Source organism: Mya arenaria, chromosome 3, assembly GCF_026914265.1.
Source record: "Mya arenaria isolate MELC-2E11 chromosome 3, ASM2691426v1".
Classification (NCBI taxonomy): Eukaryota; Metazoa; Mollusca; class Bivalvia; order Myida; family Myidae; genus Mya; species Mya arenaria.
This window is the reverse complement of record NC_069124.1, coordinates 46,434,650-46,506,738: the sequence shown is the minus strand read 5'-3', so window position 1 is coordinate 46,506,738 and position 72,089 is coordinate 46,434,650. Positions and strand designations below refer to the sequence as shown.

Here is a 72,089-nt window from a genome sequence, read left to right as displayed (position 1 = left end):
CCCAAACGACACACAACGAGAGGCGCAAACGTACAAACATAACAAACAGACCACACAAGCATGAAAAGTTGAAGTGCCAATGAGTGGAAAATTGACGAAAGCGGTATGATCGCCTAGATTTATTTTTGAGAGAACTATACGAGTACAATTTAAACAAGATTGGGGTGAAGGGATTGAACGGAGGGTCACCTCAGGAACTTCTCTGAGAAATTATTTTAAAATCGGGCCAATAGTTACTAAAGAGAAGTTTTCCATAAAGATATAAAGTAGCACCGCCGCTGGAAGACATGTTGATGTTTAAAAAAAAATGAAAGAAGGTAACATAGTCATAAAGAACATATCTGTGAACACTTTTTTTAATGGGCATTAGGAGAAAATTTTCAAACTAATCCACATAGTCAAAGTAGCCCCGCCCCCTTGCAGATATATTTATTTACGAATCAGCGCAATTTTCTTGTGTGCATCATACAGTCAGCAGGACTCGCACATTTTAATTAGTACACAATTGTGATTCTAGCTCTGCTGAATGGCTGGAATCGCAAGTTCTATGAGTCCTGCTGACAGTGTGATGTATGAACGACAATTGCGACTCACTGTATGGCTTGAATCACACGTTTGTCTATATATCCTGCCGACAGTGTGATGTATGAACGACAATCGCGACCCACTGTATGGCTTGAATCACACGTTTGTCTATGAATCCTGCTGACAGTGTGATGTATGAACGACAATCGCGACACACTGTATGGCTTGAATCACACGTTTGTCTATGAATCCTGCTGACAGTGTGATGTATGAACGACAATTGTGACTCACTGTATGGCTAGAATCACACGTTTGTCTATGCGTCCTGCTGACAGTGTAATGTATGAACGACAATTGTGACTCACTGTATGGCTAGAATCACACGTTTGTCTATGAGTCCTGCTGACAGTGTGATGTATGAACGACAATTGTGACTCACTGTATGGCTAGAATCACACGTTTGTCTATGAGTCCTGCTGACAGTGTGATGTATGAACGACAATCGCGACTCACTGTATGGCTAGTATCACACGTTTGTCTATGAGTCCTGCTGACAGTGTGATGTATGAACGACAGTCGCGACTCACTGTATGGCTTGAATCACACGTTTGTCTATGAATCCTGCTGACAGTGTGATGTATGAACGACAATCGCGACTCACTGTATGGCTAGTATCACACGTTTGTCTATGTATCCTGCTGACAGTGTGATGTATGAACGACAATTGCGACTCACTGTATGGCTAGTATTACACGTTTGTTTATGTATTCTGCTGACAGTGTGTTGTATGTACAACAATTTCGACCCACTGTATGGCTATTATCACACGTTTGTCTATGAGCCCTGCTGACAGTGTGATGTACGAACGACAATTGTGACTCACTGTATGGCTAGAATCACACGTTTGTCTATGAGTCCTGCTGACAGTGTGATGTATGAACGACAATCGCGACTGTATGGCTTGAATCACACGTCGCCTTGAGTCGCATTTACTATAAACGCATAAGACATCTTATGATCACATCATTTTTAACCCCTTAGATTGAGAGACATCAGGTGTTCTTGGCATTTATAGTATAATGTGTATTGTTGGCTATCAATGGAGTATGAAGAAAACTAATGTATTCCATGTACCGTTATTAAAAAATGCCTCCTTGGTGAGCCTTGACATTTCAAGTCTGAGAGCATTTTTTATCTACGGACGGAGGCGGAACCTTCGTCTGTCCATCACACCCTTGTTCGAAAAATACCTTATAAAACAGTTGATTTGTTTTTGATGAAACTTGAAGCATATACATAGGGCAATTTGCACTAGTGCAGTGCGTAAGAACCACAATCTTCGCTTTGAAAATTGCTGAAGTATGTCATTCTTTCGCTATGATAGTATGTATTAATATGAGAGCTGATTGTCCGGGCCATTACTCAAAAAGATATCAAGGGACTTAAATGAATTTTGAAATGTAGATAGAAATGAAACTGAATTATCTCCCATCTTTAGGTTTTTGCGATATTGACTTTAAACGTCATGAACATATTTTACTAGGGAGGAATACGATGCGCAGGAACCATAACACTGTTTTGAAGGCATTTATTGCCCTTTGTTCGCATAACTCCAAAGTGTTTGGGGTATTGACTTCAATCTTCCTATACAGATACATATCATTTTGAGGAGAAATGCAGTGCATATTGTAATAGTATGGTTTGTCATTTGTCCGAAATGCATGTCCGAAATTTATGTAACTCATAAATCAATATACCTGTTTGAAGTAAGTAGATGGTATTTCCACTGCTGCATCACATTATTATAATCCTTAGTAATTGTATGAAATGTCTAGGAAATGCTTTCTCCATAACTCTACCAGATTAACTCGTAGTTTTGAGTGCCAGCATTGAGTCAACGCTGTGCACTTGTCAAACTTGTCCGCCATTTGCATTTTGTAGGTTACAGCGTAGTAAATTATTCAAATCAGTAAATCGAGTCATTTCTAACATTTAAATGTGATGTTATATTGTATTTATGTATGATTTATTGTATTGTTTTAAATTCATATTAATATGTTGTGTGTTATTTAAGGTATCACCCCAGATCTCTAATGCTGGGGAGCACTATTTTACTATTGTTCTTGCGGAATGCTGGTGTAATGCTGGGCTCACTTATCTTATAAGCATCACTGTTTTACTTCAAAGAAGTTATTGCTGCATTATATTGTTAAAGAGTATATGTTAATTTCTCTACTTCAAGACCTTATATTCACTTTTTAAGTGAATATTATACTATTTATGTTTCATACAAAATATGAGCCGCATTACTCAGCCAGCGTTGCTGGTGAAAATACCCAATTCTGATTGGTTACCAGCAACGCCAGCATCAGCAACCACTATATAAGGCGATGAATTTTTGCGATGGAGTCAGTTGTCAGTAGTCACTCGTCTGTAGTCAGTCATCAGAGTAACCTACACTTAACTAAACCAGCCATGAAAAAGAGCTTTGCTGGTAATTTCTACATTATATAAAATTCTAACTATATTTAATACCTTAATTAACTACATATATACCTACAAAAATACTACTAGCATACTTAAACAATTAAAATACAAAACTGACTACTGGTTCCATTGCTGACTCATGTAATAAGTAATTGACTAAAGAACGTGAATAAATTAATAGAAATCCTGACAAATCTTGAGTTTCAATCTTGAATGATTATAAATTTGAACCGCCCGGCTTACAATTTTGGTGTCAGAAGTGCAGATAATTTTATCTGAGCGATACGAGCTTTTCCTAGGAAATATATATTACGAACAAGTTTATTATGCACAAAAATCAACAACAAATAACATATATAACAAATTAATTAGAAAACATAACAGTTAATAACCATGAGTTCCCCTGACCCAGAGGTGTCTTTCAATTCCATTCATGATGACGATGACAGTGAATCCCTCCACACTATTGACCAAGTAGATGCTGACCAGTCCAACACCAATTCTGATGACACACGAAACATCAATGTTGTTCATAATCCTTCCGTACCATTTAGATCCCATAGTCAACAAAACAGAACAAACAACAATAACCCATTTTATAACTCCAGATCAACGGATCATTCCAGTTCAAATAATCATGATAATGGTGACATTTCTCGCCCCCCTACACTTGATTACAGGGTACCAGTCCAAACCTCTTTCATAAAACCAGATGCCTATGATGGGTCTGGTATGTTCGACCAGCATATGTCGCACTTCGAGGACTGTGCAGAACTGTCCCGATGGGATGAAAAAACCAAAGTCCTTGTCCTTGCGTCCAGCCTTAAGGGTACTGCCAGAAGTTTTTATATGTCCTTGACTGAAGATGAAAGAAGAGACTATAGGCTCCTCGTCTCTCGGTTGTCAGACCGGTTTGGTGGAAGTAGACTCCAAAACCTTTGGCTAGCCAAGTTTGAGGGCCGACGTCGCACACGTGGTGAGAGTATTTCCACTTTTGGATATGACCTACGCCACTTGGCTCAACTAGCTTACTCGGATCTTGATAGGTTTGCACAGGAACGCCTTGCCCTCAACCAGCTGTATAAACACATTCCAGCAGATATGCAGTGCAGGTGTATTGACAAGCAATGCAGAACTATTGTTGAAGCTATTCATGTTATCGAACAGTATGAGGCTGTTCTTGGCTCCATGCCTCCAGCAAACATCAGGGCTGTTGATGTTGCATCGCCTCAGTCCTCTGCTACGTTGGATGATACTGTTAAGCAGATCATGTCGCGCCTTGACAAGCTTGAAAAATCACACAGTATGACCCCTCGCCATTCAAAGGGCAACGCCCAAACGCCACGCTTATGTTTTGGCTGTAAATCCCCCGAACATTTCTGGGCAGAGTGTCCACAGAATGTTACCCGTAGTGGTTTGCCTTCTTTCATGCAACCCCGTGAATACAATAGGTCTTTTGGGAGAGGTAGAAGTTCACAACCACCGCCACTTCTGCCTACAGTTCAACCAAATGCTCCTGTAAATTCCAGGTCAAGGCAGACCCAGGAAAACTAGTAAGCGCTGGCTCTGATGGCCAAGAGTCAGCAAGCTATGAGAGGCCTACAAAATCACAAGATGCTTATGTTCACTCAGCTCGGTCAGGTCATAGTTTCAATAAACTTGACAACGGCTTTTATGTCACTTGCAAGGTTGGCTCCCAGTCCATTAACTTCCTTATAGACTGTGGTGCAACCACTTCACTTCTTTCACACAAATATCTTCATGAACTTGACCATAAATTTCTGTTTCAACTACAACCTACTACAAAATTTCTCAAAACAGTAAATGGGGAAAATATCACCACCAGTGGCAATGTTGATTTAGTTCTTGGAATGGGCCATGAGAAGTTTGATGTTCCATTTGTTGTTTGCGCTATGGATAGTGATGGCATTTTGGGCCAAGACTTTTTACGCAAACATGTGGATAGCATAAACTATAAGCGCTCATGTCTCCTGATTGGTTCAAATGAAGTTCCCTTGTGGACTGGAGGAAAAGCAAATCAAATATGTCGGGTAGAACTACATGAAACTGTTCGCCTTCCACCTAACACCAGAAAAAATGTTTCTGTCAAAATTCCTCAACGAGAACAATCTTGCACAATGTGGTTTCGTAGAGCCTTCCATTGAAGTGATGGCTATAGAGGAAGTCTGTCTTTTGGGTGGTATAATTGACACTACTTCAGAATCCTTGCATTTGAATTTGATGAACTATGGTAGCACTGAAAAAGTCATTTTCAAAAACACAAACATGGGTACATGTGAATCTTTCTATGCAAACACCACAGAAATCAACCACATTGCAGCCGTTAAAGACGTTGAATCTCCTACTTCTCCCGATGAAATTGTCCTACCGGAACACCTCACTGATCTATACTCTCGTAGTTCAGAGCACTTAAATGACATTCAAAAATATGACTTAGCTAAACTCCTTTTCAAATACCAATCCACCTTTTCCAAAAGCGCTGAAGATATCGGTCACACTGATATCGTGAAGCATTCAATAAATACAAGAGATGCAGAGCCAATACGCCAGCCTCCACGTCGGTTGCCCTTCGCAAAGCGACAAGTTGAACGCGAGGAAGTTGAGAAAATGTTGAAGCGAGGTGTTATAGAGCCGTCTGCCAGCGCCTGGTCTTCGCCGGTTGTCCTCGTCACAAAGAAGGATGGGACGCCAAGGTTTTGCGTTGACTATTGTAAGCTGAACGATGTCACCGTAAAAGACGCTTACCCCCTCCCCAACATCAATGACTGCATCGACGCTTTGTCAGGTGCTAAGTTTTTTAGCTCCATGGACCTCAACTCTGGATTTTGGCAGGTGGGCATGAAGCCTGAAGACACGGAAAAGACTGCTTTTGCAACAACTATGGGATTGTACCATTTTACGGTTATGAGTTTCGGACTTTCAAATGCTCCTAGTACGTTTGAAAGGCTGGTCGAAAATGTTTTCCGTGGTCTCCAGTGGGTCGAGTGCTTACTCTATATGGACGACATCATTGTTCCAAGCAAAACAGTGACTGAGGGCCTCGAACGTCTTGAACGTATCTTTATACGACTTCAGCAGGCGTGTCTAAAGTGCAAACCTTCTAAATGCATTTTCTTCCAAAAGAAAGTAAAGTTTCTTGGACATATAGTATCTGAAGATGGTGTCTCAACAGATCCTGAGAAAATATCAGCTGTCAAAAACTGGGCAACACCCACAAACGCAAAACAATTAAAGTCCTTTCTTGGTCTATGTTCCTACTACAGACGCTTTGTTGAAAATTTTGCAAAGATAGCCAAACCACTTCACAAGTTAACTGAAAAGAGTAGCAAATTCATCTGGTCTGATGACTGTTGCCGGGCATTTACCAAGTTAAAACAAGCTCTTATTTCAGCGCCCATTCTCGGTTATCCTATTCCTGATACCAGGTTCATACTTGACACAGACGCTAGCAATTTTGCAACTGGTGCTGTTCTTTCTCAAGTCCATGGTGGAAGAGAGACCGTGATTGCTTATTTCAGCAAAAGCATGAACAAACATGAACATAGTTACTGTGTCACTCGTAAAGAACTTCTTGCAGTTGTTAATGCACTAAAGTCCTTTCATCACTATTTGTATGGTCAGCCAATCTTATTACGAACAGACAATGCAGCGGTGTCCTGGATGCGGTCATTGAAGAATCCAACAGGTCAAGTCGCTAGGTGGTTGGAGACTTTGGGCACTTATGATATCACAGTTGTCCATCGGCCAGGACTTCAGCATCGTAATGCTGATGCCCTTTCACGGTCACCTTGTACAAAGTGTTCTAAGCAGCAAAGTAACCAAGATGAGACTGAAGAAGTATGTCATGCTGACCACGATGAAGTGTTGACACACGATACTAATTCCATGAGTGCTGTAGCAAACCTCGCTCGAGTAGTAACTAGAAGCCAAACTGACCCTTTATCAGCCTTTAAGCTAACCACATTTTCAATCCATGGCTGGTCACTAGACAATATCAAATCCCAACAGCGGTCTGATTCTTCACTTCAGATTATTATTCAGTCACTTGAACGGTCAAGCACGAGACCCTCTTGGCAAGCCATATCTTCCAAATCAAATATTGTCAAAAGTCTATGGCGAATGTGGGAACGCCTTGTCTTAGAAGATGGCTGTCTAATGTGAACATGGTTTGACACTGAGAAAAAGAATCACAAACAAATTATTGTACCACAGCAGCGACAAGCAGACCTTTTAAAGTATATGCATGATATTCCCTCATCAGCACATTTAAGCACAGATAAAATGCTTGAAAAAATACGTCAGACGTTCTATTGGCCTGGTATGTCCAGTGATGTTGAAAAGTATTGTGCACAGTGCCACCAGTGTGGTTCTCAGAAACCTTCAAAGCCAAAGAAGTCTCCACTTGGTTCTGTTCCTGTACTTCAGCCTATGGAACGTGTTGCCCTTGATATTTTTGGACCGTTACCAAGAACTGACCAGGGGAACCAATTTGTCCTAGTTATTTCAGACCTGTTCACTCATTGGACCGAGGCTATTCCGCTGCCAGACCAACAATCTGAAACAGTAGCAAATGCATTTGTGAATAACTTTGTTTCTAGATTTGGTGTTCCTTTACAAATACACACAGACAGAGGTACAAATTTTGTCTCTAACCTATTTGAAGACATGTGCAATTTATTACAAATTCATCATACCCGTTCGACACCATTACACCCTCAATCAAACGCTTCGGTTGAGCGGTTTAATAGAACCTTACGTGCCATGTTGAGCATGTATTGCTCAGAAAATCAGAGAAAATGGGATGAGTTTCTCCCTCAAGTAATGATGGCATACAGATCTTCCATTCATGCTAGTACAGGGCAAAGCCCAAACAAAATGGTATTTGGACATGAAATTGTCTTACCCCTGCAGGCTTTTGTTGGACTCCCACCATTGGGTGTGGTCACACAGGATACCTTGTCACCCCAGAAGTATGTGCAGGAACTCCGCAATGAGCTGGAAGCCATCCATGAAACAGCCCGTGTGTTCCTGAAGAAAAAAAAAAGAATATCAAAAGAGACACTATGACCTTACAGCCAGAAAGAGATCTTTCAAAAGTGGTGATATTGTCTGGGTGCACGACACTTCTCGTCGGCCTGGTGTCTGCACTAAGCTATCTGTAAACTGGAAAGGGCCATTCATTGTTACCAAAAAGATAGATGATCTTGTTTATCTGGTGAAGGGATCGGCAACAAGCCCTGCAAAATCAATTCATATTGACCGCCTAACAGAATACAAATGTTCATCCTTGCCAGCATGGCTGGTTACCATGAAAAGCAGTTTCAAATAGTTAATTCACCTAGTTCAGAAGTCCATGGGGAATAGTTATAGCCCACAAATATTCTTACCCATAAACATCCATATACACATAATCACAGAAGACAGTCTGCACAATCAAGAATTTGATAAAAATATAGTAAAGCTGGATATTTCCATTGCGATATAGTTGCAGTAAGGTTAAACTGTAAATTCTTTATTTTGGAGTTAAAAACGTGCACGTACTTGTTTTGGAGCGCTCCACCTCGGCAATGAGGGAGGATTGATCACCCACCCGCGATTTGTCGTTTAAGTTGTACCGTTGAAGCCCACTTGTGTTGTGACGTAGTCCACAGTGCGGCAGTCTGAAATATTGCAATGTTATTATTCACCAAACTCAGCAGTGGAACCATATTTATGTTATAATCAAATATTGTTAATGTATGTAATAAGAAACAACATTTATTTGCAGGCAATAAAGCCTGTCATCAGTGCCTGTCATGCCCAGCCATTTATACCAATAGACGGGACTTGGTCCACCATATTATTAAGGAACACCAGTCATGCCAACTTGTTTGCCCATGGTGTACAAAACACGAGAAATCCTACCGTTACACACAGGATCTTCATCGCCAATGTCAGATCCCAACATCCCACCATCTACGTGACACTTCCTCCCAGAGCCCTTTCTACATCCAACTGCTTCTTCTTTTCACGATGCCCGCAGCCTTTCATCAACATCCATGAAACTGTATCAGATTTCAACTCCCCAGAGGCCCAGTTTGCGATGGACTGTATGGCACGTTGGTGCACAGGCCGCACCCCTGGAGTAACCCACTGGATGGAGGGTTGGAAGTTAAGCAAGCCTACAGCTACCACCAAGTCCATCCTCAAACGCCCAGCCCCTGAGTTTACACTTAATTCGGTAGAATTTTCCAATGACGATGCTAGAATTTACCTTTCGTCCACAGATGACCTCTACAAAGTCCGAATACTGCACAAATCCCGCTCCGACCCAAAGGTGATTTCACGGCTCGCCATTCTCTCTTCAACCCTACTTGAGAAATTCATCTCTCCTCCTCCCGCGCAATTCCATCCCTGCTCCGACCCAGAGGTGATGAGAGAAAATATAGGGTCATTTTTGGACATAAACCCCTGCCATCTGTCTGGCGTCTGGAGGCATCCATACCAGTTCAAACGACTCCCACTGCCCCCTACAGTACCAGAATTCCGCGCCCAAAGGATTGATCTTCAAGCAACAGCATCCATCGACCAATGCCCACCATTCACCATCCCTTCCACTACGTCATCTACATCTAGCAAGACATCATCCCCGCCTCAAACAGCCACAAATTCCATCAACCAGTCGCCCGCCACTGATCCATCAATATTGGAGAGCACTCTTCTAAAGAAGTCTAGATCGCCATCCACAAATGTGCCATGTTCACCAATTCCCTCACTTAGTGACCTGAGGACACCTTCCCCACTGTCCATTGGGTCTCCTTCTAGACAAGATGATGAAGTTACCCGTCTTTCATCATTAAACCTTCCAACAACAACAACAACTGCATCATCATCATCCATATTGTCTAACTCAGTAGTAGTACCAACATCAACCGCTTTATCATCACCAACAACACCAGCATATGTCCCGTCTACTATAGGATTCAGACCCATCTCAACGCCCCTTCCAATGCCGCCAATAACCCCAGAGCCACTCGTCCCTTCCAGCAACTCATCAGCCCACCAAATTCAAGAATCTTCAACCAGGCAATGTGATGGAATACCGCAAATCGCCCAAAACCTACTACTAATTGGAAACATGCCGTTACTACCTCCCGGCAGACGCGAATGGAGTCACGTCCCAGAAGAAAGTGTCATGCTAACTCCCTCCATCCATTGGCCCCCAACAGGCTGGAAAGACTACAGTCCTGAAGAAAAGGCAGTGGCCATTGAATTTGCTGCAGCATCAATAGAAATGAAAGACGGGATTCACCCAATAAGCCGGCAAGTGCTTTTATATACATACAATCATCTTGTTCTTCCCGGAACCAACCTCCCTGCCGGGGACACTTCCACGAAAATGATGTATTATAACCATGACACAGTCAGAAACATTGCACTAGGCATCAGCCCCTTCCCTTCAGCACTCAAGCGGAAAATCTTAACTTCTCTTTCACCCCCATCTCCCGTCGACATGTCTGCCTTCTCTGCTGTACCCCTCCGACTCAGGAGTTCTTCAACGTAGATGTTTCCTGATGTTCGCCCCTTGGACCGATGTCCCTCTTCGCCTGCCCCGAAACCGTTCGCCTCCCGGAATCTGATGTCTCTCTTCACCTTCCCGAATCCCGATGGAACCCTCTTCCCTTTGATCGACGTCGCCACCGCTCCCCATGGACCTGAAAGAAAACCTTCAACTATAAAACTTTTAATAAGTGATAAATAGTAAAAATAACAGTGTTTAAAAACTATTAAAGTACTCAGGAAACATAAAGGACTATTGGCACCTATTTAAGGTGTAAGAGTAAGTTATTTTCAAGGACTAGAATACTAATCAGTTTTCATTGTATTTTTAAATTGTATTATGATATAGAGTTTGCATAATATATATATAATGAACCAACAAATACTTAAGATGTGTGTAATTCTTCTCTTTTGTTTGGTGCTTATTGGACTTTTTCTGAAAATCAAAGCACTGAAAGTCTTTAAAAGGTGTGTACCTGAAATAGATAAAAAGGTGTTATTATGATAACCTGCATTGTATGATTGTTTATTGCTATTTGTTGTTAAAAATTAATTCATACTTATTCATATTGAATGCACCCCTTTTAACAACTTCAGGAGAAGTTTAATCTTTTAAGGAGGGGGAAGTGTAATAGTATGGTTTGTCATTTGTCCGAAATGCATGTCCGAAATTTATGTAACTCATAAATCAATATACCTGTTTGAAGTAAGTAGATGGAATTTCCACTGCTGCATCACATTATTATAATCCTTAGTAATTGTATGAAATGTCTAGGAAATGCTTTCTCCATAACTCTACCAGATTAACTCGTAGTTTTGAGTGCCAGCATTGAGTCAACGCTGTGCACTTGTCAAACTTGTCCGCCATTTGCATTTTGTAGGTTACAGCGTAGTAAATTATTCAAATCAGTAAATCGAGTCATTTCTAACATTTAAATGTGATGTTATATTGTATTTATGTATGATTTATTGTATTGTTTTAAATTCATATTAATATGTTGTGTGTTATTTAAGGTATCACCCCAGATCTCTAATGCTGGGGAGCACTATTTTACTATTGTTCTTGCGGAATGCTGGTGTAATGCTGGGCTCACTTATCTTATAAGCATCACTGTTTTACTTCAAAGAAGTTATTGCTGCATTATATTATTAAAGAGTATATGTTAATTTCTCTACTTCAAGACCTTATATTCACTTTTTAAGTGAATATTATACTATTTATGTTTCATACAAAATATGAGCCGCATTACTCAGCCAGCGTTGCTGGTGAAAATACCCAATTCTGATTGGTTACCAGCAACGCCAGCATCAGCAACCACTATATAAGGCGATGAATTTTTGCGATGGAGTCAGTTGTCAGTAGTCACTCGTCTGTAGTCAGTCATCAGAGTAACCTACACTTAACTAAACCAGCCATGAAAAAGAGCTTTGCTGGTAATTTCTACATTATATAAAATTCTAACTATATTTAATACCTTAATTAACTACATATATACCTACAAAAATACTACTAGCATACTTAAACAATTAAAATACAAAACTGACTACTGGTTCCATTGCTGACTCATGTAATAAGTAATTGACTAAAGAACGTGAATAAATTAATAGAAATCCTGACAAATCTTGAGTTTCAATCTTGAATGATTATAAATTTGAACCGCCCGGCTTACAATATGAACCATACTTTGTCTTTTGTATTTTTAAGTATAAGCCATTTGTTCATTTTTATACTACCGTCACTGCTCATCCCGCCTCTATTCAACAAGAATGCAATTTGATACGATTACCACGTCTAATGCAAACAAAATAATTAATAAGAGGTTTAATCTTCATTCAAAGAACACGAATCAATTGCCATACAACCAAAATAAACAAAAATGTAATAGTTATTGGCAAATGCAACGATTCATTTACGAGATAATGTGGTTTTAAATGGGTCCGTACTTTTTTTATCTAATTTCGTTCGTTACACTAATGTTCCGTTTTGTTAAAAAATATTTTGGAACAGTCTTCAAAACTCTTACTCTATATTAAGACGTTTTTTAAGCTTGTTTAAGCAGACTGAACATATTCAAATAAAACTTTTTTGTGTTTGTAGTGTTCGTACATTCGCAGCCATTGAATTGTTCTTAAACAGAAGTATAGAATTATAAACAGGAAGTAAATAAATTTCGATATCGAGTTACAATAGAGGGAAAATTATAGGTTTTGATAAATGGCATTTTCTGCACTCTGAAATATTACTTTATTTTGGCACCATAAAGAGGAAGTGTAGACTGTGTCGGAAAGTGTAGAGACTGGATGATGGGACAGGTACTACTTTTAATGCTCTACCTTCTGTATCTGGAATCGACGGATGCTATACGATTTCCCCACATCAACACCGTGTCACAGCAAGGTACGTGTTGTGTCTACAGTAGTAGACTTATTAACAGTGTTATTAAAAGAATATCGCAGTATAAAAATAGTATATTTTTTTCGACACCGTCTTATTATATTCCTTTTGTTTATTATGTTATTTACAATATCGAAAACAGCAATATGGGAATATGCAATTCTAGTGGAGTGGATCTAGTGTCCTCTATATACCACTACCGGTCTTCTGGGGTCACATTTTCTCCATCCGGCCGATCGGACCATTCAAAGTCTGTAATAGATATGTTTCAAAGACCGGAAAATACATATCAGACAATTTCGTTTCCTGCGTTAAATTTGAAATGTTCATAAATGTGGAACAGTAATAACATACTAGTAGTTTCGTTTTTAGAGTAAAAAATCTTTCCACCAGTGAACATTTCTACTTTTTAGTTCTACCAGAAAAAAAACTAACTACTTAATTGAACGACTATCCCTACCACGGTCATGCATACCCATACCCCACATCGGTCAGACACACCACTACCAAACCACGATCATACATACCCATTCCACACCACGGCCACACACAAACAAACCTTTCCTTCCACTCTCACACACACCTTTTCCCCATCACTGTCAAGCATACTCCTTCTCCCACCACATACATTACCACCCTTTCTGCACCTCAGTCAAACCCACCCCTTCCCCACCATAGTCAATATTCCCCTTCCCAACTAGGTTCAAACACACCTTTATTCCTACCACGATAATGCACACCACTTTCAACCGCATTCACACAAATCATACACACCCCTTACCCCAGCACAAAATCATATACACCCCTTACCCCAGCACAAAATCATAAACACTCCTCCCCCCAACAATTATACACACCCCTTCCCCCACAACAAGCATACACACCCCTTCCCTCACCACGGTCGTACATACCCCGTCCGCAATCACGGTCAAACACACCCCTTCCCCCACCATAATCATAGACACTCTTTCCCTCACCGCGGTCATACACATCCATTACTTCACCACAATCATACACAAACCTTCCCTTACCTCGGTCATACACAATCATTACCTCACCACAATAATACACACCCCTTCCCTACCACAGTCATACACACCCCTTCTCCCACCACACTCATACACAACCCTTCCCCCACAATAATAATAGACACTCTTTCCCTTACCGCGGTCATACACATCCATTACCTCACCACAACCATACACAACCCTTCCCCCACAACAATCATAGACACTCTTTCACTTACCGCGGTCATACACATCCATTACCTCACCACAACCATACACAACCCTTCCCCCACAACAATCATAGACACTCTTTCCCTTACCGCGGTCATACACATCCATTTCCTTACCACAATCATACACACCCCTTTCATTAGTAGTAGTAGTAGTAGTAGTAGTAGTAGTAGTAGTAGTAGTAGTAGTAGTAGTAGTAGTAGTAGTAGTAGTAGTAGTAGTAGTAGTAGTAGTAGTAGTAGTATACTAGTAGTAGTAGTAGTAGTAGTAGTAGTAGTAGTAGTAGTAGTAGTAGTAGTAGTAGTAGTATACTAGTAGTAGTAGTAGTAGTAGTAGTAGTAGTAGTAGTAGTAGTAGTAGTAGTAGTAGTAGTAGTAGTAGTAGTAGTAGTAGTAGTAGTAGTAGTAGTAGTAGTAGCAGCAGCAGCAGCAGCAGCAGCAGCAGCAGCAGCAGCAGCAGCAGCAGCAGTCGTAGTAGTTGTAGTAGTCGTAGTAGTTGTAGTAGTCGTAGTAGTAGTAAGGTTGTCGATAAACACGTCAAATAACAAAATGTATATACTTATGGATCATTTAAATCACGCAAATTCGATATTTGCTTAAAGCAATTGGCTTTATACATCAAACTGCGATATATTTAGCTTTGTATTATCAATGTCACTTGCGTATAGTAAAGCTTAATAATCCAGGGAATATTATTCTATTTTTTGACGTATGGATTACATGCAATAGAAATAACATAATGCATTTAAACCAAATTACAATCACTTCAGTAATTATTAATATGAAATACAAATGCAGAAATGCACTTAAATTAAAAGAAAATAACCAAAGTGTTAAAATATCTGAATTATATTCAGGGTCTGTAATTCAATTTATACTTGGTCGAATATAACAATTTATATCGTCAACATTGTAAAAAAAACATTCTATTTGGCAAATGGAATTTCCATTTTAAACAGCATCAGAATTAAGTTTGCATCCGGAATTTTGGCAAACTTAATATTTATCTTTTTCATCCAGTGTGTTTATTTTGTTATTTTTGTACCACTGGAATTGGTTCGGTAATAGAAATAAAAAATATTTTTGGAATCCTGATTTATTTAATAACTATTATAAGTTTGTATCCAAAGCACATGTCCCAGTGGGAAAATTGCCTTCCCATTAGAAGTTGGCTTTTCCAACTGGAAAATCAGCCCCCATGTTGTTGAAATTACTCCCATATTAAAAAGAGACAAATAAGTAAACTGCACTATTATTATCACCAAGCTAACTGAGAAAAATGCGTTCAGAGTATTACTTAACATTTCCTAAAGATAATACCTTTAAGTACTTTTTCCGATTTGAATTGTCTTACTCTTCAACTTGGGAAAAATCAGGAAATTTGAAAACTCCATATTAGAATATTGTCCAATTAAATCTTCCAATTGGAAAAATTGACACTTTTTCAGTGGGAAAATGTTCCTCCTTTGGCAGTGAGACAACTTGATCTGTAAACAAATATTTATCTTTTTTTAGTTTACCTGTGTCAAGATAGTGTTTCCTTTCCATTCCTCGCTAACACTTCTGTGCCGTTTTCTCAGCGATATATCGAAAGTTACATGAATTTTTTTAACTCAACCAGTGACAAAAATTCCATGACAACCTATTGGATTGTTTTTCCCTATCAGACGCCATTCTTGACGAACCGATTAACACGTGGTTACAAACAAATAATGAAAGAGTAATTGATAAAGGGTGTAAAGATTAGAAGTTGAGTTTACAAAATTTCAATAAATAAATTTGTACGAGTAAGCTCGCTTGTGTTGTATAAATCACTTTTTACGTACTATTGTACGCGTCATTCTTGTACAATAAATCATACCTGGATGTTTTTTTTTGAAGTTGTACAAGCACCAAAACTGCAAACAAGTACATATTATACATGCACAAGTAATGGGTTAGCGTCATCTCTTATGCATTTCCCACACAAACACTTCTAATTTAAGGTATTAGCCGCGTAATACACACTTTTTTAAAAGCTTTAACCGACAACATAGTTATAATCACAGTACACTATGGGACTTTTATCCAAATTTTGAAGATTTTTTACCGTGAATTAAAAAAGTTATTTATGTTTCATTACACCCACCCCCAAACTCCAAGGGCTGCAAAGAGCGACAAGTAAATATTTTGTTTATATTTGATTTTTTTCGCATTATCAGAGATTATGAAATAAGCACAACAGTTTCTGGTAAAATAAACATCAGTTAACAGAAAACTAAAGTTAAAACGAACACATTATTGATACACATGGAAAAAAATAATTTTGATTGATCTTATGATTCTTCGGAAAAGAGCAGTTTTTCGATGTTTGAAAATATATAGCAGTTTTATAAAATTCATAAAAATAGTTAACTATAAGGCAATCTGCTGAAATCATTTTAGATATTATCTATGATGTCTATTGAACAATTTAAAAGACAATTTATGATAGTTTACCGTCCAGTTTTGAAGAAAATATACATAATGTCATGTTACCATACATTTTTATAGCTAATAAAATGCTTAAAAATCAACCTTTTTCTTGTAAAAAATTATAAAGCTTAATTGGACTTATTCATAAAATGTACTCTTTCAAATAAATGAATTTTACTTATGATACTATACTTATGATACAGAGTTTAAAACAAATGAGTGTACTTTTAAACTAAAATATGTGAAGAAAGAAGAACACTAAGTGGGCTTGCCCCTCCAAAAATATCAGAGTGAAAGTTTTCAACGAATGTTTTTTTTTAATATTATAACATGTAAACAATCTCTGTGGGTAATTTGATGTATATCTGTTTTAATTTGTCATTGGTATTCTAACAATTAGTTTTTTTCACAATAATTCTTCACTCTTCAACATTTGAAGTTTGGTCTGTTCCCATGCTTTGTACTTGTAGTGTGTGCACAGATGATAACTCAATCCTGAGTCAATGCTGATTTGGTTTTCATGCACCTTCAGGTACTTTACCCATCAAGAATGTTTAGTGCTGTAAAGGGAAAAAGTTGTACTTTAAAGCCTTTCTAACTAATTAGTATAGATAATTATACTGCCATACATATACAAAATAAAATATAAACAGTTTAATATTTCTCAACATTATTTTGAAAAAACAACAACAAGCTGATACATACATCATCATCACCACCACCACCACCACCACCACCACCACCACCACCACCACCACCACTTGACCACCATCACCACCACCACCACCACCACTTGATTATTGAATACAGTAGGTTTATAAAAAACAAAAACCAAGTCAAATATGTTTTATATGAAATACTCACATCATCTCGATCAGATGCGACTGCCTTGTGGATGGACGTGGCTGTCAAATCCGCTCTCAAGGATCCAACATAGTATTTAATGCAGGCTGGAATTCTTCATAACCCAGTGTTGTTGACTAAGTAATATTCAGACATTTTCCTGCCTGGAAGAAATTAGACTTCTGATTATCAACCAGCAGAAACTACCACCGTAAAATACAAATGCACAAGTATTATACATTCTGCACTAAAATCTGTTTTAGCTAAGAGTAAGGGTTGGTAGGCACAAATGTGTAGTTGTTGTGCATATGGTTGATAATGATTCACAACAGTATGGGGTTTTAACGAGACCTACACCAAGCCAATGGATGTCAATAGTGTCCTAGCAGATGCGGCTTCAAGCCCCAAACCACATACAACTTTTTTCACACTCAGGTTAATTTTGAAAATATGCACTTTGTAAACAAATAACAGGTATGTACATGTATTGTGGTATGTTAGAAATAGGTCACGTACCAAAACACATCATTTTAAAACAAAATTTAAAGTTTAATATTTTTCTAAGATAAAACAATCAATTAAAAGATTACATACTCATATTATATCTTAAACATAAGTTATGTGCATAAGTACATATAAAAATATGTAACATGTACATAAGTACATGTAAAATATGAACATGCTGTCTAAACATTTAGCTAATAAAAATGATTTAAGAATTCCAAAGATAAATTAAAAAACAAACGTTTTTGAACACAAACGTACAAAACTGCTCAAGGATACTTACATTCAGAGCTCTTTGAAACGAATATCCCAGTTCCATGCCGATTGTTGACAGTTCGTTTTTTCCAGAGAAAATCTTCTCTTACGCGTATATTTCACTTATAATCCATGTTTAACTGTAATGACTCAAATTGTTAGATGTATCGTAATCAACTGTCCGCGTGTACTTGTAGTGTTTATTTATTTTAAACGTATATTCATGAGAAAAACCTCACAATGTTTCCAAATCCTTCGATGTAGAAATTCCATTATTGACCTAAGAATAGCCGGGAAATACCTTCTGTTTCTAAAAATAGCAACATCCGGTACAAGCCGAATACGCCCGATGTTCGTCGCGATCTGTTACGGCGAGTGGCGATATATGTCGATGATACCCGATGTTTCCCGAGTTGTATTACATGGCTAATAGCTTAACTATGAAGTCAATTTTTCACTGAGTTTATGAAGGACATGCATTGACTGCAATATGGCTTGACCCGCCTGTGCCATCACGAATATTTTATACTACAATATTTGAAAACTAAATATAGCACGCCGTATTGAAAAATCCGTATCACCATTTTTAGAATTATAATGCAATCTAGTTCTAATAAGATCAAACCCAGAACTTCTAGGAGTTTCCAGTTTATAGGTGTTTTCCCCTTTTACTATTCTTTTCTGTAAATATACTCAAAATATATGGCTCTTTTACTCTTAACTGTAATATGAAGCTATTTGTAAATCTCTCTAGCTCAAGACTTTTGTAATTTACCACACAAATCAACTGAGTCCATGTGGAGTTGAAAATCATAATAGAATGTACCAGATGTCAATGAAAATCAGTTTGTGAAACATGCCTAGCATAATGTTTGATTTACAAAAAAACTCTTATGTTAAATTAAAAGTAAAAAAGCATTATATTTTACGTATATTAACAGAAAACACACGTATAAACACGGATATGAAAAGAAAAACCTCATATAAACTAGAAACTCCTTGCAGTTCGGGATTTGATCTCATTAGAACTAGAATGCATTATAATTCTAAAGAATGTGATACGGTATTTTCACTGTTGGATGTAAAAAAGGAAATTTATAGGCATATAACAAGTTATGTATATCCTTAAAATATGGACATGTTTTTGTAGTTGTGCCAAATTGATTTATTCATAATTTTAAAGGTTATTATTGGAATTGTCACCATTGTGAATTAACGTTATTGTCATTTTACAACATCGTTATGTCTTATTTTATTTTATTTATTACCAAGCAATTAATGAATAATCTCTATGAAAGAGTTCATTTTCATCTACATGTATTTGAATTTCTTTACTTCTAACAGAGGATGTGGATGTTAACATATCAACAATTTCCAAGCGAAGAATACGTTCTGCAAATGGCTTTCCGCTAGATCTTGACGTCAGATTTACGTCAAATAACCTACGTTCAGATTTAAAACTGAGCATAAATGACGTCAGCGATGATGTACCAGTGGTTTTACAGAGAGCTGGGAAAATGGTGTCTTACCGGGTCTCCTCAGAGGTGAGCTGTGAGGATCATGATCACAGTTTCTTGAGGTGGGTTGTAAGGATTATGATCAGAGTTGTTTGGCTTTGATCAGACGAGTTATCTCGTTTCCGAGATGATCTCTTGGTGTCTAGAAGTCAGAAATGGTATCAAATGTGTATAATAGTACAAATTGAATTTAAGATAATTTGTGTTTGTGTTAATAATGAGATGCAAATAGGGAGTCTTTTTTATTCAAGTTATAGTAATCGTATGGTTATATAGGCAAGCCAAGCCAATAATTCATGGGGGGGAGGGGGGCAACGGTGAATGCCAAACGTCAAGTAACTGTGAATCAGTTGTTTAAGAGCTACATGTAAATCATCGTCTATAAGATAAAGTAAACAAAACATTAGATATGCTGAATAAAAAATTGCAATTATTTCATGAATACAGACTCATTAAATGAGCCAAAACACAATCATAAATAACTGAAATGTGCTATCAAAACTGTATATGAATTAAAGCAAACTTATTTACATTTTATAACTTGTCTCTCAAATATTCGATCATGATTCTGTGCTATCTTGTGTTTCTAGTTTTGCACCTTGGGTTTATATTACCGAACTGATGTATACAATTTCATGACTTCATTTCTTAAATAAATATTGTGTATTTTTGCAGGCCGCCGCATTCTACATGGACGTTTCAAACAAGGCGGCATTTATCGTATGGCGGGCTGACGATCCTGAAACGGAAAACTTTCTTTTTGTATAAGGGTGTTTCCTTTTTGTATGAGGGTGCCAATAGAGTAATCATCAGTATCATCATCATCATCATCATCATCATCATCATCATCTCACTTTTTACATTATTATTATTATTATTATTATTATTATTATTATTATGTGTAATCAACTTGACAGTAACTAAAAATTGAAGGAGTCATCGTGAGGTCTACTCAGTACTCAACACCAATGACTTTAAATATTTTATGGTGAAATAAAAAAGAGCACTTTATAGAGATTTAACATATCTCATTATTTATGTTCATCTTTATTATCCTGTTTATCTTAAGTTTGTTTCGTAAAGTTTGGAACGTAATTCAAAACAAAACAACAAAAACACGAATATAAAGTTACCACTGTGTAGAAGTAAGGCCCGTCTTTCCCCTCCCAAAGTTCAGGAAATACCAGGCTGGCGTACTGGAGCTGCTCGTAGAGCCACCAACGTTAATATTGCCTTTATGGAAGCGGTTGGGGGGGGGGGGGGGGGGTGCAACGTGGCACAGTGTACCATATCCTATATCATATATTGTATAACATCTATTATATATTTATAAAACCATTGCTTTATAACAAAATGTATAATGCGTTTTTTTAAACGGAGGGCTTATAGCAAAAGTTGTTATAACTTTTGCCCCGACCCAACTGTATATATTCATCATACATGTGTGATATGAACTTGTTACTGGTTACTTCATACAATTATCAGTTCGGGACGTACCAGTCTGGCGATCGAGAGCTGCTCGTGCAGCCACCAACTTTCGTCAACGCCGGCCACTCCGTGACGGAAATTGAAGATACCAGCCCGACTGACACTGACTTCCTGGTAAACCCCGATTTCAGTGAGTTCACACATAATTCTACCATGTTTGATCACTTGAAAAAATGAGTAAAAGTTAAGGCAATTATAAAAGTAATGGGTGGTAAAAAGTACATAAAACTATATTAAAGCTATATTTAAATAATTTCGAAATGTATACTTTTTTCGGTTCGTATACATTTTTACTACAGAGCAATTTTAAGAGTATAATAACTTTTAGTACTCTCTATGATTTCTTTAGCCTAAATACGCACCAGTTCTGGTATAATAAGAAATCAAGTACAGATGTATAAGTATAAACATGCTCATTCCTGTAAGCTGTATAAGTAATTTAAAGATATAAAAAACTCGAAGCATGATGATTGTTTGCCTTGTTGTTTCAAGCGTGGATTTAAATATTATTAACAAGGAAAGTTGAATAAGATTGGGCATATTCATACAATATACAATGCATTTGAATTAGACACCACAGCAGTTTTTTATATTTTGTGTTAACGATCATTATTGGTTCTGTGAATAACTGATCATTAATTGCTAGCATTTGTCTGTATAGATGCAAGCAGAGCTGAACAGATAGTAGCATCAAATTACAAGAACTCCGACCGAGTGAAAAGACAGGCAACAGATTATGAAGTTGAAATCTTCTTTGTTATCGACTACAGTCTTTATTCCTTGTATGTCTTTGCAGATATCTTCGTAATGTAAAACCTTTAGTTCTCCAAAATCAAGCTGCACCACTACTTTTTTTATCTAAATATATTGTGAGAACAAAACAGATCAGTATTTTACTACCGTTGATTTTATAATATCGTGTGATAATTAAAGTAAATATACATAGACAATTACACACTATAACATCTAAAAACAAATTATATCAGTACTTATTTGTCACTACGCTGTTTCTGTACCAAAAGCATGTTTTATTTTCTAGCTGGTATAGGCATATGACGGGCACCGATTTAGAAAAGCAAACATCGGCGATTTCAGCCATTAAACAATTCTACGCTTTTGTTTTAAATGCGGTAAATATCATTTTACACATTATTAGTTTGTTACCATAAGACAAATCAGCAATCAATCCTTACGTCTTAATACGCATCGTTCCTTATTCTCCTCCTTTTAGTACCGGTGTGCACAGGCAATATGAACGCTCAAGATATAGCGTCCCAAACTTCCGAGAAGCGTTACTGCACGCATGCATGAACTCAAGTATTATAGGAAGAGGATCAAACTTCCGAGAAGCGTTACTGCAAGCATGCGTGAACTCAAGTATTATAGGAAGAAGAATAAACTTCCGAGAAGCGTTACTGCACGCATGCATGAACTCAAGTATTATAGGAAGAGGATAAGACTTCCGAGAAGCTTTACTGCACGCATACATGAACTCAAGTATTATAGGAAGAGGATAAGACTTCCGAGAAGCTTTACTGCACGCATACATGAACTCAAGTATTATAGGAAGAAGATAAGAGTTTTTACTATTTGTGATACTTAAAAAAATGAATTTATACAGTCGCAAATGGTCAAATTAAGTAAGGTATATGTGTTCGATGTTTATCATCCGCTCAAAGGAAGAGCCAGGCTCAATTTCATATGTTGTTAAGTAATTGCTGACTTACGTCTTGATTGTTCAGTCAGAGAGCCCAAGAAGTCCGATTATTGCATTTGCTGTGCAGGTGGTGACATTAAAACGTTGAATTTCTGTTGAAAAAAGCTTGGCAATATAAAAAAGTTTTCTATATGCCATACATTGTGCCTCAGACTATGACAAAAGGCCCGAATCAGCACAAAGATCCATAGTAGCATGATTGGTTTACTGCAACAGTGCCGCTCGTGTCACTGAAAATCGACAATTGTGCTTGAGTACCATTCGGAACTCCTCAGACATTTTATTGAAAACAACCTCGGATGTGTGTAGACGGTAAGAAATCGGTATACTTTAACTACGCCCCAAGTAGTAATTTCAACTTAGCAGTTAAACTTAATGACTTAACTCTTAGAAATCTTAATTATGTTTGCAATAATACACTTCATTGGCAATCAATTTAAACTTAGATCTACAAATACAAGCTAAAACACTACATTTAATTAATACTGTAATTCAAAATTTTACGATCTTCTTCTACTGATGTACCGGCATACACCAGAGGTTACGATATAAATGAACGAGGTTTCCGAATAGCTCTAGAAAGGGCCGGCCCGCTTAGGCTGAAAGGGCACTTACGGCGTAACAATACTTATATAACGAAAATTAACGTTGTCTACATTAGATTCTCGACTTTTGTGATTTTTGCGAGCGCCAGCGGGAACCCTGCACAACTGACATAATAATGACCATAGGGAACTATCAATGGAATGTCTCATTTCAGGTTGTTCTTGTTACAAACACTCCTTAAAACTAAGCAGCATCATTTAATTTTATACAGATATGTTCTAGGTCACTAAGGCATATAGCTTACTTTTATAAGTTGTTAATTTCAATTTAGTGACCTGTGGAGGAAAGGTAAGCAGGTGCGATATTTGTTGGACAATCAAAACATTACGACCGCCAAATGGCGTGCCCGTCGTGCGTTTCAATAATTTCTTTTAGGGTAAACAAATCGTGGGGCAAATTTAACCTGATTTTGAAGGATTTTTAATTGTATTGGAGTGTACAGATTCTAAAATGTGAACACTAATCTTGTTGATTTTATTTCAAAAGAACTACATTTGGAAAAGGTCAAATTTTCAAGATATATGCCTTATATGTTTACAGATGAGCGTTCGCTACAGCTCAGTGACGGGTTCAGGCTACACCATTTCCCTCGTTTACGCGGGAATATCCATTGCAACGGTAAGAAGCACTGAAATAAAATTCATTGGTTGCCTAGTTGTGTCTGTTTGCTTTACAGGACAATAAGTATCCGTATTAGTATATCAGGGCGGATATCAATCGTAATTTATCTGTTCTGTTGATAGTTCTTTAAACAGATTTTTCCCCAATCGAGGATCTGAGACGGTTGTTGTTAAAAATAGTGACTTAATATAACAGCAAATCCTGTCCATATTGTAGAGTTCTACAGACGCACCGTACGTCGAGAATAATCTACAATCATTCGATGTAAATGGCCGTCGAGCGTTCCTGGCCGAACTCGTATTGCCTGCCTTTAAGGACTGGGGAAATACCAACCTTAAGCAGAATTACAACTTTGACGTCGCTATGATGTTTACAGGGTAATTTCGCCACAACCGTTCTAAAAGACGTATTGTATAAGTTAACCGTAATTTAGGGTACGTTGAAAAACTGTTGAGTTCCACCAACGTCGTGCAAAATAAATTGAATTTGATAGAAATAGTCATTTTTAAACACACCCTAGTTCACTGTTCTATAGATTTCGAAAGATGTTATGATATTTGTCATTGCAGCGTTGTTGTTGTCGCCATCGTGTAAAAAAAATTGACAATTACTTGAAACCGTTAAAGATATTTTCACAAACCGTACATGTTTAACAACGACACTCTTTATATGTGAAGCAATACTATGCTCTAGCGTACATTTGGTCAAGTAATGCTCTTTATCAACGAGCAGTGGCATCTGTCCCAGTTTTCTAGTTTGCATTAATTACTGAAACATTATTTTTATAGCAAGAGGTCCACGTGGCCCTACATCTCTCATCTGAGTACATTGGTTTCCAAAAATGACATTGGTTGCAAAGACAAAAAGGAAGTTGTGGAGAAAGTTAATTGTTTCTAAGGAGCTCCATGGTTGCTTAGGAATGTGATAGTTATAAAGCGAAGCAAGTCAGTGAAGAGATAGTAATTGTTGCTGAGTAAATTGTAGTTGCTAAGGAATGTGATAGTTGTTATTGGAAGAGATAATTCCAGCAAACTGCTGCCGAAAAGGTCATCGATCATTTAGAAAAAATATTTGTGGTTTCTATGGAGCCTGAAGGTTGCTAATGATTGGTGATCGGAAATTTGACGATTTTAACATAGTTAGACAAGGACCACTAGACAAATCTACATAGTAAACATCTCAGCTCTGAGCACTGCATTTTCGAGTAAAACAAAACATTGTAACAAAGTAAAACAAGGGTTGGACCAACATTAACCCGAGGAACACGATTTGAAAACAAAATGATGATATCCACTAGGCAATGCTATATGCCAATTAGATAAGCTCTAGACCTTTTGGTTTTTGTTTTCCTTATATAAGTGTACATAAAACTGACCAAATTCTTGGCGACTATTTTATTTTAAACAAACTTACATCACATAAGATACATTTTACGGTTTTCTTTTATTATCATGTTAGTGTCTCCGCCTCTGGTGGCCATTGTTTTCTACGAATCATCATTGCTTGAAGGAATATGAAAGAGGGTCACCTTATGTACATTTCAGTGACATTATTTTGAAATCTCATGTGCAGTTTTGTTGAAATTGGCCAAATGATTATGGATAAGATTTTGTTTCAAGGAAAATGTTGACAATGAACGGATGACGTACAGTGACCTATAACAATAGTTTACCCTTGATCACTTTGTGCTCGGGTGAGCCAAAAGAAACTTACTGAAATAGTGAAGGCCTTATCTAGTATCCTCAAAGTGTTAAGACGTATAAACATACATAAACACAAACAAAAGTTAAAAGTCGAAATTAAACATTGGCATACAAATGCAGGAATGAAATTTCAACAATTATTGTTTTGTTTTATATTTTAGTTATGAAATGGGCAGATTTGTCAACAACGAGTTTTATTCCGCTACTGCAGGTAACAAAACGTTTTTTTTATTATGACAACATGGCATAGAATTTTATAAGTTTTCGGAAATTTCTGAATAACTTGCATTCTAGTTATTCTATGGTAGATCGTTGCTAGGAGTGACCTCTTATGTTATGCTAAAGGAATAGGTTGGAGCACGTGTCACTTAATTTTATAGGTCAAGGAAATAGCAGGAGTGCATTCCCTCACGTGAGTGTGAAAAGAGAACGGATGGTTTGATTTTTCTCAAGGCATATTATTGAACATATGAGTTATCAAAACGATACAAAAAACAACAACAAATATATATAGGAGTTGCCACGAGTCATCATATATTACACAATTTTATTCAACGAGTGCAGGAAAAAAATATTTCATTTTTCCTGGACAAGTTGAAAATAATTTTATTGTATGATGAGTATGACGATTGACAGATTCTCATTATAACATCATTTTTTTTACGGTAAAAAGGTAACAAAAAATTAAATATGTGTCACCTGCAATGATAATTTGCTGAATACCACAAACTGACAAATCAATGTCATTTCCCGCGCTACACGCATTGCAATAATGTAGTTTCGAAAATATTTACATCAAGTAAGAAACACAACATAAACATTAAACTGTGAACGAAAATTTGCTGTTTTTTTAAATGGTGACTTGACAGCCGGTTTATATGACGCCATATTTGTAATATGTTCATTATGTTATGTCTTGTTTATGTACAGGTTTTAAAGGGCATTGAGACCAGATGGTCCAACATCAGCAAATACATTATTTTCACAAGACAAACCCAGAACTGTCAATACGAGCTTATCATGAATATTTTGTCGCTGTCTCAGCTGAGTTTTCCCATTTGAAAAGTCAAAGTCAAAGTCAAGAAATTTATTAAGTAATCAAAGGCCACCGGCCCAAAATACGTGACATACATAATAAAACAAATAATATACGAGTTGTGTCAAGAAAAGGAATTTAAGCATATATCCAAACATGAGTATATCCTTTTAATTTTTAATTTCTAAAAGAAGATGATATACATAGAAAGACAACTTACTTAGAATCTCATAATTAGTTGTTTTCATAAGGCTATAAAAGTCATTCAAATCTACCCCAGCAGAGTACCAATTAAACAAATATTGTCTTCTTATATTGTCATACTTTCTACAGACAAAAAATGCATGATATTCACAAACTAAGACAGATAAATGTTCGTTATCATAACAAAAAGTACATATACGATCATCTTTTGGTATGTTTGATGCCTACCAGTTTCTATTCTCAATTTATGGTTTGAACATCGAAATTTTGAAAGTGCTATCTTGTGCTTAAATGGTATAGCTACTGATAGGTATCTTTTAACATTCAGCAGTGTTTTAAAGTCTTTGTAATGAGAACAGCGACCAGAATTATTTACAGATTCAAACCAGTTTTGGTTATAGCAATCAATAATTCTCTGTTTAAAGATTGTTAAAAAAACGTTAACACTTCCAACGTCTTGAGTTATCCAAATATATCCAAATCCATATGTAAACAACATGTTTTTAATATTTGTTACCCAGCAAGTTCGTCCAACTTCATCAAGAGATTTAAGCATTAAATAACATTGTTTCGGATATCTAGTATAGGTCATTCTTAATAATGTACAAAAATATCTCATACAATTAGAAAAAATATGATGTACACAATGGTAATCTACCACACTCTCCAAGAACCATGCAGGTGTTCGTAGTCTTATTTACCCAAAGGTGCTTCCTGCACAAGTCATTATATACAGACTCAATACTTGGACTAAACTCATATCCCCAAATTTGAGAACCGTAACATAAAATAGGGTTAATCATGGTATCAAATATCAAAGTTCTTTGGTTGGGAAATAACCGAAGGGCTTTTGATAATGTTTAATTGCAAATATAGATTTTTGTGCCTGAGCCGACAACTTTTCTTTAGCTGATGTCCATGACAATTGTGGGGTAAAAAGAAGTCCCATATACTTATAAACTGAAGTAGTTTTAACGTTTAGTTCACGAAACTGCCATTTTTCATAGCTCCTTAAAAGTCCACCATTTCTAAATACAATAATTTCTGTTTTCTCAAGGTTCACCTCCATACCGGAATTAAGACAAAATTCATCTATCGTATTGAGCTGCTGCTGTAGTTTTAATGTTGTTTCGGCGCAATTTGCAATGTCATCTGCGAACATTAAACATATTATATCTGGTATATCGTTGGTGATGAAAATGCCAGACCCACATTTCTCTCTTAAAAGAGCAGATAACTCAATTATAAAGAGGATAAAGATTGTCGAACATGATTTATCTCCTTGCCTCGTACCGATATTACAGGGAAACGAATTAGTTACCCCACCATTTGTTCTAACACATGAATTAAGGTTAAAGTACATAGATTTCAAGACTCTTAAAAAATTACCATAAACACCTAACTTTTGAAGTGATTGAAATAGTTTTACGTGGTTAATTTTATCAAAAGCTTTACGGAAGTCAACATATAAACAGTAAAAGCGTCCTCTTTTTTTGAAAGGTATGGTTCTTAACCATAGCTTGTAAACAAAATATATTATCAACCGTGGAATAATTTCGACGAAACCCAGCTTGACATTCATCAATCTTATTATTTTGCTCAGCCATATTATAAAGTCTTTTATTTACAACACCAGAAAAAATCTTATACATGGTATTTGTAATTGATATACCACGGTAGTTTCCTGGTACAGTATTTGATCCAGATTTATGAACAGGGCATATTATACTTTGTCCCCAAGATTGTGGAAACACTCCTGTTGACAAAATCTTATTAAATAATAACAAGAAAAAAGGTCCTATATCAGAACACGTATATTTATAAAATTCAGACGGAATTCCATATAACCCACAACTTTTATTATTTAATAGTTTGGAAATAGATGATTCTTCCTCCGATAAAGTAAAAGTATCATTAAGGGTGCTAGCACTTTCGTCTATAAAATCATGAACATTTTCACTATTCGGATCAACCAATACTGCATTTTCATCATAGAGAAGGCTTCTGAAATAATCGTGCCAGTCATTGGCAGCAATACTAGACACAGCTTTCGATTTCTTTGTACCAAGTTTCAATTGTTTCCAAAATGATGTTGGGTTTGCACTGTTTACTAATTTAAATCTATTCTTACATTGATAATCGTATTGCTTCACACAGCAACAGTTTTTAAACGCGTTACGCTTATCTTTATATATTTTAAGGTCATTGCTACTATTAGAATGACGAAATGCACGTAGGGCAGTGTTTTTTAATTGTTTAAGTTGATAGCATTCTTCGTCCCACCATGGAGGTTGGTCTGACACATATTTAATTTTGCTTTTCATACAATTTCCAGCATCATAGTATATTTTTGTCAATGCATTGATTTATACCATCGTTCATTGATTGTAAAATAAGAGCATTACGAGCATGCAATAAGTTACGTATGTTTTCTATAAAGGTATCACACAAATTATTTTGCAACTTGTATCTATCATTAGTCGCATTTATGCTATCAGTCATAACCGTAGTTTGCGATAATTCCTTAGAGTTCAGGTTTAACATACATGAGATTGGAAAATGATCAGAATCATCTGCATTTAACACTTTAAAATCTCTAATATATTGAAAAAGGTCAGAGGAAGCTATCATATAATCGACTGTACTGACACCATCATTTGAAAAACATGTAAATTCTCCGTTTAAGTCGCTCGGGAATCTACCATTTAGAATATGAACGTCTAAAATGCAGCAAAAATTAACTAATGTTTTTTTCCAAAATTATTCCCCCGAATCATATCCTTATTGTTTCGTGGCATTTCAAAATAACTCCCCTCATATTCTACATCGCCAAATACATAGTTAAGATTATCATTGGGTATAAAATCTAAGAAGTCTTTATTACGAGAATTAAAGTCACCTGACAATAATAATGAAATATCTGTATAATCGTGTCTAATAATTTCGAAATGCTCAAACAACTGTAATATGCCATTTTTATCAGTTTTCCTATCGTAATATGTGGAACCGTCTGGCGAAACATATGCGAAATACATAATACTATCATTACATTGATAGAATGACGATAAGTTGAAACTAGCGCATAATAGTTTCCAAGTTAATAGTTTGTATATTTAGCATGTAAAAGTCATATGATTAGAGCAGATACATAAACCGATACTATTTTTAAATTAACTGGTATTTACGTGGTATACAACCCAAGTAAATTTCGATTTGTAAAAAGGCGCAAAAACTGAGTAAAATACATGTGGCGTTAGCGACGTGATACATCTGTAATTAACGCCCATTGCGTTGTACACAGCGATATCATTTTTGTTTAAGTTTTATGTAAGTTAACGACTGTTACTTGTGTTAATGTGATCTTTCTGCGCTGCCAGTGTTTTAAGACGAGTCTGAATTCTTTAGACTTGTTTTCTATATGATTTTGTTTACTGAGTTATCTGTTATTTTTAAGTTATTCCTGATGCAGTTGTCGTGTCAGAAGTCCATTTAAAAAATAAGTGATACAGAATCGTGTATTTTTATGTTCAATGATCCCACTTAAATAGATTTCTTAATTTTGAATAATCAGAAAACTATTCTAGTGTCAAGAAATTCAAGTGATTGTTTACTATATTGTTTTAAGGGACTGTACACCAGACTGGGACCAAAAAACGTTTTTTTGTAAAAAAAGTAACAAAATGTAAAAAAAAAAATGTGTTGGAGACCGGGTCGAACCTGTGTTGCCAAATTTGCAGTCCAGCGTCGTATCCACTGAGCTACTACGGCTTACTCTTATTAGATGACATAATTAAGCTATTTACCTACCTCGGTAATATCACGTGATAACACCGACTAGCCAATCACGCATAAGGAATGAATTCTACCTGGTAGACATACCCAGTAATCTTTTTTATGGAAAAATACGAAATAACTGCTAAACTTAAATAAATTGTATTTGGTATTTGGTACTATGTGGTACTTCAGTTAGTAGGTTTCAATGCATTGTACACATCGATGCCAAGTTAATGTCAGTTTTCGACAATATTCTCTTTTTTTCGCTATTTTATCATATGGAGTACAGCCCCTTCAAGAAAGTTGAGTTCTTCAAAAAAGATTTGTTTTATAGTTTCCATTTATTTGAATTTCTACAATTGGATGATTGTGTGTAATAAAGTCAGAAAGACGCTGTAAACATAAAACATACAAAGTCACAAACAAGGGGAAACCCCGTCAAACAACTTCATCTTCTCCAAATGATTGTGAATGATTTCCATTATTTATAATTAAACTTTGAATTTCATTATAAAACAGCACGTGATTGTTGTATTTAGCCGAAAACGAGATACAGCATGTGATAAAGAACTGACCAAAATGATTAAATGAAATAACAGACAATCATAAAATATATATTAAAGCATTTTTATGATCAATGGTTGAACGGAAATTGAAGTACATCCTTCAAGGAGCAGTTGCAAACAAACTAAACAACTGGACGAGTAGATACCATCACCACTCTATATCATACTGATAATAACGGTATCATCAGTCGGGCACATGGTCATTTAAAAACTTGCTCGATTGCAGGCCTCGCCTACACTCCTGGAGCGTGTAGTAACTTGAATTACAACATCAACGAAGACCATTTCGGGGCGGTTCTAGCCACGATTGCTGCACACGAGTTGGGACATAAGTAAGTGGTGGACACGAGGCAAAGGCTTGAATAAAAGGAATAAGTCAGCGAGTCGTAAAGAGGAATTCGTTCTTGTTCATGTAGCTCATTGGGCAGATAATTCGGAATTATTGAGTGTTTATAAGTGTTTTTATCTCTTCTTTTAGCATTTGAATCTAAGCATATCATATCATGGGCTTATTTCAAAATATATAGGTTTTGCAAACGATTTGTTTGTGATTTACAATTTATGTCACTGAACACACTGGATCTGCTCGATCTATTATGTGTTGAACATTTTCACCGTTTTTATTCCCCGGACCCGGGGTTGTTTATGGAATACAAAGTGATACCGTTCAACCAATCTTTCTTCTCATTTCTTTCTAGAAATCAGTATTTTTTCGCGTGCAAATTGTTCAATTTAAGGTGGTCTCTATAACCTATAATATGTGAAAATAAAGAACTTATTTACAATAATGATATTAGAAATAATAAACTGTTAAAAATCCTCAATCGCATGCTATTCAGTTTGGGCGCCCAGCACGATGGTACAGTCGACGGTAATGGCGAACTTTGTTCGAGTGACGATGCGTATGTGATGGCTCCCTCTTTTGGCGTATCTTCTGACGAGATCAAAAACCTCCATCGCTTCTCATTTTCTTCATGCTCCATCGATTACTTTACTGCGTATATCACTACGTTTAACACGTAAGTAGTAGTGCAGTTAAGGTTATGGCTAGAACATATTTGATACGACCCAGGCTTATGGTGTCTTGATAAATAACAGTGATAATTATCCTTACCGCAGGTAGACTATTATTGTTCCACGGTGGCGTAACTTAGTTTACCTCTTTTAGATATTTCAGCAATCAAGTATATGCCTAAAACATGATTAATCCTATATAACTAATGCATAGTATTTATGATGCACTTGTATTGTTTAGGATGTTTTAATTTTATTCAATCGTTGCTACTCAAATCATGATTCAATTTAGTTTCACTTTATTTATTATTCATACACAAGTCGTTTATAGTTTTTACAGTACGCGATCTTTCTTTCTGAATAGGACATTCTTTTATCTAGGTCAGGAGAGTCCTACCAAACTTGTTTTGGCCAAAACGGCCATCAACCGATCGGCCAGCCTCGTGTCCGATTTAGGTTTTGGTATATAAACACACTGGTTTTCGGGTCACATGAGTCTGGACAGGATCATGAAAACAAGCTATATGTCAAATAAATCAGCGAAAACACATAGTTTTCAACAGTGTATTTGTCAACAGAAAGCTTTCATAGTTGAACACTACGTTAGCTGATGTTGTTATTTGCAACAGTGACAATTCTTATGGGGCTATAAAAACGGCATTAAGAAGTGCTATGCCAGATTTGAATAAGTGCTGCGTGATGTTTATCATATTTTACGGAGAAACTTACCATTTCACTTAAATAGTAATCAAAGGAAGTGTTCGTGAAGCTGTTTACATTTACCGGATATCGGGACTAAATTTAAACGGCACAATCTGCACATGTACGTATAGTAGATGACCAGGTTAATAAATTAATGTTTTCTAACGCTACAGATGAGCGCAGGATATCGGGTGCTGCTTCGTGTTATAATTTTTGCCTAGGGTGATCATGAGCAGCCAGGGACATGCAGCCCCTGGACGCTAGCGAACGCGTTACAATATTAGGTAAACTCTTAATGATTAACAAGGGCGCATCGACCGAAGCATTTTGTGACGTCGTGAATGTCAAGTTGTAAAGCTGGATAACTTTATTTCACCGAGGATGCACCAATATGGATTGGTCACGGGTGAAATATTTACTTTTGGTATCAACGATGGATTTCTGTTCTTAAGTTCATGCTTATATTTCATTTAATATAATAATTAATTGATATTTTATTGGAAAATCGCGTGAAATGATAGCCAAATGACGTCAAACCGGAGACGACTTCATTATTGTTTTTTCCAGCTCTGTGTGCGTTTATCTTCGTTTTTATACAGTGAAACAATCTTAAATTGAGATAACTCATTGTTTCAAACGATGAGCTTATCAGGATATAAAACACCGTTATTTTCAAATAAACCACCGAAAAGCATGTCTTCTTTAGCATCACTTTTAAGCATGACTAGTTAATAGAATAGGCTCGATGAAATGTAGTACAGTCGAAACTCGTTATGTCGACTTTGTCGGGATCTAGGGAAAAAGGTCGAGATAACGAACATTCGACACATCCGCATTTCAAAAAAAATTAATACCAACCCCAACACATTTGAGTTTGATTCATGTATGAAATCCGATTTCTGAAATTGAAACAGCAAACGTATTATTGAAAATTAAAGTGAAAAAATAAAAGAATTATTTGTGGCAAATTGATTTCATTTACCTTTACGGATTACACAAAACAGATATAAAACAACAATAACATACATCTGAACATTGTAAGAAAACTTCAATTAACTCCAATTATGACAGTTTGTTATTTTGACACACACGGTAGTTTAGCGACATGCCGCAAACCGTCTTGAATATTTTCGCACCTACAACTCCATCTACAGTTCGACATAAGAAACATTGCAAATGCGTGAACTTCTACCACAGGTACTGAAATAGGAGGTCGACATAGCGAAAATCGAGATAGGAAATTCGACACAAGCATATTTATTTTATATAATTAGATGGTATTAATTCGGGACCGGAGAGTCGAGATACCCTACGTCGACATAGCGAGTTTGGATGGTATTGCTGTTTAACTAGATATTTAGCTGGTTGTTCAGGACTATGATAACATTAACAAAGTTGTCAACATAGTCGTCGTTAACTTTCAAGTTTTTACTGCTATGGGGTTGTATTCAATATGCCAATTGTGTCAATCCTATGGTCATATATCAATGACCGCATTCACGGTATAGGTCCATTATCCGATTAGCTCCATCGTTCTTTTATCAAATTAAGACCAAGATTGAATACCACCCCTTGGAGTTTCATGGATACACTACTGCTGTGGTTATATTTCTTACAAAATCTTAGAACGGTATTTCAGCTGTGCTTGTTCTTTTTAAAAATTTAAATATATATGAACCCGATGAAAATAATAATATTGCTGTTTAACTTGATTATAAATGCAAGAAAGCTTTTAAACACCGGCAGATGATATCTGTGCCTTGCTGTTGAGTAATAGAATTAAATTCATTAGGTTATGTTTTGTTTTCGTATTACTCTTGTTTGCTGACTCATCCATTTGTTAATATTGCACATATTGATACTTGTTTACACCCTATATTTATGTACTTTTATTAAAAAACGGTCTTTTGAAATAATAAGTAAAATATTGCTTCGAGTGACAGAATATTTAGTGACATCATGTGATGTTGATGATCATCACATGACAAATGTGGCGTGGAATAGTAATTTGCCCAAGACTGGAGACACTAAGCTTTCAGTTCTTTTTGGAAGACTTTTTTGACGGATTAGTAAAACATGTATACTTGGAGGGTAGTCATTCTAAAATGACGTCCAGGCTTTTTTTTTAATGATGGTTAGCCTGGAACGTCATTCATAACAAAATTCGTAAACATGTAAAAACTGTCTATGAAATGAAATGGTCTTCATTTGTATTCTGTTGCTTAAGACTACCAATAAATACATTAATTCTTATCAATAACCATATCCATTTTGCAAATTCACAAGCTATTTCTTCAAAAAAGTAATTTAAATACCTGATTTCAGTTGACAGGAGCTTTCTTACTGCCAAAAAGAAAAAAAAGGTTACACACAACTAAACTTTAAGGTTTCAATCTGAAGTAGTATTTTTAGTATAGATTACCTTCCCCTAACACTATCATTATCAGTTACCACACTTTTGTACTTAATGAATTTGAAAAACATTTATCGTCACATACAGGATTCAAGATGTATTTACAAACTATTCTATGGGCAATGTGGACAATGCATACTATTATACACATGTATTTAAAATAAGACTAAATATTAAAAAAAAACATGTATATCAACGGCATTCTTACACTAAGTGAATCAAAATGTTTTATTGTGTAACCTATTAATCAAAATTTGACTTCAACACGACAATCCAAGTTTACAATTATCAGAGATTTTGCTGACTTATCAATTTATTATGTGTATATATATATATAGTTTCGCTAGAACATATGTTTCATGATGATATTTATATTAACAAATACCTTATTCCTCACATCAGAAAACCTATACAAAACTCAACTAAAGGGAATCTTCAGGAAATTACTATTTTTTTTAAGGAATTGATAGAAAAACATAATTACAGAACATTGTTGTTTGCTTTTTTTCCGACTAGAGTGTGTTTTATCGTCAAGCTTATAGGAAAACAACTAGAGTTAGAATTGTTGTGTGTGTTTTTAAAAGAACTATATTTGTAAACAGAAGTAACACTTATGTGTTTAAGGGGTTAAAACATGACAAAGCCGGGACTCTGCGTGAGAATTGGCCTTCATGCTCTTATAGAATATACCTCGGGTTGTTATGGGACACTTGTGCAATCTTCGCCGACTTTACATTTAAAATGTCATCTTATAGAAGGTCATATGCCCAGTTTGTGACATGAACGCGCCAGGGGTTCAAAGAGACGCTATAAAATTTAACAAAGCTTATAAAGGCAAACCGGTAATTTTACCCAGTATTCTAATTTCTGTCATACAAAGTAAAAGCACACATATAGTATTTATAATGTATGGTCGTTTTTAGACGGGAGGCTAGGTGCGTGTGGGAAAGGGGAAAGGAATGTAGGAATGTTTTTATATCAAAAGATGGCAATCAAAAACCTCCAAATAATTGCAGAATTTCAAACCGTCATGGCAGGTTTTTGTCAACATACATACAAATGGTCGTTCACTCGGGAACACCAGAAAACTTACTCGCCTACTGGTAGGAAAAAGGTAGGGAGGAGAGAGCTCGTACAAACACCAGTTGGTACCTGAGGTTGCTCTTACCACAAGTTTGTGACAAGTAGTACTTAAAAAAGTTTTTTTGTTGTGTGTCAGAATCTGGATGCTTTAAAGAAACCAAACAAAGGAATATTAAGCATATAAAAGTTCAAAGACATCCAAGTGAGCGCAAATGAGGGGTAAATTACAAGAATAGAAAATAATGATACGAACTGAAAAAAATGCCATGCATGCAAATGAAAATTCTTCCCATACTTTGCATGATAACATTCCACAAACTTAATGATATTGCTATTTGATTCATTTTGTCAAAAACTAAATGTCCTTGTTCCAATATGCTAACAAAAGTAATAAATGTTTGTAAACACTTCATTCTTAATTTATTTTGAATAATTTACAGGTTTACAATATGTTGCCTTAACAAAACTACTGCCAATGACACTACAGCCCGTACTAAGCTGTACTAAAGTAACTAATAGTCATGTGTAACCTTAAGCAGAGAAAAGAAAATGCATTTGGATATTCTCGGCTACATTCGTTAACAAAAACAATGGTGTTTAGTGAATTTTGATGGTGTTTGAAAATGTATGTTGTTTTAACAATTCGGAACGTGATTATTTTATAATATATAGTGCAATTGATGTAAAAAGGATTAATTTTAACAGGTAAAATGTTCTTTTTTTGTTTTAATAGACTAAATTGGAATAATTTCAATAAATTTGCGACCAAATTCTGATCGGCATTTTGAACATGTTTACGAATTTTATTATGGATGACGTCCAGGCTAACCATCATTAAAAAAAGCCTGGACGGCATTTTAGAATGACTAACTTGGATGGGTGTTAATCTTGAATAATGGCTCTACTTTCCAGTGACGGCGAGAATTGTCTGGCAACTCGCAACGTCAACTATAACACATCTGACCTTGACCCTTATTTGGGTGACCTTGCCGGTCAGGTGTACACTCCAGACCAGCAGTGTGAATACTTGGAGGGAGCCGGTTCCTACCTCTCCAGGGTACATCCATTGAAATGGTTTACCTCTGAAACATTTTATATATGATCAAAAACTTTATTTATCTCCAAATGTTTCAGAGAATTTTACTAATCTTTTTCATGTATTTGCGCATTTGGGTGAATCGTTTATTTTTTTGAGCGTATGTTGTATTTGTTGCAGATCAGCTATGATTCGGATTACAGTGGGATCTGTTCCATAATGAACTGTTTGGTGCCAGGAAGTTCTAGCTTTTATAGAACTAATCTCGCCTGGGAGGGTACAACTTGTGGGGACGGAAAGGTAGGGACCGAAGAGATTCATTGGTAAAGACCTTTATAATATATCACTGAAGTGATATTTAGTATCTTTACTATAGAACAATTTATTAAGGATTTTATATCACTGAAGTGATCTTCACTTTAGGACGAAGATTTTAGGACTTCATATCACTTAAGGGATCTTCACTATCGGATATTTTTTAAGGTTTATATCAATGAAGTATTCTTCACATTAGGAAAATCAATTTACCACATAGTGCTTTTCATCATAAAACCACCATGTCTTCCAATTAGTTTGGAACATTTTGTTCAATATCGGACCATTATTTTAAAACAAATTGTTGTTTTTTGTTATATAATCATGATTAAAGAACTAAGTGTAATTGAAGATAGGGTCACATTTATTGGACCAAATGTTTCCTCATTTGGGACCAACCTGTCAAAATGAAGAGGTTTCAAATGTAGGTCAACAATTTAGAACACAGTGTTTGTAAATGTTATGACCAATATTTCAGAATAATAAAACAAAAACCTAACACTTTAATTCTTTGTTTTAGAACAAAGTATTAGAACAAAGCGTTACTAATTGGGGATGCTATTAAGGGCAATCATTTTAAAGCATAGTGTTTTCCAATATAAGACAAACATTAAAGTACATGGATTTTTCAATGTATGACCAAATATTTTGAACAAAGCGTTACCAATGAGGCATTCAATTAATGGCCAGTATTTTAAAGCAATGTATTTTCCAATGTAGGACCAACTTTTGGTTTATACACAATTATTCTAGCTCGATTGTGACGAAAGCTGATAGCTTATAGAATCACTCTCGAGTCCGTTGCCTGGGCAGAAACCAGTACTGTGTCCTTTTTGAGAGGCTATGAGGAAGTACCCCTGGTGGGGATCGAACCCACAACCTCAGGACCAACTTTTGACATTACAAAGTATTTTTTAAGTTATGCCATCATTTTAGAACAAAGCGTAACCAATGAGAATAATGTTTTTAGGAACAACGAGTTCTTCCAGCCGGCATTTTATAGCAAAGTGTTCTCTAACATAGGATCAACATTTTAGAACAAAGTATTTTTCAATTTATGACCAACACTTTAGACTGTTTTACTTTATTCAATAAAATCAATAAATACATATCCAATGTAGGATAATCTTTTCGGAAAAAAATAGATTCCGATGATAAACAATTTTATATCGCACTTTTTCAAATAAAGAATTTTTAATTTGGAACACAATTTGTTTTCAATGTAAGATCATTAAATTTATAAATCTGTTATCCCTTTTTGACCATCGTTTTAGAACTAAGGGATCTTTATGTAGCAGAGCCGAAGTGTTCTTTATTTAACAACCATTTTCTCAGAAAAAACTCTTGTGAATACCTGTGATATACTCTTGAATAACATTGAACATAATAAACGGCTCACAATACCGTGAAATGGGGAAAGTTTATACACATACTTGCATCATAAAACATGACACTTGTAAAATCAAAACAGAAATCATTTGAATAAAACAACTGTTTGCATATAATAATAATGAAATAGTTATTTATTCAATATATGTATATATGTATTCAACTATGTTTTTCGGTACCCTCTAGCTGTGTAGTGGTGGATCATGTGTTGTATCGTCTAGTGCTCCGGCTGTAGCGAATGGTGAGTGGTTATGTATCTATGATAGAACGTAGTATTGTGTCATCTTATTCACGAGAGACGACGAAAGACCAAGAACTGGAAAATTTTAGTTATAGAGAACTGACCAATAAAGTTCTTAGGTTTTTCATATATTTTAAAACTACTCAGCTGTATTAGTTCGAGGTACGTGCATTAATAAGATGGCCTTATAATATGTGTAAAACCCACCGGCAAACGGCTCCAATATCACTTCATTGAAGAAGACTATTTAGTATTACATATTACATTCTGTTTCTTTCATTTTACTTCAAAAGCTGCCTGAAAAAGGAAATGAATTGTTAAATCCTTGTGGTGGCTTACGTGTTTTAACATAAGTGTTCGTATCAACTACTATTGTCATGATTATTACGACTATTATCATGACGAATATTGTATGATTGCTTCAACTGTCGATACGATAAAGTTTGTCATGATTCTTACGATTATGATCATGACTATAACTGTCATGATTATAACGACTTTATTTCGACTATCCATGTCATGATTATTACTACTATTATCATGAATATTATTGCATAATTATTATTGTTTAAGAGTCATGTATGTTCGGGAACAACCCAAGCATCGTAACGTTCGAGACGGTGACGTGCAGCGAATTGCTGGCTTTTCCCAACACCTCATACAAATGCTACAGCAGCCACATTCGCCAAGATTGCTGTGAAACATGCGAGCAAATAAGGCTCGCAAACGTGAACAACGCTGGTAAGCAGTAGTTCAAACACTATTTGTTTTACTTTAAGGAAGTCATTTCAACTATTGCGAAGTCACTCTTGTTGGCTTTATGTTGCGCGAGAATATTGTCTTGTGTTTTAGGGGAAACCATAAAACCCAAACGAACTCGGCCTTCGAAAAAACGTGTGCGCTAACCATTGTGCACACCCAAAATCCTTATTTGCACTTAGTGACTTCTAGATAATTTGTTAACTAAGACAACTATCAAAATAGAGAAAAGAAGCCACTGCAGTACTGATATCTTTCTCACTAATCTCTCTCCCTAATACCAAGCCTAAAAATTTTCATCTTCCAACAGCCTCACGAGCGCATTTCGGCCAAATAGATAATTTTCTGACACATTTTAAAACACCTCCTTTGAACGTTTTATGTTTTATGCTCCAACTTATTGGGAGCGGGTTGCATCCGTGCGAAGTATTATGCGAACTTGTTCCATTCAAAATTCCAAAATAATTTTACCTACAGTCATAAAACCAGGAGCATGTTGGATGCTTGAAGTTGTGCACCTGAGGTTTATAAAAATTGCTATTTTTATTGTTACTTTATATACTTGTAATGCTGAAATATTCTTTTTTTGTCATACCGGACCTGGATATGTCCGACGAGAGCTCTTAAAATACCAAGAATGATTATATCTTTCATATCATCCGTTTCTGAAGTATATGGCGAAAGTTTATTTCTTTTTTCCATCCCGGACATGTATATTCGGTCAATTCAACAATATAACTGTTTTTCAAGCAATCTTTATATATGTTTTGTTTGACTGAAACTCTTTTGCCACCTATTGCATTGACTTGGTATCAAACTGTGACGTCTAATCAAAGGGCATGGAAGGATGTAAACTATTTCGGTTCCTAACAGGAATACTTAAAGAATGGCGTTGTAAAAAAGATAGATTTGACTTTATTCAAATCAAGGAAATACATTATTAACAGGATATAGATTGTTCTTTTGGATACATATTGTATCAAAAACACCAGAGGTCACTCAATCTATTCGGTACCGTTAAACTCTTAAAATTTAGTAAAGTATTGTAACCTTAGATTTACTTGAATGTTGGTGTATTCCGTTTGATTCAATTCCATTTGATGAATAAGTATACTAAGTTCGATAGCCATATATGTTTTCGTATACAGCATCTGAACTTGAAAGCATATCCGAAATGCATATCCTAAATATATATGCCCTAAAAGTCTTCCGAATCTAAGATTTTAACTTCAAGTTCAGCAATAGGGGAACACTTAAAAGAACACCGACGAACAAGAAAACTGCCAAAATATAACTTTAATACACATTTTTTTCACGAACTACGAGCGAAGATAACTACTGTAAAGTAAACTACTTAAAGTAATCTTAAGTGAATAAACAAGTTCATAATGTTTCATTTTCATCCGCACCTCGGCCATTTCACATCGAAAACAACCTTGGATGAATGACAGTGCAGTAGTCAGTAGTGCAGTAGTCAGAGTAGTTCGTATAATTAATAATACTACTACCGTTAATTAAGATAAGTGTTTTAACGAGTGATTTGTACTACATTCAAACGGATTCCCAGTAAAGTGTATTATTGCATTAATAATTAAGATTCCTCATAATGGCCTTAGGCTAAACTGCTAAATTGAAATAACAACGCGATCTACTTACAGCGTAGTAAACTGTAATGATTTCTGAGATTGTAAAGCGTCCATAAATATCAGAGGTTGTTTACGATGGATAATGACCGATGTGGTCCGATTGCGGAAACACAAAAACAGTACTTGTTTCTTTTATGCTTTTCGATGTAATATCGAAGTGAAAATATCATCTTTCAAGAAATGCTTTTAAAGTCCATTGTAGTTCCTTCCCCTTGATCAAAACTAAAGACGCCACTTAAGAAAATGTGGCCAAAAAGGGAAATTTAAAAAGATTGCATAAATTTAATTAAAGCTATCACGAACCTTTGGTCTATAGGTCCGTAAAAATATCTTTTAAAATAAAAAACTTACAGTTGAAAAGAACAAGGTGATCCTGTCTTTTAAACGTTTTCTTAAACTTTGAAGCTGAATGTCCGAACATTTTTATATTACGTTTTTATATTAAACAAATAACAGACGAAAACAACTGCTCGAACATAAATAACCATGCTATATCAGCGTTCACATATCTTTTTGAACTGTTTGTCGTTGTTATACGTTATACGAACATCCCGGAAATTTAACTCAACAATTAACATATTAACTGATGATTTTTTACCCAAACCACGTCTCAAAATGTGTCTACAACCTAACTTGTTCCTTAATTTGTACCTGGAAAACGACATCTTCAAGCGAACCAGACTAATCGCTGACAGTGACGGATGACTTATACCCATGTATCATAAAACTAAGAAACGTTTTTTAATCCAATGGTTATCCGTAATTGTTCTGCTAAAACGTTAGATATTTCTTATTATCATTCAATAAATGGTGGCGTAGTAATTCGGTATGTATTCATGCCCTGTTTAATCTAAAATCGCTTTAGTGAAATTACTGTTATTATTTGGAATATATATGCATACATGAAAGGTCATTGATTTTATGTTTATAAAATGTTAGTACTTAAAACACGTGTTAATAAATAATAATTATAAAAAAAAAATATCCAGAACTTTTTGTCCAAGAACCGCAAATAAAACCTGACAGCTACGTCATCAGCTATAATTTTGCGTGATGGGCGTCACACGGCGTAAAAACATCCTTTCCGAAAAAGGGGTATTCAATAAAATAAATTAAAATTCTAATAATACTAAAAAATAAGCAATTTCTTGATTTCAGCGTAAGATCTTATTTTATTTCACAGAAAAAAACTATAGTTACACTCGACCTTCGCCACTCATGAAAACATGTTTTTCTATGACATAAAATGCGATCTTACACAGAAATTAACACATATCCCCTATTTATTCGCCTATTGTTTGATATTTCTCTTGGGTTTCTCTACCTTATTCAGTGAAAGAACATATTAGTAAATATGTACGATTTTAAGTGTGTTACAACGGTCAATAAATAACAAACAATGAGTTTCGTTCAATTTTTTGATGTTGCAGCAACATTAGTTCCTTTTTTGATTGAACGCACAATTTATGCACTGCATAGTTAATAATAGCTTCAGCATTTCTTTAAAGAAAGAAATATATCTTTTATAGAATCAAATTCATTATACTGTGGCTAATTTATGCGATTTATACATTGCAGATTGCCCCTATGGAGATCGTTCAACGTCATGTAATGCAGCTTTTTGTCCACATTATACTGATGAGTCAAGAACAGTTTCATGTTGTCAAACATGTGCAGCTACAGCCACAACCATCTCAACGCCCACTACAACAACACCAACAACAACTTCTACTACACCAACTACCATTACAACTACACCAATAACAACAACCACAGCACCAACAACAACTACCACTACACCAACTACAACAACCACTTCACTCACTACAACAACCACTACACCCACTGCCACTACAACAACACGGACTACCAATACACCAACAATATCTACCACCACACCAACTACCTCTACAACAACACCAACTACAAATACACCAACAACAATTAAATCTACACCACCACCAACAACAACTACACAAACAACAATAACTACCACTACAACACCACCAACTACAACTACAACTACAACAATTACAACTACACCACCACCAACAACAACTACACCAACAACAACAACTACCACTACACCAACAAAAACAACCACTTCACCAACAACAGCTACCACTACACCAACAACAACAAGAACAACCAATACACCAACAACAACTCGAATTACCCTTACACCAACAACAACTACTACTACTTCACCAACAACAACAATCACTTCACCAAAAACAACAACCACTTCACCAACAACAGCTACCACTTCACCAATAACAACTTCCACATCACCTACTACAGCTACCACTACACCACCAACAACAACCACTTCATTATCTACAACTACCACTACACCAACTAAAACTACCACTTCACCAACAACAACTATCTCATCACCAGCTACTATGACTACCACTAAACCAACTACATTTATCACTACCCCAACTACAACTAAACCTACGACGACAGCCACTACACCTACTACAACTACAATAACAACAAAAAGAACCAGGGTTACAGTGGTCTTCCCAATCTTTATCTCTCCGAATGTTGACTTGAATGAAGGCAGTTCGGATAATCTCTACATTGCTCTTCAGCTAAGGAATCAAGTATGCTATCGAATACCATAAAACATATCGTCACATTCGGAACACCTCGGCCATTTTCCATCGTAAACAAACTCGGATGTAAAAGGATGCTTTACAATGTCAAAATCCTATACATTTTACATTTTACAACGCTGTAAGTAGATGGCGTTGAAATTTCAATGTAGCAGTTAAGCCGATGGACTTTATTCTGAGGAATCTTGATTATTAATGCACTAATAAACATCGCCGGCAAGCAATTTAAACTTAATGATACAAAGTACACGGTTAACACTACAATCAATGAATACTTTTATTTTAAATTGTACAAACTACGGATGTACCGGCATTCATCCGATGTTAATTTCGATGGAAAATTGCCGATATGAGGCATGTGGAGAAAAAGTGACTATTTTTCGAGATTTCGTGCGTCATCAGCAGACAATCATTACTATTAACTATATTTCCATATTTTCGAAAAGGGTCTTTAATTTAATTTTACACATTGTTTTAAGTTTATTTTCTTACTATATTTAGTGGTTGTAATATGTTTTTGTTGTAAGCGTGAATACCTCATTGACTCGTTGGATGCTGTGAAATTACTGTTTTGCTGGACGTTTTAATCAGTAAGATTAGAGTAATAACCAAGTCATGTCAAGTGAAGTACACCTTATTAAATCCATCCGGCCATTTTATGTGGCAACATGAGCAATGCATCTAAATACAACAGTATGCATACGTATATTTCACTACAATCAAATTTAAATGATATGGCAAAATAAGTGAATATACAACAACAACGAAATGTTTGTTGCTAAGAGTAGATTACCATTATATAATTTAATTGTATTTATATATGTAGTGGAAAAGCAGTTTGCAACTATATTCCTTAAAATAATGTAAATCAAAAAAAGAGTATACTCGATTTTGAGTTACTGGGAACAGAATAAGGATTTCGCATCCATTAATCCCACAATTTTGATTCACAAGACAAAGTATATGACGCTTAATTATACATAAACTAACTATAATCATAAACTGGTAAATTAATAAATCTATTGTTATGAATATATTAAATAACTAAATAAATGTTATTAACATTTCAGCTTCTTCAAATATTTGGACTGCGGATGGGGCAAAAAGTCCAAAACATCTTGATTATTTCATTGAGGTAACATTTTTATTTCCTTCATAACAGTTGTTTTATTTTTTATTATTATACATTATTTCGTATTTGACAATTATGTCACCAAACATGTGTTTAGAGAACGATAGTAGATTGTCATCTAGCGCTGTTTTGACCCTCAGTGGAGTGGTGGGCAGATAGTGAAGTCTATGCGATGTATGATTCCTTGCAAGAGTTTAGACTTTCCATCAGGTATGTTTGCATCTCGATGGAGGGGTGGAAATATAGAGTTGTTTTTTCGATGTATGACTCCTTGAACGTTTTTAGACGTTCCGCAAGCGATGTTTTGCCCCTAAGTGGCATGGTAGGCTGAGTGTGTAGTCTTTTGCAATGTATGATTCCTTACAAGATTTAAGATTCTATCTAGCGATGTGCTTCATTGCACGTTATAAGACTTTTAGGTATCGATGGTTTGCCCCATAGTGGAGTTGATGGCAGAAGGAATTGCCTTTTTTTGCGTATGATTGCGTTATTGAGATACAGTAATCGAAGTTTTTGCCATATAGTGAAATTGAGGGCAGATTGGATAGTCTAGGAGGTCTATGATTATTTGCACGTTACAAGACGTCCATTTATCGATTTTGTGCCCCATGGTGGAGTTGTGGGCAGACAGTATAGTCTTCGCGGTGTATAATTTCTTGCACGTTGGCGAACAGTTGAGTGTTTGGTAGACAGATTGGTCTTGATGGCAAATGATTCTTTGTACGCTATAAGACTATAATGCTATTAATAAAGTGGTTTCATATTGACTCAGTTATTTGACCGAGGTAAGCTGTAACTATTTGTACGTAAGGTACGACATTTTGGTCAAAAACATTCTCATAACTTACCTTACTTTAAATTTGAAGCATATTCATCCCTTAATCATGCATGGTGTTTGCTGTTCAGGCTTGACTTTGCTGACATTTGACATGCATCCTTTTATTGACATTGCACATACTTCCTACTTGCCAAAAGTTCAAAATTGTCACCTTTCGTCGGCCATCTTTGCGGTTTTAAAAACAAAATTATCGTAAAATCAACCAACAGGTTAAATACAACTGTATTGTAATATCAAACCGTAGCCAGTAGGCAAGTAAATCCAAATAAGTTTAAACGAAGCACAACATTTTCAAGACAGTCGAAAAAAACATCAAAAAAAAGGCTACCTTTTAAATTAATAGCCAACATATTTCTTGTATAAGATGAGTATCAACAGACAATGAAAATAGTTATTTTTTAAATCCTATATTTGGCGAGTTTCAACAGCCAATGAAAACTGCGGGAACTCATATTGACCGAGTTTGGTCGATGTTGGCAGAGTTTTATCCTATATCAATGACTTACTCCACAATGGAGTGGTGGACAGAACGAATTGTCGTAATGGCGTAGAATTCTTTGCACAGTACTAGAATGACATATATCAATGTTTTATTTAACAGATGCCGTAATTGTGAGGAGGTTAAAATAAAAGTACATGAAAGAGCACGCTTGGTATAATTTTACCCTAGATAACCATACCTGCAATAAAAACAACCCTAAGTATGTTAGTCATTGGCGTAAGATCATTTTTAAAAGATTGGTGTAGTTTTTGCCAATGGTCGATGTGCCTTTGAAAATTAAAACCGCTAACGCACGCACGCACGCACGCACGCACGCACGCACGCACGCACACACACACACATATGTATTAAACAATGGCTTCTTAGAAAAGTTTGCATATGAATATAGTTTTTATATATAAATTTAAGTTAACCATTTGTAGGCGAGGTGTTATTGCTGACTTTGAGATCGTTTATGAAGACTCAGTGCAATCTATCGCCCTGTTTACCGAGGCAAACATTGACCTACTTACCGGAAAGGAAACTGTAACTATTCTTAATGAAACCGTCTCGGCCTCATCGATACAGGTCAACACCACAATTGGTATGTTTGATAGTTTTATAAATGTTTTTTTGAGCATTCGGTCTTAAAACAATGTTAATTGGGAATTTTTTAATTATATGGTTAGCATATGACTAGTGCATTATCGTGTTTGTATTGTTGTTAGTAGTGTATAACAATAAGACTACTGTCTTGACTAATGCATTATCGTGTATGTGTTGTTGTAACTAGTGTAGAACAATGAGAGTTCTGTCGCAAAGTACATTACCGCGAGTGTACAGTCGTGACTAATGTATTAACGTGAGTGTAATGTCGTGATAAGTGCATTACCATGGGTGTGCTGTCGTGTCTAGTGCATTACCGTGAGTGTACTTTCGTGACTAGTGCATTACCGTGAGTGTACTGTCGTGACTAGAACAAACGATCAGTGTACTGTCGTGATTAGTGCATTCGCGTGTGTGTACTGTCGTGACTAGTGCATTACCATGAGTATACTGTTGTGACTAGTGCATTACCGTGAGTGTGTTGTTGTGACTAGTGCATTAACGTGAGTGTGCTGTCGTGACTAGTGCATTACCGTGAGTATACTATTGTGACTAGTGCATTACCGTCAGTATACTATTGTGACTAGTGCATTACCGGGAGTGTGCTGTCTTGACTAGTGCATTACCGTGAGTATACAAGTGTGACTAGTGCGTTACCGTGAGTGTAGTTTTGTGACTGGTGCATTACCCTGAGTATACTGTTGTGACTGGTGTATTGCCGTGAGTATACTGTCGTTACTAGTGCATTACTGTGAGTATACTATTGTGACAGTGCATTACCGTGAGTGTAGTGTTGTGACTAGTGCATTACCGTGAGTGTGCTGTTGTGACTAGTGCATTACCGTGAGTGTGCTGTTGTGACTAGTGCATAAGTGTGAGTATCTTGTGGGGACTAGTGCATTACCGTGAGTATACTGTTGTGACTAGTGCATTACCGCGAGTATACTATTGTGACTAGTGCATTACCGGGAGTGTGCTGTCGTGACTAGTGCATTACCGTGAGTATACTATTGTGACAAGTGCGTTACCATGAGTGTAGTGTTGTGACTAGTGCATTACCGTGAGTGTGCTGTTGTGACTAGTGCATTACCGTGAGTGTGCTGTCGTAACAAGTGCGTTACCGTGAGTATACTATTGTGACTAGTGCATTACCGTGAGTATACTGTCGTGACTAGTGCATTACTGTGAGTATACTATTGTGACTAGTGCATTACCTTGAGTGTATTGTTGTGACTGGTGTATTACCGTGAGTATACTGTCCTGACTGGTGCATTACCGTAAGTGTACTGTAGTGACTAGTGCATTACCGCGAGTACACTGTTGTGACTAGTGCATTACCGTGAGTCTACTATTGGGACTAGTGCATTACCGTGAGTGTACTGTCGTGACTGGTGCATTACCGTGAGTGTACTGTTGTGACTAGTGTATTACCGTGAGTATACTGTCCTGACTGGTGCATTACCGTGAGTACACTGTTGTGACTAGTGCATTACCGTGAGTACACTGTTGTGACTAGTGCATTACCGTGAGTCTACTATTGTGACAGTGCATTACCGTGAGTGTACTGTCGTGACTAGTGCATTACCGTGAGTATACTATTGTGACTAGTGCATTACCGTGAGTGTACTGTTGTGACTAATGCATTACCGTGAGTGTACTGTCGTGACTAGTGCATTACCGTGAGTGTAGTGTCGTGACTACTGCACACGACGAGTGTAGTGTCGTGACTGGTACAAACGGTGAGTGTACAGTCGTGCCTTGTGCATTACTTTGAGTGCATTCCTATGAGATTGTATGATTTGTAGTACTATGGATATTTTTGTCAGCATTTTCTTGCATTATAGTGACAAACGAAACATCGAGCGGGGCGTTGGTCTGTGCTTTGTTTGAGGCAAGCGGTGGCCAGTGTGACAACGGATATGAATGTGCGACGGTCGACGGAGCCCCTACCTGTCAGTAAGTTTGGATTCATTGACTTTCTTTAAGGGGGTGCAATCATTGAACATTTAACCCAAATTAGTACAGAAAATAGATCGAACATGACTGTTATTCTAAGTAATTATTAAAGCTTCTATAATTCTGAAGCAATTTGCTGGCTTCTTAAGACTGCTGACACATTTGGTCGATCGTTCAGAACTTAAACAGCGTTGTTAACTTCATAGTTGTTTAACTTTCAATTCGTAACTGTACTGAAAGTTGAATTGATACGCTTTTGGTCTGCTATTTTTTACAATATTTGAGACAACTCGTTTAGCTGAACTTATACAAATTTAAATATGTGAGCACGTCATCAGACATTTTTACCTTTAAAAGTTAACAACCATGTCGTTAATCACGTTGTTTACTCTAATAAAGTTATTAACATTTGGCCCGTTATATAGTAGTGTTAAAGGTGTCCACGAATTAACCAACCGTTCTAGTAATTCAATTAGTGAATTATTATACACGTGTTTAAATCAATTGCTATTATTGTCGGAAAATGTAATTGAAACAATTAGATATTGTAATAATTGTAAAACTGTAAACAATACCAAACTTGCAATATATTTTAATTTTCTTATCCAGCAGACAGAAAACATCAGGTGAGTTTTTAAGGATCTAATATTAAATTTCAATGTGCAGTTCAAATTTTGAAACAAATAATGTGTGCGCAATGCAACATAGTTCGATAAAAACATGATTGTTCTGTGTTATAAGGGTTTTAGCTAAAGTTATTAAAGGGTGTTGACTTCTGCCCTAATTAAGACCAACCGTTCGGCATTCCTGTAATTAAATGCTTAAGACAATCAAAAATGTCTTTTGTTTTGACTAAATCTTTTAATAAGGTATAATCCCATACAATTTACTTATTAGCCAGTTGAAACCTAATATTATTTAAATTAATCACTAATGCTACTAATGTAAGCTTCAAAGTGCGATGAAATGTGCCCTTTTCTCCTTTAGCACCTGTTTTATGCAGCACCTGTCCTTAAAGAACTTAAAACCCCTAGATTTATTCCTATAACAGTTATTGAAGAGATACGGTGTCAACTTTTTATGGTGAATCTAATCGATACAAACAATATTCTCTTTTGCAGATGAAATGACCTTGATCATTGTGGTTGTGACAGGCAGCTTAGTCTTTCTTTTAATCACAAGTATCGTCATCTGCGTATCGGTTCGCGAACGGCGGAAATACAATCTCCCGAACTAAAGTAGGTTACACATGCCCTGGTGACGTAATTTACTTTGCATACGAAACATAAATGTTTGATACTGTTATTAAATAAATTTTAAAGACAAACCGAATGTAAGCTGCTTATTTTATTGGTATCAAAACGTATAAAGTAACTACATGTAAGTCGTAAAGAATTGTTTAGTAAATTGTGTTGTCCTTTTTCGTTTATTTTTGAAACATTGTTTTATGCATATTTGTTGTTAGTTTGGAAGGATTTTTACTTTTTTCTACATTGTTTTGAATTCCTTCTGTTCTGTTTCGGTTTGTGCCATACAACCATCTAATCATTGATTGTCTAGAGATTGGTTTCTACATTTTACTGACCGTTCCAAGGCGGTACCTAACAATTATTGATAAACATACCAATTATTTATATATATAAATAGTATTTATGCACTGTGCTGTTTGTAGAGTTTTGTGCTGTTCTATGTTTCTTGTTTGTGAATTTCTTTGGCGTTTGTCCATTGCCACTTAACCGGGTTTATGTTTAAACATTTTGCTACTGAGCATGTTTCTGTAGCTTTTTACATATATATATTCTAGATATATAAATACCAATTAGTTTAATAGGTTTTCGTGATGAAAACTTAAAATGGTATTTATTTTTTAATTATTTCTTTCAATGAAAATAAGGTTGTTAACTATGTAAATTTTTGTCATTTACAATCCATCTATATATGGCCAAGACACATATGTTTATGTGAACTTTTATATACATCCTGAATGAAGTTTTGGGTTATAATTATTCAATGAATGTGTTATGCACGTGGTCCGATAATCACACTTTCATTATGCGTGTATCATGATTAAAAATATTGTGAAATCATGTCTCTACATGTTTTATGCTTTCATGTATTTTCGTTGCATTTATTTGACAACCATCGGTACACAGGCTATTCATTATTTAAACGTGTACCTCCATTGAAGTAAAACTGCTGTAAGCGGAATACTATTTTGTGGGCTCCGACGATATTTAAATAATATTTCGTTTGTTCCGACGATGTTCGATTAATAACTTTGTGGGTCCCGATAATCGTTGACAATGTCAACATATATAATCAAACATGCCAGTCGTGTTCGATTTATGTATTTTTTTATGTATTATTGTTCGATTAAATATATGTTTTCTTTGCCAAACTTTACATACTTAATTTGCATTTCTGATCTTAAACGGATTTTATCAACTTACCTTAACATATGTGTCTTCATATTCCCCTATTTCTCGGTCGCATATATGTAATGCAAAATATTAATTCCAAGTAATTAAGCCTTTTTATCAGCCTCTTCAAAGAAGAATATTTTTTAAATGAACTTGTTTACAAGGGCGGACAAGGAATTGACGTAAGAGGGGGCGTTACTTAGGAGCACAACCATTGGGCGTGGGCCCCTCATTCTCTGAACCTAAATGATTATGGCATGAAATGTTTCTATGGGTGCTTGGGGTTACTCCCCAAAGAAAATAACAATGTCTATCAATAAGCACTACAGAGAAATAATTTATTACCAAGCAAAACACGAAAACATGTTTTTGTTGTTATTTTAGAAGATCGTGTACTAGTATACGATCATAGTTATAAATGAGGTTAGCATAAATGTAATTCAATAAAAAGCAATATTCACGTATATCAAAAGCAAAAATATGAACGATACTTCATAATATATATATTTAAAAAAAATCGTTTCAAATACACACAACCAATACCAAGAGTGAAACCACCTCCCTTTTTCAGTGCCAAATTCCCCTCCCACTTCCACTGGGTTATCCTTTTCCTCCAAATGATTCATCCTCCATTCTCTCTTGTATTTCTGTACAACCCCTGTGTAGTCCTTCATTACCAGGATGAAGATCGTGCCAAACACGAGGACTAACAAATAATGTGACAAGATACAAGTTACAATATACAAGAACATTAATTTCAAGGGTGATATACATAAATTACAACAATAGTTTGCCCACAGAATGCAAATCAAATAACATATCAATAATGCAACACAGAACGTTAAAGATTATAAGTGAATGCATTCAAATAAGAAAAAGTTAAATAGTATAAGCAGAATAGTAAAGAAATAAAATCAAATCATTTTACTAACGGTAAATGATTATACATACATCGATTTTAAATAGTTAGAACATTATAAGCAAACGAAAATCATTACTGTTGACTCGAAGATTTATTTAATAAAACTAAGATTACAAGATTTTTCAGACAATGTGCTTATGTCTAATTTTAATATTTAAAAATAAAAAGTTTAAGCCAAAATCCAAAATGCAAAAAGTATTGATACAAAAGCTGATTTAAAATAATAAATAAAAAAATAGCGCGAAACACATGGCAAAACAGACATATCTGTTGTATCTTTTAGTTAAAATGTGAGGGTCACACATTAATTTTACTTGCCGAATCAAATCAACTATGCCTTGTCCCTACCTGCTGACTGTAACTCTTTTAATTTATCTATAAATGTATTTATACAACTGGTTAATCTACTAATGTTTTGCTAATTTCACTTAGTAAGTGGTAACACGACACTTATAACGTTAACCAGTTATTAAAATTCCTTAATAAGTGGAACTTGCAAATCATAACTAGGTTACCTTTTAGTATTGTACGGCTAAAAAAGGTAATAGGTGGCAGTTCTGGACAATTTCATGCCCGTTTTTAGTCTTATGATGCAAATGATAATGACCAAACACCACAGACATCAACCTATCTTTATCAAAACCACGGCAGACAGTCATCGGAGCCACAACACTTTGTTACGCGTTCAAAATGACCCACCATGTCTTCCGTTGTAGTGCCAATGCGTGGGAAATGGACAAAAACGGTGTGAATAGTCGCTTTGTTTTTATTTGAGAGAATTATACGAGTACAATTTAAACAAGATTGGGGTGAAGGAATTTAACAGAGGGTAACCTTAGGAACATTTCTGTGATTTTTTTTTTTTTAAATCGGATTTTTAAAGTTTTCCATGAAGACATAAAGTGTAAAGTAGCCCCAACCCTATCAGAAACAATGATAATGGGTCATATAAGTAACATTTTTGTAAAATAATTTTAAATCAGGCAAGTGAAATCTGATCTGGCACCTGTGTTTATTCACGAATCAGCGCAATTGTCTTGTGTGCATCATACAGCCAGAAGGACTCGCTCACTTTAATTAATACACAATTGTGATTCTAGCTATGCAGTAAACCGCAATAGTTTTCTTTAAACATTCCTAAGTCAGCAGGATTCATAGACAACTGTTTGATTCTAGCCATAAAGTGAGTCACAATTGCCGTTCATACATCACACAGCCAGCAGAATTCATAGACAAACGTGTGATTCTAACCACACAGTGAGTAGAAATTGTCGTTCGTACATCACACTGTCAGCAGAACTCATAAACGATCTAGTGATTCTAGTCAATGGGTCGCAGCTGTTATTCATACATTACACTGTCGGCATGACTCATAGACAAACGTGTGATTCTAGCCAAACAGTGGGTCGCAGTTGTTGTACATGCATCACACTGTCAGCAGGATTCGTAGAACGTGTGGCTTTAGCCATACAGTGGGTCGCAGTTGTTGTTCATACATCACACTGTCGGCATGATTCATAAACAAACGTGTGATTCTAGCCATACACCGTACATCACAATGTCAGCAGGACTCATAGAAAAACGAGTAGCACTAGCCAAACAGTGCATCGCAAGTGTCGTTTATACATCACACTGTCAGCAGGATTCATAGACGAACGTGTGATTCTAGCCATACAGTGGGTCGCGATTGTCTTTTATACATCACACTGTCAGCAGGACTCATAGACAAACGTGTGATTCAAGCCATACAGTGAGTCGCAATTGCCGTTCATACATCACACTGTCAGCAGGATGCATAGACGAAAGTGTGATTCTAGCCTTACAGTGGGTCGCAATTTTCGTTTATACAACACACTGTCAGTAGGATTCATAGACGAACGTGTGATTCTAGCCATACAGTGGGTCGCAATTGTCGTTCATACATCACACTGTCAGCAGGACTCATAGACGAACGTGTGGCTCAAGGTATACAGTGAGTCTCAAGTGGCGTTCATACATCACACTGTCAGCAGGATTCATAGACGAACGTGTGATTTAAGTCATACAGTGGGCCGCAATTGTTGTACATATATCACACTGTCAGCAGGACTCATAGACAACTGTGTGATTCTAGCCATTCAGTTGATCGCAATTGTTTTACATACATCACACTGTCAGCAGGACTTATAGACGAACTTATGGCTATATGTTTATGCCTTTCAATTGCGTTTTATACATCATATTGTAAGCAGGACTCAAAGACGAACTTGTGGCTCTAAGTATATGCCTTGCAGTGGCCTTTTATACATAACACTTGCAGCAGGACTCATAGACGAATTTGTTGTTATTGCTACATGGCTTGCAATTGCCTTTTATACATCATACTGTTAGCATAACTCATAGAAAAACATATCCAGCAGAATTCACACACTCTTTCAAAGACAAACATTTGATTCTATTATGCATCGATTAAAATTGTCCCTTACACATCTCACAGCCATCAGGATTCATAAATTCTTTACTGAGACAAACGCATGATTTTGGCTATTTTCTTTTTTAAAAACAACAACGTCGGCAGGACTCACACGTCCATTACTTCGACATTTATGTGATTTTAGCTATTCTTGACATTTAAAGTATTAATGTGTGGTTTTGCCTATCACTGGAATATGCAGAAATCATTAAGAAAACTAATGTATTCTATGTACCGAAATTAAAAAATGCCTCCTTGGTAAGCCTTGACATTTCAAGTCTGTGAGCATTTTTTTCCTACGGACGGAGGCGGAACCATTGTTTGTCCGTCACACCCTTGTTAAAAGAATAACTTGAAAACAGTGAATTTTGATGAAAGCATATACATAGAGCAATTCGAACAAGTGCAGTTCGTAAGAACCACAATCATTGCTTTAACAATTGCTGAAGTATGTCATTATTTTACTTTGCATTATGCATTAGTATGAAAGCTGCTTGTCCGAACAGTTACTCAAAAATATCTCAAGGGACTTAAATTAATCTTAAAATATAGATAGAAATGTAAATGAATTATCTCCCGTCAGCCATATCATTTCTGTTATGGGTGCTTGATATACGTATAGTAGTTTTTTTTGCGGTATTGACTTTAAACGTCTTAAATTGTCTTACTAGGGTGGATTGCGATGCTCTGTTTTAAAGGTATAGATTGCCATTTGTTCGCGTAACGCCAAAAGTAGTTGAGGTATTGCCTTAAATCTTCCTATACAGATAGATCATATTGGGGAGAAGTGTAGTGCATATGAATCATTGCTTTGTATTTTGCCTTTTTTAAGTCAATGCCCGTTGTTCAGTTGTTTGTTCACAGCCCACACCGCTTATATTCAGCAAGAATGCAATTAGATACGATTATCTCGTCTTATTCAGACAAATAATCATAATGGGGGTTTTATCTTAAAACAAGACCACAAGTCAACTGGCATACAACCGTATTAACAAAAGTGTAATTGTTATTGGCCAATGTATTTATGTATAAGGTAAATTAGTTTTAAATGGGTCTGTATTTTATTATTTTATTTCATTCGTTACACTTATGTTCCATTTTGTTAAAAGATATTTTTGTTTAAGCAGATTTAACATACTTATATAATATTTTTGTGTTAGTTATGTTCGTACATACGCAGCCAATCAAACGTTGTAAAACTTACGTTTAGAGTTATAAACAGGAAGAATATATATTTCGATATCAAGGTACAATACAAGGAAAAAATATAGATATTGCAAAACGGCATTCTCTTCATTCTGAAATACAATTGGACACCATAAAGTGTAGACTGTATCGGACAGTGTAGTGGTTTGACGATGGGCCCCGTACTGTTATTAATGCTCTACATTCTGTCTCTGGAGTCGACGGATGCTTTACGATTTCCCCACATCAACACCGTGTCACAGCAAGGTACGTGTTGTGTTTCTGATAGACGATTTATAAACAGTGTAATTAACAAAATATCGCAGTTTAAAGAAGACTTTTTTCCAAGCTGTCTAATTATATTCCTTTTGTTTATCATGTTATCTGCAATATCTTTAAAATAGGAGGTTCAGTGAAAATGAAAAAAATGGTTTAAACTTGTTATACTGAAAAGAGGATATTTAAATAAACACGAAAAAATATATTTTGTGAAAAAAAATCCCAGTAGAAGCAAAGTCATAAGCATTTAAGTCCCTGAAAAATGGCACATTTTTGTAATCCCAAGCTCTATATGAGGACTGCCTAAAAATTTTGTATTTCATTAAAATGAGATGTCCGTGTCAAATCAGAGATGTTGGAAAGTATAAATATTCTGAAAGATTATGATGTATTAAATATTTTAGAAAATTAATAAAATGCAAAAAATCCAATATGGCTGACAAAATGGCTGACAAAATGGCCGCCGCAGATAAGAAAAATAGCAACATACATTGGACCTTAGCTTAAATAAATGACTATGAAGACTAAATAAGTATAAGAAAGTATATATGTACTGATAGGTTATGACATACAGAATACCTTGAAAAATAGTTACATGCAAGAAATCCAAAATGGCGGAAAAAAATTCCGCCGTTGCATGAAAAAAACATTACATGTACGTATTTACACATATACTTTTGTATGTGTACTATGATTCTCAAAACATTGAACATTGATTAATGTGTATTTATTTCATAGTTAGATATTGCACATATGAAAATAATAGTGAAGGAAAATACATTTGTGTTGCAAATATGGGTGTTTTTTTTTTCAGGCAAAAGTTGAAAATGAATGGTATCATTGTTTCAATTTGTTTCAAGTTCCATTTATAAAAAGTCTTATGTATGTTTCAAAAGTCTTTATAAGAATTAAACTAATTAAACTAATAATGTAGTCCTTAAATGTTTCAAAAGTACATTTGTGTTCTTCCATTTTATAAGAAGTATCAATTGATGAAGTTAATTTTATAATATTTTATAACTAACTAATATAGGTCAAATGCATGATATATACAAGTGTGTAAATATTAAATCACATCAACTGATTGCATGTAATACATTTCAAGATTTAAGAAAAGTACCAGAAAACATGAAAACAAAGTTTTACATCTTTACATGTCTTTTAATCAAAACAACCATACCCGTGGCATTTTCGCTGCCTACCTAATGGCGAAGTTAACTATTTAATTCTACATTGTCAAAGACTACTCCGTCCTAAATGAGGACCTACTACCTAGTTAGTTATTATGCTACCCTAGCATGTCATAGTGTGCGTGCGTGTGTGCGTGCGTGCGTGCGTGCGTGTGCGTGTGTGTGTGTATGTGTGTTTATCTATCAGGTCTTGTTTGGTCTGAAAAAAGCGCAACTTTTTATATTTCGTTTTTCTGAATCTCAAACTGAGACTAAATACGTGAGTGAATACAGGCCCTGACTCCAACATGGGAATATGTAGTTCTAGGTAAGTGCCCTTTGTGTCCACTTTATATGAGTATCGGTCTTTTATGGTCACTTTGTCTCCATTGAACCGATCGGACAATTCAAAATTGGGCTCCTCCTCGATCATATACACCCATTCATCACCACGTTAATACCCTCCCTTTTTCCACCACGGTCAAACACACCCCTTCCCCACCTCGGTCATACACATCCCTTCCCCACCACAGCCTTACACACCCCTACCCCGACCTCGGTCATACAGACTCCTTCCCAACCACGGTCATACACAACCCCTTACCCACCTCGGTCATACACCCCCTTCCCCATCCCGGTCATACACACCCTTTCACCACCACGGTCATACACACCCCTTTCCCTCCTCGGTCATACACATCCCTTCCCCACCTCGGTCATTCAGACCCCTACCCCCACCTCGGTCATAAACATCCCTTTCCCACAACAGTTATACACAACTCTTTCCCACCTCGGATATACACACCCCTATCCCAACCATAGTCATACATACCCCTTCCCAACCTCGGTCAAACACACCCCTTCCCCACCACGGCCAAACACATCCCCAATCCCCGACCTCGGTCATACAGACCGCTTCCCCACCACGGTCATAAACACCCCTTCCCCATCACAGTTATACACAACCCTTTCCCACCTCGGTCATACACACCCCTTCCCCACCACGGTCATACACACCCCTTCCCCACCACAATCATACACACCCCTTCCCCACCACGGTCGTACACACCCCTTCCCCATCACAGTTATACACAACCCTTTCCCACCTCGGTCATACACACCCCTTCCTCACCACGGCCATACACATCCCTACCCGACCTCGGTCATACAGACCCCTTCCCAACCGCGGTCGTACACCCCCCTTCCCCAACACAGTTATACACAACCCTTTCCCACCTCGGTCATACACACCCCTTCCTCACCACGGCCATACACACCCCTACCCGACCTCGGTCATACAGACCCCTTCCCAACCGCGGTCGTACACACCCCTTCCCCATCACAGTTATACACAACCCTTACCCACCTCGGTCATACACACCCCTTCCCCACCACGGCCATACACACCCCTACCCCGAAATCGGTCATACAGACCCCTTCCCCACCACGGTCGTACACATCCCTTCCTCACCACAATCATACACACCCCTTCTCCACCACGGTCGTACACACCTCTTCCCCACCACAGTTGTACACAACCCTTTCCCACCTCGGTTATACACACCCCTATCCCCATCATGGTCAAACTTACCCACACCTCGGTCATACACCCCCTTCCCCACCTCGGTCATACACCCCCTTCCCCACCTCGGTCATACACACCCCTTCCCAACCTCGGTCATACACACCAATTCACCACCTCAGTTATACACACCCCTGCCCATCCTCGGTTATACACACCAATTCTCGGCCACGGACATACAACCCCCTTTTCCACCACGGTCATTCACACCTCTTTTCCACCACGGTCATACACACCCCTTCTCCACCTCGGTCATACACACCCTTTCTCCATCACGGTCATACACACCCCTTCTCCACCTCGGTCATACACACGCCTTCTCCACCACGTTCATACACATCCCTTCTCCACCTAGGTCATAAACATCCCTTCTCCACCTAGGTCATACACATCCCTTCCCCCACCTTGGTCATACACACCCCTTTCCAATCACGATTACATACACCCCTTCTCCACCTCGGTCATACACACCCCTTCCCCACTACAGTCATACACACCCCTTCTCCACCACGGTCATACACACCCCTTTCCAACCACGATTATACACACCCTTTCTCCACCTCGGTCATACACTATCCTTCTCCACGACGGTCATACATACCCGTTCGCCACTACGGTCATAAACACCCCCTTTCCCACTTCGTTTATACACACCCTACCCCCACCACGGTCATACACACTCCTAAACCCACCTCGGTCATACACAACCATTATTCACCTCGGTCATACATACCCCTTTCCCACCTCAGTCATACACCCCCCTTCCCAACCTCGGTTATACACATCCCTTCCCCACCACGGTTATACTCATCCCTTCCCCACCTCAGGTCATACAAACCCCTTCCTCAACTCTGTTATACACACCTCTCCCATTGCCCGGTCATACACACTCCACCCCAACCTCGGTCATACACAACCATTTCCCACCTCGGTCATACACACCCCTTCTCTTAATCTGTTATACACCCCCTTCTCCACTTCGGTCATACACACCTCTTCCCCACCACGGTCATACACACCCCTACCCCGACCTCGGTCATACAGACCCCTTCCCCACCACGGTCATAAATACTCCTTCCCCACCACAGTTATACACAACCCTTTTCCGACTCGGTAATACACACCCCTATCTCCAGCATGGTGAAACATACCCCCCACCTCGGTCATACGCCCACTTCCCCAACCTCGGTCATACACAACCCTTTCCCACATCGGTCATACACACCAATTCTCTTACTCGGTTATACACCCCCTTCTCCACCTCGGTCATACACACCCCTTTCCCACCTCGGTCATACACACCCCTATCCCCAGCATGGTCAAACATACCCCCCACCTGGGTCATACCCCCTTCACCACCTCGGTCATACACCCCCTTCCCCACCTCGGTCATACACACCCCTTCCCCACCTCGGTCATACCCACCAATTCTTCACCTCGGTTATACACACCCATTCCCCAACACGGCCATACACACCCCTACCCCGACCTCGATCATACAGACCCTTTCCCCACCACGCTCGTACACACCCTTTCCCAACCACAGTTATAGACAACCATTTCCCACCTCGGTTATACACACCCCTATCCCCAGCATGTTCAAACATACCCCCACCTCGGTCATACACCCCCCTTCCCCACCTCGGTCATACACCCCCTTCCCCACCTCGGTCATACACACCCCTTCTCCACCTCGGTCATACACACCAATTCTTCTCCTCGGTTATAAACACCCCTTCCCCACCTCGGTTATACACACCAATTGTCCACCACAGACATACAGCCCCCTTTTCCACCCCGGTCTTTCACACCCCTTCTCCACCACGGTCATACACACCCCTTCTCCACCTCGGTCATACACACGCCTTCTCCACCACGGTCATACACACCCCTTCCCCACCTCGGTCATACACACCCTTTCTCCACCACGGTCATACACACCCCTTCTCCACCTCGGTCATACACACCCCTTCCCCACCTCGTTCATACACACCCTTTCTCCACCACAGTCATACACACCCCTTTCCAACCATGATTATACACACCCCTTCTCCACCTCGGTCATACACACTCCTGCTCCACCACTGTCATACACACCCGTTCCCCACTACGGTCATACACAGACCTTCTCCACCATTGTCATACACACTCCTGCTCCACCACTGTCATACACACCCCTTCCCCACTACGGTCATACACACACCTTCTCCACCACCGTCATACACACACCTTCTCCACCACTGTCATACACACCCCTTCCCCACTACGGTCATACACACACCTTATCCACAACGGTCATATACACTCCTGCTCCACCACTGTCATACACACTCCTTCCCCACTACGGTCATACACACACCTTCTCCATTACGGTCATACACACCCCTTTCCAACCACGATTATACACACCCCTTCTCCACCTCGGTCATACACACCCCTTCCCCACCACGGCCATACACACCCCTACCCCGAAATCGGTCATACAGACCCCTTCCCCACCACGGTCGTACACATCCCTTCCTCACCACAATCATACACACCCCTTCTCCACCACGGTCGTACACACCTCTTCCCCACCACAGTTATACACAACCCTTTCCCACCTCGGTTATACACACCCCTATCCCCATCATGGTCAAACTTACCCACACCTCGGTCATACACCCCCTTCCCCACCTCGGTCATACACCCCCTTCCCCACCTCGGTCATACACACCCCTTCCCAACCTCGGTCATACACACCAATTCACCACCTCAGTTATACACACCCCTTCCCATCCTCGTTATACACACCAATTCTCGGCCACGGACATACAACCCCCTTTTCCACCACGGTCATTCACACCTCTTTTCCACCACGGTCATACACACCCCTTCTCCACCTCGGTCATACACACCCTTTCTCCATCACGGTCATACACACCCCTTCTCCACCTCGGTCATACACACGCCTTCTCCACCACGTTCATACACATCCCTTCTCCACCTAGGTCATAAACATCCCTTCTCCACCTAGGTCATACACATCCCTTCCCCCACCTTGGTCATACACACCCCTTTCCAATCACGATTACATACACCCCTTCTCCACCTCGGTCATACACACCCCTTCCCCACTACAGTCATACACACCCCTTCTCCACCACGGTCATACACACCCCTTTCCAACCACGATTATACACACCCTTTCTCCACCTCGGTCATACACTATCCTTCTCCACGACGGTCATACATACCCGTTCGCCACTACGGTCATAAACACCCCCTTTCCCACTTCGTTTATACACACCCTACCCCCACCACGGTCATACACACTCCTAAACCCACCTCGGTCATACACAACCATTATTCACCTCGGTCATACATACCCCTTTCCCACCTCAGTCATACACACCCCTTCCCAACCTCGGTTATACACATCCCTTCCCCACCACGGTTATACTCATCCCTTCCCCACCTCAGGTCATACAAACCCCTTCCTCAACTCTGTTATACACACCTCTCCCATTGCCCGGTCATACACACTCCACCCCAACCTCGGTCATACACAACCATTTCCCACCTCGGTCATACACACCCCTTCTCTTAATCTGTTATACACCCCCTTCTCCACTTCGGTCATACACACCTCTTCCCCACCACGGTCATACACACCCCTTCCCCGACCTCGGTCATACAGACCCCTTCCCCACCACGGTCATAAATACTCCTTCCCCACCACAGTTATACACAACCCTTTTCCGACTCGGTTATACACACCCCTATCTCCAGCATGGTGAAACATACCCCCCACCTCGGTCATACGCCCACTTCCCCAACCTCGGTCATACACAACCCTTTCCCACATCGGTCATACACACCAATTCTCTTACTCGGTTATACACACCCATTCCCCAACACGGCCATACACACCCCTACCCCGACCTCGATCATACAGACCCTTTCCCCACCACGCTCGTACACACCCTTTCCCAACCACAGTTATAGACAACCATTTCCCACCTCGGTTATACACACCCCTATCCCCAGCATGTTCAAACATACCCCCACCTCGGTCATACACCCCCCTTCCCCACCTCGGTCATACACCCCCTTCCCCACCTCGGTCATACACACCCCTTCTCCACCTCGGTCATACACACCAATTCTTCTCCTCGGTTATAAACACCCCTTCCCCACCTCGGTTATACACACCAATTGTCCACCACAGACATACAGCCCCCTTTTCCACCCCGGTCTTTCACACCCCTTCTCCACCACGGTCATACACACCCCTTCTCCACCTCGGTCATACACACGCCTTCTCCACCACGGTCATACACACCCCTTCCCCACCTCGGTCATACACACCCTTTCTCCACCACGGTCATACACACCCCTTCTCCACCTCGGTCATACACACCCCTTCCCCACCTCGTTCATACACACCCTTTCTCCACCACAGTCATACACACCCCTTTCCAACCATGATTATACACACCCCTTCTCCACCTCGGTCATACACACTCCTGCTCCACCACTGTCATACACACCCGTTCCCCACTACGGTCATACACAGACCTTCTCCACCATTGTCATACACACTCCTGCTCCACCACTGTCATACACACCCCTTCCCCACTACGGTCATACACACACCTTCTCCACCACCGTCATACACACACCTTCTCCACCACTGTCATACACACCCCTTCCCCACTACGGTCATACACACACCTTCTCCACAACGGTCATACACACTCCTGCTCCACCACTGTCATACACACTCCTTCCCCACTACGGTCATACACACACCTTCTCCATTACGGTCATACACACCCCTTTCCAACCACGATTATACACACCCCTTCTCCACCTCGGTCATACACACCCATTCTCCACCTCGGCCATACATACCTCTTCCTCAACTCTGTTATACACACCTCTCCCATACCCCGGTCATACACACTCCACCCCCACCTCGGTCATACACAACCCTTTCCTACCTCGGTCATACACACCCCTTCCCTTACTCGGTCATAGACACCCCTTTTCCACCTGGATCCTAGTAGCATCAGTATCAGTATCAGTATCAGTAGCAGCAGCAGTAACAGTAACAGTAGTAGTAGTAGTAGTATTAGTATTAGTAGTAGTAGTAGTAGTAGTAGTAGTAGTAGTAGTAGTGGTAGTGGTAGTGGTAGTGGTAGTGGTAGTGGTAGTAGTAGTAGTAGTAGTAGTAGTAGTTGTAGTAGTAGTAGTAGTAGTAGTAGTAGTAGTAGTAGTAGTAGTAGTAGTAGTAGTAGTAGTTGTAGTAGTTGTAGTAGTAGTAGTAGTAGTAGTAGTAGTAGTAGTAGTAGTAGTAGTAGTAGTAGTAGTAGTAGTAGTAGTAGTAGTAGTTGTAGTAGTAGTAGTAGTAGTAGTAGTAGTAGTAGTAGTAGTAGTAGTAGTAGTAGTAGTAGTAGTAGTAGTAGTAGTAGTAGTAGTTGTAGTAGTTGCAGTAGTTGTAGATGTAGTAGTAGTAGTTGCAGTAGTTGTAGTTGTAGTTGTAGTAGTAGTAGTAGCAGTAGTTGTCGATGTAGTAGTTGTAGTAGTAGTTGTAGAAGTAGTAGTAGTAGTTGTAGAAGTAGTAGTAGTAGTAGTAGTAGTAGTAGTAGTAGTAGTAGTAGTAGTAGTAGTAGTAGTAGTAGTAGTAGTAGTAGTAGTAGTAGTAGTAGTAGTAGTAGTAGTAGTAGTAGTAGTAGTAGTTGTAGTAGTTGCAGTAGTTGTAGATGTAGTAGTAGTAGTTGCAGTAGTTGTAGTTGTAGTTGTAGTAGTAGTAGTAGCAGTAGTTGTCGATGTAGTAGTTGTAGTTGTAGTTGTAGTAGTAGTAGTAGCAGTAGTTGTCGATGTAGTAGTTGTAAAGGTAAAACTATGTTTTAAGTTTCTTTATGCCTTTGAAGTCTTAAAAAACAAATATGCGCGTCAATTAACAAAAATAAATTTTCTAATGAATCACTTTAACAATGCAATTGCGAAATATATTAAATTTCGATTTTTTTTTGTATTATTCAATCTTACTTGCGTATAGTAAAGCTTTATAATCCGGGGAACATTATCCAATATTTTGAAAGTATGGATTACATGCCATAGAAATAACGTAATGGATATAAATCAAATTACAATAAGTTCAGTAATTATTAAATTGAAATACAAATGCTTCAAATGAATCTAAATTAAAATACACTAAAAAGTATTAAGATATTTAAATTATATTCAGGAACTGTATTTTAAAACCATAAAATAAAATCATGAAATATTTATTCAAATTCAAAATGGAAAAAGTTGATCAAAATCATGCAAATTCCAGGGATTCTTATTGTTTTTGCATTAATATGTCTAAAAATGATTTTGTTCTTGACCCCTTATATTACACTTTTGAGGCATTGACTTGTCGACCTTGAAACTGATTCACTGAACATGTAAACCCATCAGCAATTCAAAAAAGCCAGTGCATTCATTTAGTTATGAAAGAATTTGTGCAGGTCTTGCTGAATCAATTTACGATGGAATAATGTCTAGTAAGCATTAAGGACATAATAACGATATGTTCTATTTAAGGTATACAGAAATGCAGGATTTTATTCAAATATAGTAATACAATTTATCGTCATGAAACCTGTTCCTATTTCTGTTGTTCTATCGTGCTGGGGCACATTTTTCAACGGTGTCATTTCCGTAATAATGTTACGTTCGAATGCAATTTTGAGCGTTTTTCTGAATAAGTACAAATATTTTTTCATAAGTTCATTAATTTTGTAGATTGTTTCAGAAAACTAGTATAAATAAACGATGTCAATATTTATTCAAGGTATTAGCAATGCAATATTCACTTTTTCTTAAAGCTTAAACCATAAACATAAACGCAGGTTACACTATGGGACTTGTAACAAACTTTTGAAGATGTTTACACTGTGAATTAAGTTATTTGTGTTTAAATGTACCCACCATCTATACGTCATAACAACACAGTTCGACAAGTACCTTATACTTTATATTAATATCTCAAAATCAAAGATTGAGACAAAAAGAGTTACAGAAAAAATATTCTAATGACAAATGTACTGTAAAAGAATTATAAAAAAAACCTTTGACTGAATTTCGTACTTTTCGGAAAATAGCTTTTTCTGTTTAAAGCAATTTTACAAAATCAATGAAAAATAATCAAATATAAGAAAAGCTAGTGAAACCATTTTATAGAAATTTTATGATGTCTATAGAAAAATTTAAAATACAATTTATGACAGTTTAGTTTTGAATAAATTACACAGGGTATCATATAACCGTACATTTTAAAGCTGATAAAGATGCTGAAAATCAACTTAACTCTTGTTACACAGTTTTAATCTTAGTTTAATATAAATGCTTTGTGTTTCATTACAAATACATGCATTTAACGCAAGAAATTTAATCAGAGTACAGTTTTTAAACCAAACTAGTGGAACCAAAACAATAATAGGTCGTACAAAATACTTTTACCGGCTTAGAAATACAGCAGCCCATTCGGAACTCCTCGGCCATTTTTTTTTATAAAAACAACTTATTTTGCAAAAATACACTTCACTTGTAATCAATTTAAACTCAGATTAATTAATACAACTCTAAAACACTAAATTTAATTAACGATATAATTTAAAAAAATGCGAACTACTTCAACTGATGTATCGGCATACATCCGAGGTTGTTTTTGAAAGAAAAAAAGGCCGAGAAGCTCCGAATGTCAGCAGCCAAGCAACATCGAGTAAATTCAAATAAACATGAAATAGTGGAACAAGAGTGATCTTATTTTTGTTACTTTCATTTTCTTTAACATGAGAACAATGCATATGAAAACGACAGGAAATTATCCCTTAATCAGTTGTAATCTTGCTTTATTAAGCATTAACTATGCATATATTTGAACATTGACTTCACACATTTTCCTTTATTTCAAAACATTGTGCAAGTTTTGGAACTACAACTTTCAGAGTTACTTTGGCGTTTGTTACGCGTGGTGGTCCTTTAGAATGTTTCATTGTAAATGCGCTTAAAAGTCAATTTTCACCAGAGCATTCAAATATATTTTTTTTCAAAATGGGAACATTCACCTGAAACCAAGCTATATTTTCAACAGTTGCTGTTTTGATCAAACCATATATGCAACCAATCTTGATAAACTTGGCATGTTTTAGCACGTTCTTTACTAGTTAAAAAATTCTAGTATGCAGCTTTTGCTGGGAAACTGTTTTCTAGCACACTTCGACAACGTTTGAAACAAGGCAAGATACAAGATACAAGAATCTTTATTTAAAGTCGGGTATGTGTTAACAAGAAACATTAGCTCAATGAGTTATTTTCCGACATGAATAACAGACATACATAACATATCAAATAAAAATAACAATGAGCTTGTGACCTGGAAATAAAAGTATATATGTTAAAATATGATTAGAGCATCGAGAACAGTGATAAGACCAACAAGTTTTCCCGGCTGTACGGCCAGTCCACACGCGCACGGTTCCTCTAGTTGATATACCACTGTAAAATGGTAAGTTGTTTCAACAGTATAACTTAAAGAATAAACATATACATTGAAGTAGCAAAATTGTAAGTAGCAAAATATACAAGGGAATAGCAGCTTTGTACATTGAGGTATAGTTTATAAAACAAAACAAAACAAAAACAACAACAAAAAACTTATAATTAATATAGCATGATAGGAAAAATACTTTGAAAGTATTGCTTAGAGGAGGTATGATATATATCATGCTATTTTGGTATTACACCTATCACTGTAAAAGAATGTTAATTGAAAAATGTCGTAACACCTAAACAAAATACTTGCCAAGAGAAAAACACAAGTAGTTGTATGTGTTCGACATATGATATATAAATTTAAACAGTCATAATTAGATATTAGCCGGTATAATTTCATTTTATAAGCCGTTGTTTTTTAAATCAAAGTAGTCCGCTGATTTTTTTTCTGGTATTTGAATCCCATAGCTTGTCCAGTGGGTGTAAGCCATCCCACTGAAAACAAAACTCCTTTTCCGTTAAGACAAAGGATAAAAGATATTCAGTGAAACATCTTATAGTTTTCAATTTCTTCTATTTTTTTTAAAGCAAACAGGTATTATTTACACATTGAACATTTACAAGAGGGACCAGTCCAGGTGCGGATCAGTCTTCTAAATTCCAGGTAGTTTTGAATGACTCTGATTTCCTTTGGGAGGCTCTTCCATCCTTGACTGGCCTCAAAGCGGAAAGAGTTTTTTTCCATAATTAGTTGTTCTTACTGATGGAACGTCTACACAGTTTTCGTATCTCAGATTAAAATTTCATTTCTTAAAAGTTACAAGGTTTTGAACATATTTTGGTGAGATACCATACAGACATTTGTAAGTTTCAGTAGTAATGTATCTTACCCTGCTCAAATGTTATGTTGACAATTGAATATGAAGAATATTTTCATAAGTTGGGGTGTTATCATTAAAAACAATTTTTAAAGCTCTGTATTGAATCTTTTCCATTTTTTATGTGTTGGTCTTGCTACAAAAATGCAAAACGACAGGACAGTAGCTGGAATTGGATCTGATAAAAGATTTAAAGATAATAAGCTTAGTATTGGTTGTCAAAGATTGCTTAGTCTTTGAAGAATATTCAATTGCGTAGCAGCTTTTTTGCACATTTTAGAAATCTGGGCATCAAAAAAAACTACATCTACCTCACTTGCTTTTCACAAACAGTGGTGTGATTAAGTATATTGAATTGTTTTATTTCTTTAACAGACCTTGAGCCAACTAAAATTGCCTGAAATTTGTCAGTATTAGCCTGCATTTGATTGGAAGTCAACCAGTTTATCAAAATGTTACTTTCTTCTTCAAGAGTGGTCTTAATAATATCAGGATTTTTATCACACACAAAAAGAGTATTGTCATCTGCATAATTATACAAAGCTGCATTATTGATAAAGTAGAAGATGTCATTTAGGCTAACTAAACGTTTCACATCTTCTGCCATGGGTATGTATTCAATACCAAGAACATCGCGGAAAATATCCTCCTGTTTATAGGAGGATCTCTTAGGGACAACCGTCCTAAATAAGTCAATGAATCAATGATTCCCAGTGTATCATACTGAAAAGAATCACACTAGTGTTACACTAGTATATGCTGAAATTACAACGGGAACATCAAGCAATAAATGCAGTTTCATGCCTCTTGAGCTTGTTTAAGAAGTCTTGTGAGGCTTGTTCTCATGAGCCTTGGGTCACAGGTTTACCACCAATTTCTTGTCACTGGCCATGGTTATACCTGTCACCTGCTGAGAAGGGAATCTCCGACCGGATGTTACGGTTGAATGTTTGTCCAGAGGACAGTTCAACTGCTGCCTGTTGAGTTATGTTAGTCATTTGTCCCTCACGTACTGAAATATCAGGTTTCGCAAATTTACGTTTTTATTACTGATCGGAGAAAGGCTTTTGATGATCTGTTTTTATAATTCCTACCAAGTTACATATTGAATATTTTAAAACAGATCAATCGTAAAATACATTTCAAATCATAAATAACAGTTTGAAAGCAAAAACCATTCTAGAAATACTTCTTAAGAACTAACTTCATCTCTGACACAAGATCCAGTACCGATTACAACCGATTTATACGTAAAATAATTGAACGTTGATGATTGATTTCATTTTTTTTCATACGTTTTTAACATAAATGCGCTTTAAACAATCCCTTAATACACATAGAAAACATAAATACCTACCTGTATCAGGTATTTGCAGCAAAGCATGGCATTCCCCTTTTCTAAACTCTGTGTCTTTTCCATAGGGAACTCGGTTCGTTGCAATACTGTCATGATTTTGTTACCAGCCATATAAATAACTTCTCCCTCCCTTCTTCAGCTCGCCAACCACATTCTTGAATGTAAATGGCACATACCTTAGGCGACATTCGCAGGTTTATTTCAATTGTTCAAGTAAACAAGTGAAAAGATTTCAAAAGCAACAAAAACTTTCTTTCATCCTCATTTGAAAATATTAGAATAATAATGGTGTGAAATAAGTTCGAAAGTGGCTTATGTAGAGGGTCGGTGACAAGCAATGCTTCATTTCAAAATGTTTAAAAAAAGTGTGTAATATTAGAAAGTGATGGTCTATGTTTTCAACTCGTGGTGTGGCTCGAGAAATGGCGCCCAAAATCGCCGTGATAAAATTTCAATTCAGTAAAAAAAGTAGTGTTAAAGTAAAGCACTCTTTACTTAGATAAGGGTGAACATAACTTCTCTAAAATAACTTGTATTTATCAACAACATAGACCACTTCAAGGTACATGTAATTGTCATTGCAAGGTCAGAGTGTGACAAACACCCCAGTTCTTCAGTATCTTTTTCATCTTTTAAAGTTTAGTTTGGTCTTTTCTTGAGACTCATATTACTAATGGAATGCAATAACCTCAAATACATTTAAATATTAAAGCAATTATACTTCTATTTTAGCTGATACTATAGAAGCTATAAAATATAAACACATTCTTGATTCTTACTTTTGTTAAAATGAAACGAACGTGAATAAGTGCAATTAAAATGATTTCTGACAGGATAATTGTTATTTAAAGACTCCGATATCTTTATGATTTCCATTAAATTACTGCAACAAAATACCGCTTACTGAACAAGAGTTGCATTAAATTCAGATATTGATAGTATGTGAATGCTCTTCGCTTCGTCATGACTAATGTTCCAATCAAATCAAACTAATGGCATGTTATAAGAATGTTATCATTTACAATATAAACGCGTCCAAACAATACTCAATGTGCAAATTTGCAAATAATGGCATTAAAATGCAACATATCTGAATGAAATTAATTCCATAATGGCATACACAACTACGCTACGCATTTCAAAAATCAAGGTCAAAATCACTTAAATGTCAAAATGCAAAAAATGATTCATATCGACAGACCATTGTTTATGTCTTCATTTTATCTGAAAAAGTTTTAAATATATTTCATCTCTTTTCAAAGTCGAGTCAACCATACAATGCCCTTATATCATTTGCTTAAAATGCTTCATATAAAATATTTTTGCGAATGTCATGTCCATTTATTGTTTTGTGTTTCTCCAACTTAATGTGTTAATATTCTAGCACCAAACAACCCAATAACCATTTGTTCCCAGATCGAATCAGTATTTAGCAGGCCAAAACGTGTTTCTATAAGTCCACTGCGTGCCTTAAACCCCATTAGGGCGCAATTTCAAATTGTCTTTTGTAGACACTAAAGATCACTAGAAGCCCTCTGTATCCTAATTGTATTTACAGTCAAGCCGATTCCTTATCAAACAAGCACCAGACG

At 37.0% G+C, this 72,089-nt stretch overlaps 2 protein-coding genes across 5 annotated transcripts in view; both read left to right on the top strand.

Moving 5' to 3' along the window:
* Positions 1 to 12,503: 12,503 nt before the first annotated feature.
* LOC128226462 (uncharacterized) lies at positions 12,504 to 51,812 on the top strand. Of its 4 annotated transcripts, none has more exons than XM_052936346.1 (21): positions 12,504 to 12,970; positions 19,605 to 19,804; positions 20,453 to 20,539; positions 21,263 to 21,395; positions 21,927 to 22,047; positions 22,305 to 22,395; positions 24,129 to 24,206; positions 24,426 to 24,586; positions 26,074 to 26,123; positions 31,719 to 31,824; positions 32,332 to 32,511; positions 37,617 to 37,761; positions 37,921 to 38,040; positions 39,631 to 39,685; positions 40,259 to 40,426; positions 43,669 to 44,699; positions 45,782 to 45,846; positions 47,606 to 47,766; positions 49,613 to 49,724; positions 50,334 to 50,350; positions 50,846 to 51,812. In XM_052936346.1, exons 1-21 carry the CDS (start codon positions 12,874 to 12,876, stop codon positions 50,959 to 50,961), a joined length of 3,294 nt encoding a protein of 1,097 aa, XP_052792306.1. In that variant the 5' UTR covers positions 12,504 to 12,873; the 3' UTR covers positions 50,962 to 51,812. The 4 variants fall into 4 exon arrangements, with proteins under 4 accessions (XP_052792306.1, XP_052792307.1, XP_052792305.1 ...); XM_052936347.1 differs by having other exon boundaries at positions 20,453 to 20,579; XM_052936345.1 differs by having other exon boundaries at positions 19,605 to 19,839; positions 20,453 to 20,579.
* Positions 51,813 to 56,833: 5,021 nt separating this feature from the next.
* The window catches only part of LOC128226461 (mucin-3A-like), a 58,900-nt gene continuing 43,644 nt past the window's right edge, over positions 56,834 to 72,089 (top strand). The window contains exon 1 of the mRNA XM_052936344.1: positions 56,834 to 56,970. Within this exon, the coding sequence (XP_052792304.1) occupies positions 56,877 to 56,970 (94 nt within the window). The 5' untranslated portion in view covers positions 56,834 to 56,876. The remainder of the gene's footprint in view (positions 56,971 to 72,089) is intronic.

Excerpts from the sequence above, each read along its gene's own strand:
- LOC128226462 (XM_052936345.1), top strand. The coding sequence starts at position 12,874 with ATGATGGGACAGGTACTACTTTTAATGCTCTACCTTCTGTATCTGGAA. Across the intron at positions 45,847-47,605 it reads ATCTTGATTATTTCATTGAG|GCGAGGTGTTATTGCTGACT; the intron begins GTAACATTTTTA and ends AACCATTTGTAG. Across the intron at positions 47,767-49,612 it reads ACAGGTCAACACCACAATTG|TGACAAACGAAACATCGAGC; the intron begins GTATGTTTGATA and ends CTTGCATTATAG.